Here is a 69784-nt window from a genome sequence, read left to right on the forward strand (position 1 = left end):
GCCACACGGGGTCCTTTCCGCTGGCTTATTCGGACCCAGAAGTACCCAAGGCGCTTTTGCTGGTATAATGCTATCACGTTCTCACACGGAAATGTTCGAATGACATTGAGTGGAATGGCATTCGAGAATAGGAATGACATTCGGACTCGATGGAATGCCGCGGTGCTGCACGACACTTTCGAAACGCATTCGAAAGCCTCAGCTCGTTTTCACTGTACAGCGACGACGACGACGGCGGTCACACTAGTCCGACAACGACAGTATATATCACGCTGAACAACAGCATGTAACTATAGTGAAATATCTAGTTTACTATAATATGATTCCAGAGGGACACGTTTTTCAGGCCAACGACACCGACGAATCCGGTCGGCGGACGGTCAGCCTTGTCGGCGGCTGAGCGAGAGCACGGTGATGAGGCGGCGGTGTGTGCATGCTCGCGCTTCTAAATGAGCGAAACGAACGGCTATATTTCACGTGTGCATACCTGAACACTCACCAGCGATAAGCGCTTGCCAAATCAGTTTCAATCGACGACGGCTCTGTTCCCTTCCGCGACGACTAGGCCCAGCGAGTTCGCAGGGTTGGATCTGTGATTTCGGCGGTTGTGAAGAGCGAATCACAAGCTTTAGCGAATGCAAATGGTCACCAGGTGTAGTTTTGGCAACAGGGACCTGAAATCAACTATTGCTTACATCGCAGGGCACGCGTACGATGAACGGGAATCGCCGGTGTGACCCAGACTGCCGAGCCGTGCTTTACGGCCAGCAGCAGTCGTCGCCGTCGCTAGCTTGTGGATAACAAGTTAGGCCGTTTCAGTTAAAGCGAACAGTCGCCATACATACTTCTGGATAAAGTAGTTTAAACGGAGAAAGCCGGGACAAGAAGCGAGAAGCGCCAGTCCTGCGCGATGCCAACAACCCGGCTTTCTCAGGCGTGCGATCGCATCATCGCTTCCCACACATTGTAGCACTGCGTAAACAATCACGAGTACAACCAGTAAAAAAGAAAACAGATTGTTTATTAGAACCAAAGCGCAGATTGCGTTTTATGTTATGTAAACAAGCGATGTAAACAACAGTATGAGTGCAGTCGTCCTCATCGGCGCTCTCCCGGGGAAATTTCATGCTGACGCGGTTAATATTCATTGGCGTAATATTATTTTCAAGCACACGCTTAGACAGAACACATGTAGCATCGTTAGATGACATTCGGCTGGAAGGCATTCGAAGCGCCCGTGTAGCAGGGGTATAAGTGGTGATCACCTTCCTGCTAGAAGTTACCATAAACGAAAGGATGACAAGAAAGGGAAAGTTTTCACTCTTCGCTGAAACGTCATTTCGAGCCCTAGATTGTTCCACTGTAGCTTGAAGTGTAATGCAAATATGTTTACGCGGACAACCCATTCGTTATAATTTAAATATACTTCAGACGGATTAATTGCGTATTTATGAAAGTACACTTTAAATAGATGGCCAGCACCAAAATGCGATGTCCCGAAACTCGATTTTGAGCATTAGATTGTTCAACGACAGCTTGTAGTGCGCTGCAAATATGCTAATGCGGACTGCCAATTTGCTAGAATTTCAGTGTTCTTTGGACGAATTAATTACGTATTTACGGAAGTACACTTCAAATACATTGACGACACGCAAATACCATTTCCCGAAACACGATTTCGAGCACTCGACTGTTCATGGCAGCTAGAAGTGTGCAAAGGCGTTTAAAAGGACTGCCCGTTTGTTAGGATTGAAATATATTTCGGATGAATTAATTTCATATTTACGAAAGTTCACTTTTAATACATTGACAAGATGCTAAAACTGCATACATATACGTTTACAAGGGCTGCCCGTTTTCTAGAATTGAAGTATACTTTCGATGAATTAATTTCATATTTCCGAAAATACACTTTTAATACACTGACAAGATGCTAAAACTGCATGCATATTTTTTCATGTATTTGAAAAGTGCTCGAAGTATGCTTTAAGTGAGGTATTTTTGGCACATTTTAAAAATATATTTCGAATACCAAGCATGAAATTTCAGAAACGTATTTCCTACATATTTTTAGTGCATTCATGAATACAAAATATGTTTAAAATACATTTTAAATAGACCTCCGTATATTCCAAACGTATTAGTTTTTGCTAAGGGCGGTCCTGTCTAATTGCTCCGTCCTTCGCAGCTGCGCAGTTTATGACTGAAGACGTCTGCTGAAGTGTAAAAGTTAGCGCCTTTGCGATTAGCACGTGCTGCGAAAAATGGGCGAATACGTCTCTTCTTTATTCAGCTTTTACCAAACGAGGAAAAAAAACAAGCAAGAATTTTCTCGGTTTTTTTCTTTTTGATGAAAGCTGTCAGCGATGCAGAAGTTGGTATCGAAGAGATTCTATCTTAGGTAGCTAACAGTCGAATCAGGGTCTTTCGGAGAGGGCCGTTGGACTCTACTGCAAGGCCAATAGTCTGTTTCTTTTCTTTATCTCTTCTTGAAGCTCTAACAAGCCCCAAATTGACTTGATGGGCTTTTCTCTACGTAGTTTACATCATCGAAGCTCTATGTGCATACTGGCTGTATTGTACATGTCCTGGGTAATTTTCCATTATTCCATTTTCTCTGAAATCTCTGAGCATTTAGCGTAAACCGAGTGAAGATTCCCCTTTGTTCTGTACAAAGTGAAATCTTCACCCGACTCGTGAAAATCCATTACGTCTACTAGTCAAAGTTACTTAATTTACATCTCACTCGGGCGGTTCTTTACTGTGAGCAAGGAACCCGTAGGGGCTCCTTGTTCGCATTAAAGCCAGTTAACGTTTTTAACTTTGTCAGCGACCCAAGATTGATTCTACTATGCCACTGCCTGACCAGGCGGCCTTCTGGGAAACCCTGGATTACAAAAGGAGTATTCCTGCCTTTCCTTCAACTCCCCGCCATTCTCACTCTTTCTCTATGCGGTTCCATTAGCGCTTGAATCAATGACCTTGAGACTTGACAAACGTTGTAGCCCGCACTTTGCATATTAAAGATAGGATGGAGCGGGTCATTTATTACAGAAGCGCAGCGCAACTAACGTTTTCACCTTGCTGGTTAATGGTGTTCTGCTTCTGCGGCAGTGAACTTGCTAGCATTGTTTTTTTAAGTGAGCTTGGAAGCTCTTTACTGTTGATATTTCGTGCGTTACAGAGCACCTATGCTTGGATAACCGAAAAATCATTACCACCCATCTCGAGTCACTGTATTTTGACAAAAAGCGTTCGTACTTCCCGTCAGAGTGCGACTGCAATATCTGCTCTTGTTGCTTTCCAACAGCCTTAAATTTTAATGCACTGCAAGCCGACGGTGGGATGTCATTATAGAAAGAATTCAATGCCACAGTGAAGCGTCAATATCAATACACAGATCAATATTATTCCAGGAAGTGCAAAGCTACTTGCATCACTACTGATGATGAACTATCTTGAGTTGTACTCAAATTGTGTAGTCGAAGTTATGACCCCTACAATGATGTCCTTTGATCGTCTTGGTCACTCATTAGGTAATAGAGCTTTGCTCAAACAATTCCGTACTAATTTATACGCAGTTGCTATTGAAAAAAAAAGAAAATTTAGTGCGGTTCGCAGGTCTCAGTAGCAAGAAATTCAACACGCAGGGAACGAATGCGTTGAAGAAAGATCCAAACAAGTACACCTTTTGGGCTCGTTTCCATAGCTTGTCATGCAGTTCTTGCAAAGAGCGTTGCGTTTAGAGCAATGAGCCCAAAACATGATGAACTGCCGCTCAGGAGAACATTATAATTCTGCAGAATCTAGAGTTCATTTCTTTTTTTCCCTGTCTGTTTCTCTATCGCATTAACAAATCGTAGATAAATTCAGTGAAGCCATTTAACTACAGTACTTTCTCCGGCTTCTGTCTTATTAGAGCGGAATTCAAAATCCTGGTAGGGTTTCATAGCACTAGACCATTTAGCAATGTCGAAAACGCAGCTCGTAGACGCCGACACCCTTCAACGGGCGCCACTTAATTTGGGAAAACGGGCTTTGCAGTGAGTCTAAAGGAAGCCTTCAGAGACTGTACCGCACTTCCCTCCCTCTCCAAAACACTTTACAGTCCAGACTTAGCCTCTGAAGAAAGGGCATCACGTTTAATATATACGTTGACCGGATTCACAATGGTTTTAACCAAGCCCTGTGAAGCCATGCTAACGCAGGGCACAGCTGGCTCTGGAATCGACGTCGAACGGGTATGGCGCAATCATTTGTTTTGTTCCGCAGACGATGGTATTATACGCCTCGAGGCGAATGTGGGCCCAGTAAGGTGGAAAAGACTCGAGTTTGCTGGCTGGGACTACGCTCACTGGGGTTTCAACGCTATTCGCGGAATCTCCGTCGAAGTTTTCGGTCGACGAACATACCGCTTTCCAACTTTCGCGCAGGTACTTAACTCCGCACGTTTCATAAAATTATGGGGTGTAGATCAGATCCTACACGGAAAGCTTAGCTCTGTGCTGCTCCCCGGGTTTGAATCATTACTAGGCGCAATGTCAAATAATGAAAGCAACCTCCATGGCGGAAAGACTCTCCGCTGCACTTGCGGTTTACAAGGGCGAGCACAATGCGGTATGGAATCGATGTTTCATTCAACACGGCATAGACGCAGAAAGACAGATCGATTGACAGGTAGGCTTATGTTTGAGGCATTTAAGGCTTATGTTTGAGGCACGTTAATACTATTTATCTACCTTGCCTTTCTTCTCCCTTAAAGTATGTGGAGCAAAATAAGCTGTCACTCAAAAAGCTCAAAGACATCTTCGTTTTATCAGGCTGTTATCCAGTTCCGGAGGGTTATGAGGGGCGTAACCCTCCCATAACTCCACTCGATACCTTTGTCCGGATAACGCGGCGTTCTTAGATTTCAAGAGCAATGGGATTTCGTGAAGCCTTTACTGTAGGCGTCTGAAAAAAAAAATGTTCAAATTTCAGTAGTCCAGCACAAATGTTCTTTTCGTTGCATAAAGTTATCCGTAACATTCGCCATTTTGAAAATCTTTCTGCTGTCGTCTGATTCTCGTGGTGGCAGCACGTGACCTTATGTTTTCCTCCTTGATGTACTGTTTTATGTGCCAACAAACACTGCACTGACCAAAACGCTTTCATATAGTTCATTTTAAAGTGCATTGACAGAAACAATGATTTTATTGGTCACAGACGCCCACATAATACACATCTGGGCTATGCGCATGCAGGCAATCAGTCGTCCGGTTGTTTTAAATTTTCTCTTTTAATACCTTGACGTAATAAAAGAAACCAAAAGCGTAGCCTTGCAGCCTAGTACTCTGTGTTTTTACCCCAAATGCTAAGTTGCCGAACCGTTTCCACCGTAAGACGGGTGCGTGCGTACTTCTGTTGATTTGACGCCAAATATGCGTCTATGCGAAGCGTGGTTCCACAGTTAGGTCTTCAGTAAAGTGTGGACAATAGAAAAAAAAAATCAATCAGCCGCTCCTTGAGTAGGTCCAGGAGGAAGAAGAGAAGATAGAATAGAAGGTAAGAAGCCACCTCCATTTACTGTCAGGTACACACATTGCTTGTCAAACAAAAAACGAACGACAGCTAAATCAGATATCAAGCTTAGATCCCTAAGAGAACTTCTCGCTTAATTAACCGCATGAAGCCATAGCTTAACCGCCCACTTTTTTTTTTTTTTTTTGAAGCGGCGTTTATTGCAGCAGAGAATAAAAGAGAGGCTGTTCACTGAATTTTAAAAAAATTTTGGACATCCAATAAGTCCAGAAGAGATCAATCATGCGAACCTTCCGTCCAAGCAGCTTAAGACGGAGCACAGTCTGCCGAGAGACTCGATTCTCGTGGGTTTCAACGCTGTAGAGACCCACAGAAGGATGTGGGTGTCGGGTCGGCTTCGATTTCACGGGATGGATATACATACAGACCCACTGCGGAGAAACAAGCCCCGGAAGTGAGGGCAGCTCCGAATGACTGCCGTAGTGAGGCCAAACCCGATCCGGATCTTCCGAAGCGCAGCCTCCTCTGCACAGGTAAGATCGCGTGGAAGGTATACCGCAAACCGAGCGACAGAGCACGTGGGCGGCACTAGAGGTGCTCCTCAGTGAAAAGGATGGGGTGTCAGTTCGGCAGACGCACTGAAGAAACTGCACGGCCTTTGCGACAGAGGATTCGCTAAAGTGGCCCTGCGCATCACACATCCCTCCACAGCAATCACTATTTTGTCACGTAACAGTTTAGGTTGGGAATTGAAAGCCTTGACGGCAGAGGAACGCCGACACCCAGAGGCCGGTGCGAAACTTCATAGCAGGATCAGTAACAAGACGTCTGCGCTCCGACATCTCCTAGTGGTGCTAACATATCTGAAACTAATGCCGTGCGGAAGCTTGGTACATTTGTCGTTACCGGGTCAAGTTTCCGAGGTTCACCATCTCGCATTTTTTTTCTTCCCATTTCTCATGTCGTTTTCTTATGTGTTTGTTTTGGCACCTTAGCTTTGAGGTATGTTAGAAAAGCAACACTAAGACAGGACTGGGCAATAATGTGAGATAGCAGAAGAGCTCATTAGTTGTTTCTTTTGCGCTAGGGCAAATAGGGGAAAGGTAAATTCAACAAAAAAAGTTCGCGTTTTCATTCCTTATTTCCGTGCATGAATTCTTGTCAGCATCTGTCTTACATTTTGTCCCTTACGGATAATTGTGAGCTGCCAGCCAGCAATCCTCTAGCCTCCTTTCCTTCATGCGTACCGTCTCTGTGCGGTTGACATAGCCTCGCACTAAGAATGGCACCCAGTTCTCACTGCTACCATGTACTTCCGGTAGGTATTTATTTATTACTGGTTTCATAAAATCCACCTAACGGAAAACACAGCTGCCTATTAAGGAAGGCTTCGAAACTGCTTTGCTTTGATGACGATATCATAATTGTGTTAGTAGTTCAAACATTTGCGAAGACGGTCCACCCCGTAGAAAACGAGTAAGTCCTATGCTTCAGTACTGCTCTACAAGACACTAGTTCCCGTGTTCCTCGTAAAGCTTGTTGAAACGGAGCTAGAGAGTTTTATGCTTTAATTTAGTCCACTAAACATGTACTGTGACTTTCGAGAACTTTTTTGCAGTTTGTTGCAAGATAACCAGGCCTCATTTGCGGATGCGCACACGGAAACTTAACAAAGTCACTCATCGGGTGTGCACATCACATAAAATTGCTGCACATGGACACTTCCATAGATTCATTGAAGCATCATTCGTATGTATTTCAGATAAAAATTGATTTCTGAAGGTGTGGCCAACCTCGACTTAACACAGGAACTCGCCCCTGAATATTGTCACAAAATTCGACACATAAGCTCACCAGCCTGATCAATTTCGGAGGCGTTCTGAACTGTACAACGATATCTTGAAGTGTCTGGACTCTGAGGTAAAAGTGGATATGTTCCAGCGGTGCGCCACTTAACAAATGTTTCGCAGACGCGCTGTTCAAGACAAAAGCTAAGCGAAGCGCACTCACTTGTCCAGCGTGCAGCTGCTTGAAGGGTCTCGGGCAGTGAAAGAAGAACTGCAAATTATGTAATGAAACATAGGGTATTATGCTTACGGTATTCATAAATACGCGTCCACTATGCAGTATTAGTTGGCAAGGTTTTACCATAGTCCTTCACTATGGTTTTACGTATTGTCTCTTGAAACTCAATATTTTAGAGCCAGATTGGTGCTCAAATCTGAGAATTCTGGTCAAAACAGTTAAAGAAATAGCAACTACTGAACAGCTTATGACATCTATGACACAAAAGTGCTGAATTGCACTGTTGTGCTCCAGTAAGCTGGACTGTAGGACCCGTGGCTCACCCTACTCACCCGAGAAATATGACAAAACAATGCGAAATAGCAGTCCAATGCTCAAAATCTTGCATATGTATTGTGCAAATAGTCCCCCCCCCCCCCCCCTGTCCATCGAACTACCTCCTGCAACAATCAGTCATAAATCCGCCCCTGTGCAGAACGCATTATGATCAGTCGTAAGGAGACGGCGACAGCGAAGTTGGAAATAAAACCTGGAGGGGATACTTACTCCGACTTAGGGGTATGACGCGATAGCATGATTTGTCAGTTCCCTTATATGCAGAAGGTCATTATCTACTTAACGTTCATAGCAAGACCTACTGAACTACAGACCTGCACAAATGGCCCTTCTCCAGCGCGCATGTTCTAGTTCATGCCTTTTGCCGCTAGGGTAAAAACATTACGGGCTGCGTGGCGCTAAAATATACCTGTTCAGAAAATGGCCTCCTTCATCATTTTATTTCAAAGAGGGCAGTTTTATCGTCTGTCCACGTGATCATTATCATCCATTTATCTATGCTAGGCACGGTGGTGCTGACGAAAAGAAAGCAGATAAAAAGAAAGACGTTTTTACACTCTTCCAGAGCGAAAAGAGTCGTTATTATGGATATTTTCATTGCTGATGTTAAGATAGCAGAGGAAGACAAAACAAATGTATTAAATATCTCGCACAAAATCGCAAACGATGATGATGATCATAGCAGACGAACAGGTCAACCGAGCGCCCTCAACGGCCAAAAAGCTAACGAAAGTTGGCGCACGCTACTCCATAGGACGCCGCCATATGTCCAGGTCTGTAGTTCAGTAGGTCTTGGTTCAAAGATCCTTGGGAGTCTCTATACCCGTTCTGGAGCGCTGTGGTGCAGCGGTTAAGCGGTGCGCTCCTGCCCGCGATGGCAGGTTCTTCCAGGGGTTGGCCTTGTGCGACCCAGGTTGCTCTTCCCGAGCTGCCAATCATTTTAACTGCCCCCAGCAACGGTGGAGAGTTCGCTCACTATCAGGAGGGCAGGTTGTGATGACGCCGCATTGTCGCAAGACCAATGTGGCCAACCTGCCACATTGCTCTGCAGATTGCTCTGGGGGAGCACTACAAAAGCCATGCTCGTGACTTTCGTCCCACAACGCTAACTACGCAGACATCGTATTTTCTGGTGAATGGTGCCTTTAACGCTATCGAATTTAAGATGATGATAGTGGCGTTGGCAGTATAGAGTTTATTGTATATTTAAAGATAGCAGTAAAGAAGTGTTTCACCTAAGGCTTCGATTCGAGTTTCATTCGAGCTCAGCCCAGTGCTGCTGGAGGAAGGCGATGGCTGGCCTGTAGATTTCCTCGAAATAAGGCAGCTCGGACTTGACGCGTTCGTAGTAGCTGGCCAGCTTGGCGAACTTAGCAGTGTCCACGAAAGAATTCTGGAACAGAAGAAAAAAATTACCGACGATTACGTTACTTCCTAATGCGAAATTTGAGCGCAGCAAATAAGCTGTTTCACCTTTTCGATATATTGAGGCAAAGAAATCGAGCAACACATGTATGCGCTATCACAGAATTTTTTTTTTATTTTTCACACGTATTCGCAATTTCGGCTCGGGCGGTGCACATATACAGATCCGCCGCCACCGATCTGGCTCTCTGATTGCCACCGCACAGGGGTTGCATTGGAGGAGGAGCGAAGAAAGGAATTAAGTTCGAGCCGGCGCTTTGACAACCGGAGACTCGCAGGAAGAGGGGGGAGGGGGGCGGCGTGTACACCCAGCGGCAAACGATGGGGGCAGAAGCGCGCGCAGCAAGCGGACAACACGATAAAGGGAGGAGGGAAGAGATAGCAGCGACTGACTGATGCCGCTGACGCCGATAGCGCTGGGGGGATGAAAGGGGGGCGGAGCTGGTTACGAGGCCGACGACGACGCGAAACCCAGGAACGGACGCAAAAGAGCTGCGCTCTAAAAGCGAGTCACCAAGAGTGGTTGGTGGTGGTGGTGGGAGTGTAAATGAACCCGCAAAGATGAAACGCAAGAATTGTGTCCGGAGGATGCTACTGAAGCTGCGGCATAGGATACAGACGGCATGCTCGAGATATGGCCTCCGTGACAACTAGGCGCGTGACAACTAGGGTCATGTGACGCGTGTCTTGAACAGTAGATATATCATGGTTTTTTACTTCACTATGTCTAAGTGCAAAGGAGGCTTACCTCTAAACTGATGGCAAGGCTGGAGATAAGTGACAAGTCGGCGAGGGTGAGCTTGTCACCGATGACGAACTTGCCATCACCGACAAGGTGCTCGAAGCCCTTGAGGACGTTCTGCTCGAAGTCGTTAACCTTCTCCTCAGTTGGCTTGGTGTTGCCACAGAAGAGAGGACGCTGCAAGTAGTGTGAACAAAAATAGATGAGACGAAGTGGGAAGCGAGTTAGTATAGGGCCTGTGCGAGATGCAAGAATGGAGCAGGCTTGTGTTGCAGGTGAAGGGAAGAATGCAGACGAGAAGAGAATACAGGCCGAAGGTATTTCGCTGCCGCTAGCGTTGAACGCGAACAGGTGGCCATAAATGATTCCGAAAATAAATTGAAAGCGATGGAGGTTGAAGGCGGACTAAAGAGGCGTGGGAAACGAACACAGGAAGGAGAAAGTAGGCAAATCCGCTGCGTCTGCTAATCCGGGGACGGTAATGTTGCAAGCTTTGCAGCAGCGATGCACGGTTCTGATCAGTGATAATTAACTGAACGGAGCACTGATGCGATAGATTGCAATGCAAGTGGTGAATGTGCGCATGAAAGCTGCAACCGGGCCGTGTAGCGATTGGTAGAAAGGGCGACAGGCAAGCCCGTGTAGGAGGTAGGCCACGAGGGCCATCAGACACGAAAGTGCCGGAATAAACGCCACACCAACTCACACAGAATAGCAGCTCCTGGGCCTGAATAGTGTTTGCCACAGTGGCGAGGACCTGGTCGATGCGAGCACGTACGTTCTTTGTAGCAGGACGGGTAAAGCTCGGACTCGGGGGCGTAGAAGCGCAGGAGATGGTAGGCAATGGCGTTGCTGGAGGACAACAAATAACGTAAAAATCAGCGGTGCAAGTATATAAATGGCTTGTGTGCAATATTACGCCCTGGAAAGGAGGCAAGGAATAACAAGCATTGAGGAAGAGGGGCAGGAGGACGTGTCAAACAGGGGATCCATAATGAGACAGTAGAGCTAAAATGCTGAAATGTGCACAGATTTCACAGCATGTGCGATTAGGAAAGTTCTTTGTGTAATCTGCACACCAGAGAAGACGCTAGCGGGTTTAGGAAGGACACCTGACGGAGCATAGCCTTACATTTGACACGGAGTGTAGCGAGGTTGTTTTAAACTACGGGAGTAAAAAGACGAACGTTTCTCAGAAAGCTGCAGGTCACATTGACGCAACAGCATTTCAAGGGAGCATCGAGATTGTTGAGGAGGTAGCAGAACAGGCCAGGAGTGGAGTGGCAGTCAGGGACGGAAAAGAGCGTATTATCAGCTGGCGACAAGGAACTGTTGCAGTGTTGTACCAGGAAAGACAGCGTGTGCAGACGCGTAATCAAAGTGCAGCGCCCAAATGTGACACAAAAGGGAGATACCTCTCGTAAAGTACCAGGCCGTCGTCGTCAAGCGTGGGCACCTTGTGAAATGGGTTCAACTGAAAAAGGGGTAACCAGGTTCAAGACATCAGTGAGAGGTGGGAAACAGAAAAGATAACATTGTCAAAGAACAGCCCTTCGGAGAGTACTATTGGTGTGCAGTGAACAGGAATGACGCGCGGCCATTTACAAGGGAAGAAGACAAAGGTCGTGTACAATGCTCCCACGCTGAATGCGGGAGGTAGGGATTGTTTATTTTTTTGAAGCAACATATCTTTAAACACTTTGTAATCAGGGCTTTACATGAGCACAAGTCTGAATCACAGAAAAGGCAGACGAAAGGGCGCTGTGTGTACGGGTTATAAATGGAAGCAGGCAATGGCTAGGTAGTGCGGCCTAGTGGTACACGAAGAACTACGGAAAGAAATGCACGCTGGTAGCGAAATCGAACCGAGAAAAACAGAAGGGTACGAAAAGCGGAAGATTGGGGAAAGGAATACCGAGCTTGCAGACTGTCCTCGGCGGATGGTAAAAAACAGGAAAAAAAAAATTGGCTGGGGCTCAACCTGGTTGAACCGAGTCTACAGAGTGGAAGCTCAAACCATGGTGTGATGCAGTCCGCTGTGGTTTAACGTTTCCTCGCTGGATCCTTTGATAAAACGTCTCAAGTTCCTGATTATAAGAATCATCAGGTTCAATCAGCTTCCTAAGAAATATTGCCGAAGCACTGGCTCCAGCGCCAGACAGCTACATGGCTATCTGCGAACGTCAGGCAATTTTTCGCGCTTGTTATTTTATCAGATGAACGGAAAGTCACGAGGTTCAGCACAACGAGATGAGCGTTGAATCACGTTTAAAGCAGTTGCGAAGGCGAGCGAACGCCACTGATTGCGCGCGCCGCAACTACGCCGATGTGCGGCGAGTCACAGGTATGACGTCACAGCCACACCCCTGCTCCGCCGCATTAAGGTCATTCCATGGAGGGACATCGCCTTGAGGTTTTGCATGGGAAGGGTAGAACTTCCGCTCAAAAAAAAAAAAAAAGCGGAGGAATTAGCGGGCGTACAGGTGCCCCAAAAGTAATAAGGAGCACGCGAGCGGTGGCAGAAATGGAAAAAACTGCATGCCAGCGCGCTCTATCAGGAAAGTTTTCACCGCATTTGCCAAAACGTTGCTCGAGTGCTTATACTCGTCAGCGCACAAACTCGTCGCCATGCATGTGTAGCACGAACTTCGGCTGTTCCGCAGAAAAGATAATGCAGTTCCTGACGAAGCATAAAGCTCACTGTGCCGATGGCAAACATTTCTGCACGGCCCGGACGAATAACAAACCATGAGGTATTGAAAGCGCCCCTGGCGGGCAGAGATGGTAGCAGCGCAGCATCGCTCGTTGAGGCGATAACACGAGCGTCAAGTTATCGAGATGGGTCAGCCGGATGTGCCGACGCCCCTTCGCTCCTTGCCGCGCATCTGCTGATAGAGCGCGCTGGCATGCAGTTTTTTCCGTTTCTGCCACCGCTCGCGTGCTCCGTATTACTTTTGGGGCACCTGTACTCCTAGCAGAATTGAGTTGAACGAAGGGCCGAAATGTCAAAAATATGCAGAGATTAACACTGCATTTTCGTAGCGAACCGGATACACGAACAAGATAGGACACTACAGCTACGGGAAGGAACGAGTACCACGTGCCCGAAGCAGTGAGGTACCACCATCAGCAAACTTCACATGAACGCTCGACAGCGTGGGTTGGATTGATGCCATCGCCGCAAAGAGTTGGCCGCCGGGCATATTTGCGTCGGCTGACAACAGCTGGCGCACAGTTCGATTAGACTTCTCTTTCGCGTATCTCTTATTGAGCGGGGTGTGCGTGCTACGGAAGAGCCCGTTCGCTGCGTTCTCGTTGGTGCGGTCTCAGGCACGCACAGAAACACTGCAATTTGCTTATCTGGGAAGCCCGACGTGGGATGGGAAAGCTCGTGTGAACCTTTCGCTTTGGTCCTCGAAGCTGCTTGTTAAAAGAAATAAACATTTGGAAAAGCGGACAAAACGCAGGTTCGTGACGTTTTTAAAGTTCGACAGCAAAAAAATCTTGCAGCAAGAGAAGTTGGCGTTGTTTGATTCTTCATTCTCCGACAGCGCGCATCGGAGTGTTATCGGATATTCGGCCTCTCCTGTGTCCGCTGTGATCGGGACAGCGCTCATTCTAGCGTGTGGAGGCAAAAGAGCAGCGTGTGCTTGGAACAAGAAAACCACGCACCCTCGTTTGCTCTGCATTTCCTTATCTGCACTTGTTTAAAGCGACAGCTTCGGAGCCGAACTCGAAAGGCGCTCGAGCTGTCGCATGTTACGTCACGTTGCTGACATAAGCAAAGTGCAATGTGTTTTCTGCGCGCTCGTAAGACCGCAGATATACGCGAATCGCGGCTAAACTGGCCTGCCAAGAGTGAGCACAGTCGCTAAGCCAAAAGACTGGATTTTTGGCAATTAACCTTTCGCTGAACTGCGCAGAAAAGAACACAGCGAACATCAGTCGCACACAGCCAAAAGAAAAGGGAAATCGAAAGGCTCCAGATATCCTTAGCGGCCGGAAACGCATACAGAGAGCACTGTCTTGGCTCCGGCGGCCAACGTGTCGTGAAGCTGGTGTCAGTCCAAGCCATACCTCCGAGATTTCACGTTAAGTGTGCTGACGGTGGTACATGTGGAAAATGAGAGTGGATGCAAAATTTCAACGAGCGAAGGCGAGGAAAAAGCCACGGTTAAGTTTAGAGGCGGTGGAGCGTCCTGGTCTGAAGCGCAGGAGCAGAACCTCCGAGCAATAGAACTGGAGAGGAAGTGGCGATAGAAGAGAGCTACCGGTGGGGTACCGGCTGCACGGCGACAGAGAACAGACACTACACCATCACACTAACTGACATTCCTTTAGAAAATAAACACTAAAAGTTAACTCCCCCTGGACGAAGAGGGAGTCACCGCATGTCTTGACAGGAAAATCAGGCGCTAAAAGATGCCACCATATGAGAAGACGACGGTCATTGCATCAGCTGGCCTTACAGGCGGCGGAAGAAGGGCACGATGAGCAAAATGAACATATATCAGAGAAAGGGAAAGTTGGAGCGGACGTTCGAAATCTTCTGCTTCGAACTTGCGTCCCGCACAGCACAAAACGCGGCTTTTACGATTTCAGAGAGCTGCATAGAATGCGACGTTCTTAAAGTGCAACGCCATAATCTGAGCGTGTGCTAGTGCAAGGTGAAACTATTCTGCGGAATTCTGCTGCGCACAAGGAACCGAATGCGCCCACGCTCGCTGCCGACAATGCGTACCTCGATTTTCAAATGGGTTAGTATCAGTAGTGTCAGGCTTACCACGACAGAATAAAAAAAAACATGCACAAACTAGACAGAAGACACCCACAAACCTTGAGGTAGTCATCAGCGAGGTGCTCCATCTTTGAAAAATCCACGCTCTTGAGGGCCAGCTCGACACCGAGGTGCTTGGCGAGTGAGCGCACAAAGTTGCAGGGTGGGCTACCAGACAGGCTGTACAGGGTGACAGGCATGGCGGTATTTGCTCTGGAGCAGCAGAACTTCTTCGAATGGGACCAGAGAACGAAAGAGTGCAAATAGGCAGCAGTTGATCCGGCGAGCGCAATTTTTCAGGGGCGGTCAGGACCGCGCCCTCCCCGCAGTATTGTTCCCCACGACCTCTCGCGTCCCTAGATAGTGACCGGAAACAGAAAAACGCTGCACAGCTGGCAACAATGAAGCAATGCGGAAGCGAAGGGCAAGTGGAAGATTGCCGTGCCGATCACATCGCCGCAACACACTAGCTAGATGAGTATACATTTTTTTCGCGAACCTGTAGTAGCGGCACTCCCTCTAACCTGTAATGATTTTCTACGCCACTGGGTTGCTTATTCAGCAAAGCGGAATACTGTAAACTACAATACATTACAGCGCAATACATCTTTATTTTTCAGGAAAGAACTCGGGCGCCAGTCTCGACAATTCGACATTTTGTTCAAATTGTGACGTGCGCGTGTCGTCTACATCAAGGCGGCGCCAGGTTACCTAACCGCAGAATCTGATTGCTTAATATAAGAAAAATACTGATAGTAATAAATACCGTCGTCTGCTGCTGTTGGCGCCATGTACGCAAACGATCCCCTCTCTGGGAGCTTGCGCTGAGCCTCTCCGTTGCAAGCTTCGGTGCATACGCGTCGAGAGGCAGCGTGAGGGGAAGAAATACGTTAAGGTCTCTTGCGTAATATGACATAGATGCGGTCGTACGTCCGGCAGAAGCTGTGGACAGACCGTGCGTGGTTACTCAACGCAAAAGACTCGCAAGACGGTCGTCAATGGATGCAAAGAGTTCGAAGGATCTGTTCGAGCAAAGGCGCAGCCTAGACGACTTTTTAGTCGAGGTGAGCTCATGTCTCACTTTCGAGGCGCGAGCAACGTCACACGCGTGCGTAATGTTGCGCAGAAAAATTGGAGGCAGATTGACTTACCAGCTAAAGTTGAATACTGGACCTTAGATCTGTTTAAGCCACTTTTCTTGCCGAATAACAGTCATCTCGTCCGGGACAGAACAGGAAGCAATCGACAGCTATACATTTTTGGAGTGGTGCCGCCAGCGTGCGTGCGTGCGTGCGCGCGTGTGCGTGTGTGCGTGTGCGTGTGTGTGTGTGTGTGTGTGCGCGTGCGCGTGCGCGTGTGTGCGTGCGGGCGCGCGGAATGTCCTCATGATGTGTTTCGTGCTGAAATTAAAGGTGCAGTGAAGATTCAAATTCAAATTCTTTATTTCTGCCTTGTAAAAATACAGACAGCGGAGGCGCAGAAAAAGCTGAGAAACAGCTTGAAGAGGAATCTGAACTCGTCTTTTTGCCGCAAGAACTCAATCTACACGAACCGAGCATTGTTAAAAACTTCGATTTATTGCCCTGTGTGGCCGATTTTCCGAATGAAATCGAACTAAACGTCCGGCTCCCGCCTTTCTTTTTAATTCTTCCCGTACGGTGGGCGGAGTCGACCAGCGCGTGGAGTGCCTTAGAAGCCGCAACCTAAAAATGGCAGCCTTAACGTCATGGGTGACACATCCATTCCTTCTAACGTTTCTAGACTTCTTGAGAAAAGCCCCAAGTTTGGACTAGAGCCATGTGTTTCTCCCCACGAGTTGACGGCCCTCAACAGGCTTGTGGCGAAAAAGGCCCCTCAAGAGGACCGAGACCGCTGCCTCCTGGACGGAATGGACTGTCTTGCCAAGAATGTTACACGGACGGAACAGAACTGCTCTAGAGACCCTTTGCGTGGTGTTGTCAAGTTCTTCAGGGATAATCAGCTTTGTCTCTTGCAGGCTGATAAGGTTGGTGGCTTTGTAGTTTTGCCAAAAGCCATGTACAAAGATAAGGCAGCACAGGCCATAAACAAAAACTTTGTAGCTGAAAAAAAAGGACTAACAAGGATCAAAAGTAAAGCAATAGAACTGTGTAAACGTCTGGATCTGCATAGACTTGGTAAAGATATTTCTAATAGCGGAAGGGGGCCTTAAATGTATTTTTCAGCGTTAAGACACAAGCCCGAAGCCTTTCCGTACAATTGTGAGCGAAGGTGGGACCTGGCAACATTGTGTCAGTAGGTTCCTTCAGCGAAGATTGAATGGCCTTGTCATTACTGATCCCTTCCTCACAAAAAGTTCTGGGGATGTAGCCCAGTTTTTTGAGCATAGCAATGACTTAAACTTTGCCTTCTCTGTTGATGTGGAATACTTGTTTTATTCAGTGCCGCATCCTGAACTCTTTGCTTCTGTTAAAGCATGCATTGATGAAAGCGGCGCTGTCTCTTTCCAAAATGCTGCTGGCATCACGGTAGATAATTGTTTAGCCCTTTTACAATTTTATCTTAGTAGCACTTTTATCTCTTTTGACGAGCAACCTCACTTGCAAAAGAAAGGCATCTGCATTGGCTCTTGCATAGCCCCTATACTTTGCAACATCTTTTTATCATTTATCGATCGCTCTTTACACGATCGTTTTAACCATACTAACAATGACAAGGTCCTTAAAGTGTTCCGTTATGTGGACGACTTTTTAATTGTTTTAAACAAGCAACAGACTCAGTCGACTGAGACTACGGTGAATACTATTTTAGATGATTTTAGAAAACTCGGTAAAGGGCTAACTTTTACTTTTGAACTACCTAACAATGGCATGCTTCAGTTTTTAGATTTACAGCTAAAATTTTTAGATGGACACGTTTGCTCGGCTTATTCCCCTCGTGCTCGAAAGGGTCTCTTGACTTATAATTCTGCCCACTCAAAAGTTGTGAAGAGGGGCATCGCAACCCTCTGCTTGGAGTCCTCGCTCCGGAAATCGTGCGTGCATGAGATGCAAGCTAGTTTTAATAATCAATTGGACAGGCTTGTTGAAGCCGGCTTCCCTGAACTGTCGGTCCTGCTCCCTGTGGCTGAAACGCTCCTGAAGAAGATGAAGGCTGGCGCTTGCAGAAATGAACCGGCGGGAAATGAGAGGCCTGTAGAAGTAGCTTACATCCACAAAGTCACTCACGGCCTCAAGAAAGTGACAAACCGGATTAAAGTACCGGTTGCATTCTCTGCCCCCCGCAGGCTTGCGCAGCTCAGCCGTCGCATAACTTGCGAAAGCCAAAAGATCGGCTGCCAGAAGAGGCATGACCAGCGTTTCGTGAAGTGTGCCACCAACGTGGTCTACGAAATTCCGTTATCCTGCGGAAAATCCTATATTGGACAGACGGGACGATGCGTGAATGACCGACTTAGGGAACGCAAAAGATATTGAAAACAATGAAGGCCAGCGACTTGTTGAGCACTGTAGGGCTTGCAACAACTGCAAACCACGGTTCTGCGAGGTGAGGATTTTGGGCAGAGGTTGTGGGATATACAAATATCCTTCATCGCCCCCGCGCCGCCGGTTGTGGAGAGAGGGGGCACCCGGCCATTCTCCTCACTCCTAGCTCGGACGTGACGTCACGCCTACGCTCTGGCGTCTTAGGAACGGGGTGAACGACCCCTCTTGATTGCAACCGGTCGTAGGGGTTTAAGGAGAGCTCGCGCGGGAACAAGGGGCTCTAAGCTGTCTCTCTCGCCGCGGTACTACTGCCGCTCTGCCCCGCCGACCCCGCTCTGCCCGCGCCTGCCCGGACTATCCTACGCCGGTCGACGACGACCTGGTAAGCTGCTGAACCATATATTATCGGATAGAACATTCTTCCGCAGTGTGCTTTGCCTTGCGCTAGGTAAATAAACGGTTTCCTAGCGTACTCTGTTCGTTGCCTACTTCGTCCGAACCCGCCGTGGCTGTGACTTTGCGCCACGGGTTGGGGACACGAGAACGCCCGCGCATAGCTGGCACGGAAGCTCGCCCTCCCGGCTGGCTGCACGCGAGTGACCCCCATAAGGTAAACATCAGACGGCTCATGAAATTCTGGAAGCCTTTCATATAAAAAATGCGGGTCTGAGCTGTGTTAGTGACACTTCTGTTTTTCTGTATCAAGCTGAGAAAAAAATTTTGTCGCGCCTACTGTGATAAGATTGATGCATGGTGTATCTGGGTGCCTTGTACGCGTGCGCATGCGATGGGAGGGCTATATATTTCGTATGCTGACGATTGATTAAACAGTTCGAGTAAGCGCCCGTGTTGTCGTCTTTCTTGTGTTGTGTCGTTGCGCTAAACATCCTTTATTATGCCATGACCTTGGCTTGACAGGCCACTAAAGCTTTCGCATTAAACACGTGCAAATTAGAACGAACAAGCCACGCCCACGAACCATGAGGTAGTCATCGGTGTATTGCTCCCTCTCCGCAAAGTCGATGTCCTTGAGGGTCAGCTCAACACCCAAGTGCTTTGCGAGCGAGCTCACAAATATGCAGGATGGGCTTACGGGCATGTTGTACAGGGTGACGGGCATGGTAGCGGTTGCTGTGGAGCAGCGGGGCTTCCTCGAAAAGGATCGCAAAACGGATGAGTGCGACTCAGTTCCGCCGGCGGGCATACTTTTAAATGGGAAGTCAGGAAGGAAAGGATTCCGCGCCCTCCCCGCAGTATAGTTTCCCGCGACCTCTGGCGTCCCTAGATAACGGCCTACCGCTATCATAGCGTTCCTTACTATATCTAGGGGGAAAGCTGACAACCCTAAACTTGATATCACCGGGAGGCGCAGAAATGCACCCGCGCGCGTGTCAGCGCTATGCGGTGCATCCGAACATGCGCGCACATATGTTTGTTTATGCGAGTTATAAGCACCCCCTAAAACAGAGTACTGGCCGGCGCTCACATTCCCTGTTATTTTTAAAAATTTTCTAACCTGTCTGCAATTTTCAGGTGCTGTTTAAAACTTTTCCTCTCCTAAACGAGTGCTTTCCCCTTCTAGGTAGGAGCGAGCTGGCGACGATTCGCCTCAGCAGCATAAAAGGCATTTGTATTTGGCTTCCACATATGACACGGCGCCTAAAGCACTATATGACCTTCCACACTCAGTCCTTCATTCAGATTGGACATGCACATTATAATGGTGACCCTGGCTTTCTCGGCACCACATAAGGGACTACAGCGGATCGCCCACATTGCCGCGAGTCGGACCTCCGTTGGGTGGGTTTTTACATGGGAAATAATGCTGCAGCATTTTACACTGTGACCGAAGACTGGCGCCGGGCCGAGCCAGGTGCTGTAAACACTAATTCGCGTGGCGTAATCGCGCCTTCAATGTGTTTGAGAGTCTCTTAGGACGCGTGACGAATGGTGACTGTAAGCCGCGTCGTATTTTTATTACACTCTATGCGTAATAAAACCAAATAAGAAACGTTTTTAGCATACCGGAGACGTATACTGGTAAACCGGTATACGTTTCCGCTAGTACAGTCGCGAGCAAAAAAATATTAGCACAGATCACTGGCGATCAGAATTGGGATATTTCACCACGCGGCGCTGTGGCTCGCAGACCTGCCTATCGGGCCGTTTCCATGTTTGCAGCCTAGGGGGGGACGGCAGGAAGAAAGCTTTACCAAGCGTGCACCGCCCGAGCGTCGTAGTGCCGACCCTACGTGACTGCGCATGCGGCATTTATTTTGGCTCGGTTATCAAGCAAAGATGGCTTCTTTTTATTACTGTTTTTTTTTATGTCCGCCATAGTTTGTCAAAAGGAACTCGCGGGAACAGTAGATAATAGCGCTCCTTTCAGCCAGTCATTCTGCTGGTCCGTAACAGTCCGCTGAACCCCCCTAATACTGTAGAATGGGCACGGCCCGGCACTCTCGTTATCAGCCTCTTCGTCACCCGCAGCGCCACGCGTTGTCATTCCGGCGCTCCGGTGTTCCGTCATGTGTGCTAATCTTTTTTACTCGCGACTGTACGTCTCCGCTATGCTAAAAATGTCTAATAATATACGTTTTAAGCATATCGGATACGTTCTAGCGGAGACGCATAACCGACGACTCCGGCGTGACATGGGTGGCGGGCAACCTAGGCCAGTGCGCGTGCGTGGGGGCGTCCGGTATAGGGAACCGCAGCGTCGCAGAGTGGCGCTACTGCTTTTGACAAAAGCGCCATCTCCCGACAGAAAAACAAACACTGGGGATATCCGCGTTGGCGCGCGCCCTTTCAGCCGCGCTCGCTTCCGTGCACGTGCCGAGCTCTCGCCGCGTCAGTATGTATCGTCTTAAGTGCGGCTACAAAAAGGTGGCTCAGCTTGACAGATATTTCAGAAAAGCAAACTTGAATAAAGGTGAAAAGCTAATTTCGCATGTATACTCTGTGGAGCAGAGTATTGACCACGATGAAGCCCGGCTAAGTGGGAAATGCACATCGCAAGTGAGCGACCACATCGTGTACGACGTGTACGTCGAGGTAAGTCTGTCATTTTGTTATATGCTCGAACTACCGATAAATGACTCGCAATGAATAGGGCAATGAATGGATCGATGCTTTAGTCGCATGGTTGGGAAATTCACTAACGCTTGCGAGGTTGGCTGAATTAAAGCACTGCGAAACTCGGCTTACTGCCGCTAAACCTGCGGCGTGAACGCGTAGTTAGCTGCGAGTGATACCCAGCCACGGGTGTCGTGCGCGCGACGCAAGCGCGGAAATGTACAGTGGCCTTAGTTTTATTCACGACGAAACCGTTAAGCAAAAATAAAACTCAGTCTGTGTGCGTGAGTGCGCGCGCGCCTTTGAAAACTCGGGCTCGATTCTAACGCAATGATTTTTAACGGAAAGCAATGCGTGTGATAGGACGGCTGATCAGATGGTGATAGAGAGTGATATAAGATAATGAGACAGTGCAGGCAGTAGCAGAGCATTTGCGAACAGTAATGCAACGAAACATGCATGACGAGATGGAGACGTGGCCCTAGCAAAATTGAGCAATGTTCTTGGCGCATCCAACTATAAGCCAGGTCACCCAAAATCTGACGTTGCCTTTCATATAAAATTAGTTTTATGGTCTAGCATGCCTGGCTGGTTTGAGGAATACCCAGGCAATTTATTTCTCTCATAGTTGGCGTGGTCAAGCCAGGAGAGGCGGAACCTCGTCGTTCAAGGAGGGCGATGCACATGTAAAGCTGGCATCACAGCTCATTGCAAGCATGCAGCTGCTATGTGCCTCTATGCAAACTACAATGAAGAGAAATCGTGCACCAGCCAGCCCCAGAAATGGGGAAAGCCGAGCGACAAACGAAAGAGGCGCTTAGAACAAGACGTTTCGGACCTCTTCTCCTGTGAGTAGAATCCGCTGCTTTATTATATGCTTGAACACTGCAGCCTGAAAATATGCTTTCTGGCCAATTACTTTAGCTTATCTTTTTTATTTCTGTGCATTCAACACGCCGCCCTTAATAGCTGCTGTTTGCATCTGTTGAGTATACCATTAACTTGTTTTTTTTTTTGTCCTTCATAACAGGCCAGGACACTAGCACTCAAGAAGGAAAGCCTCATGACCCAAATATTATATTTACCTATCCGGATATAGTGTGCCCACTAAAACAAATATTGGAAATAGAGAAAACAAGTGCCGAGGATATGATTTGTGAGGAAGTACTCAATGATATTGTTCAACAAGTGACGACGAAATTGGAGAAAGAAACCCTAGAGGATTTACTTCAGCCAATGAAGCACAGACCAGTGTACAGATACCTAGAGGTTCTTGAAAACGAAAGAACCCAAATGAGAAATTTTGCCAGCGAAATGGATGACAAGAGGGCTCTGATTTATGCAGAAAAAGTGGTACTTAAAGAGAACCCATGTGACCTATGCCTTCACACAATGGGCCAGGCAAACTGCTCACGGTATGTAATAAAAATTCAGCAAATGGTAGCAAGCACAACACAGAATGAATGAAATCATGTTCATAATACTTATAATTTGCAGATGGCATGAAGAGCGTCACGTCCGCATAAGCAGCACTAAAGCACATGTCATCAGGACAAAAAAGAATGATGACGGATTGCAGAAAGCAGCTGAACAATTATGCAAGAAATCATCTTACACAAGTGCTGCAATGCATTACGGTATGCTTTCCAGCAGCATATCACTTCATTTAAAAGAAAAACATGCTGTGCTTTGTCATCAAATCACATCACTGTGCTTCCTGTGCCACAGCAAGATTGAATTCTGTCCTATTTTCATAATAATGACGTCTAAGACGCAAAATTGTTTTTTCAGGTATCAAGACAGAAGCAATTGCACGAGATGAGCTCCAACAAAAACTTAGTATTTGCATTGTACAAGTAAGTTTGCTTGCTGTTTTGCCTTCCATGAGTCTCTCTTTGTACGTCAAGTCTTCTCTTCCTTGGCTCTTTCAAATAAAGCAATAATTAATCCCATTCGTTATTTTCAGACAGGACTCATCGTGCTTCCAGAGCAACCATGGCTTTGCTGCAGCCCAGACGGTATAGCCAAAATTGATGACGAAACTGTGGTCATTGAGATTAAGTGCACATATAAGTTCAGAGATGAACCTTTCATCCTGTATGAAGAAAGGCGCAGCCTACTGCCTTACTTAGTTTTCAGCGGGGATGAGATTGTATTGAAAACCACACATAGCTACTACACTCAAATCCAAGTCCAAATGTATATAATGAACCTTCACAAGGCCATTCTGTATGTTTACAGTCCTAAACACTCAGTGATAGTAAAAGTAAACCGGGATGAGGCCTTTCTGTGGAATCTGATTCCAAAGATGGAGTATTTTTATTTTAAGTTCTTAATTCAGTTGTTGTTCTAGGCCTCAATACTTTATTTCTTTAGCTGATTCAAGGCGCTTTGTTAAAGTTATTTTAGATTATATAACCACCATTTTTATCATGTACATGCCGAATTCTGTATTAATTTGAACACCTATGCATTTTTTATTCCAGGAATATCCAGTAATTAACCATATTTAAGAATTTTGTGTTCAGGAGTTATGTATTTAAAATGTGTTACATTATGTGATATTTATTGCCATGAAGCAAGTCTGGCTATAACAGGTGCCTTTTGAAAGGACGTGCCATGTTAATTTAGAACACCTGGAGATTTTAAGTGTTTGAGCATGAATTTTTGTTCTAATGGTAGCTTTTTCATTTGTTAGCCCTAGTGTCCCCTAGTCATAGCATAGAAAAATTCGCCAGATAAAGCTCTAACATAATTCATCCATAATAAAATTGCATTTCAATAAAAAAGCAGAGTAATGCATGAAATAAACTTTTAACAAAGCAATAGTGAAACTGAAAAATGTAAGTTATCAATAATATACCACTGAAAGTAGCATGCAAAGACCACATGACCAATTAGGGGAAGTGTCAAGCGTTGGTTTGCAAGAGTTTTATGTCCAAAGAACAACAGTCACAAGCGTTAACTACACTAAATTTCAGTGCATTGTTTTGCATTTTCATTGTACATCAGGCTGACAGCCCAGATGTGTCGCACTGTTCAGGCTAGCCAGATGTCTAAGTTTAAGATGTCTCATTTAAGTTTAGCCGGGTGTAGCTCATGTTCAATAAATCAGAGTTCTGTAATATGAAGTCATCATCATCATCAGCCTTACTACACCCACTGCAGGGCAAAGGCCTCTCCCATGTCTCTCCAATTAACCCTGTCCTTTGCCAGCTGCATCCACCCTTTGCTTGCAAACTTCTTAATGTCATCTAATTATCTGCCACCCCCCACTACGGTTTACTTCCCTTGGAATTCATGTTGTTACCATCAGTGACCACCGGTTACCCTTTCTTCACATTACATGTCCTGCCCATGCCTGTTCTTGATTTCAACTAGAATGTCATTAACTGAAGTTTGTCCTGTTACCCACTCTGTACGCTTCCTATCTCTTAACATTACACCTACGATGAGGTGATATGAAGCAATGTTCAATAAACCATATTTCTGTGATATCATTTCAGTGCCGTATACTGGCTTGCGTCCACTGCTTTCACTCTTTTGCTGCCATCTATGGGAGAATAAAAAGTGAAAAGCACAGATCTGCTGTGCAAAACACATGGTGACCAACACAGAACCTTTTACAACAAATGAAAGTCAAACAGAAGTCCTCAGTGCTGTGATTAGCATACCCATTTATTGGCTAGGATGCATACAATTAAAGAGTTATGAACTCATTTGAATGCTAACATGAACTGTTATGAATGTAATTCATAGAAAGTAATGTATGGACTACATCAAGCAAAGCAGGCCTACTGCTTAATTATTGGAGGTTGCAAATTTACTAGGGCAGCACACACTGAAAATACTTTCTTCATGTGTGGGATCAGGCTAAGCGGTACTCTGTTCTTTAGAACATGAAAAATTTTCAACCTTTGGATTACTCTCTCAACATGGATACGTACAGAGGCAATCTTGTAAGTCATGTCTATGTCATCATCAGACATTTGACCACCCGTTGAATTAAAAGGAGGCATAAGGAGCACCGCACCTTTCCCTTCTACCGTTGTGCGGATGCTTGGAAATCCTTTATCACTTAAAATTAAATCGCCTGGTCTAACAAGCTCCAGAAAGCCAGAGTCTTGGGTAATGAATGAGTCAGTGTGTCGCCCTCCATAAACTTTGGATACGAAGCTTATCATACCATTAGGAATTATGCCAATTAAGAATTTCAGCGTGTATCCTCCCTTATAATGTGAATACAAAATATGTTGACAGTCAGGGTTTGAGGGTGCTTCAGTGCGGATCTCGGTACAATCTATTATTAAGGTGCAGTTCGGGTAGTTTTCCTTAAATGGGGCAGGCAAAGAAAGTTTGATCGCTTTCCGGGAAGGCATGAAGACCCAATCCTTCAGAGCGATGCTTAAAATACCAAGTGTTTTCCTAAAAACAGTGGATGCTGTTGAGGGTGCAACACTGAAAATTACCCCTAGTGCATTATATGTTATCCCAAGACGTAGCTTGGCGAGAAACAAGCACAGCCTATCTTCCTTTGACATAGTATTGCGCCTGTACTTCGGAGGAGGCAGCAGGTTCAAGAGAAGGCAGAAGACTTGTAGCGTCACTCCACACAAATCTTGCAGCGCTTTTTCTTTTTGCTTTAGAGACTGAAAGCCTTGAAACCCACAGTTTTTCTTCCAGTTGCCATCCGTACTTGCAACCTTCAGCAGAATAAACAGAGAACACGGTGAAATTCACAGGCAAATATACTTTAGCAAGAGGACTAACCAATGAAAATTGGTATTTACATCTCCCTGCAACTATGCTCATCCATTCCAAAAAGAAAATAAGCACTACCACTATAAAATAAGAGAATGTTATACAGGAATAAAAATTAACAACAAATGTAATCGCACTGAATCCAGAACTCCTCTGTTAGCCCTAATAAATTGTTAGCTACAATTAAGCACAGCTGATAAGGGAAAACCGCAGCATAGTCCTACCTTGTGACTCATTTCTGCATGCACAACTTGAGTAGATGCATCAGTTCCATTTGTCGCAGAAAGAAGTATAGTAAGCTTTCCTTGAGCCACACACTCTTTGGTTTGGCATGCCTGAAAAAAAATTATGTATAAATGACTGTGTTGTATTGCACTGACATGTTTTCAGTGCTACATGTGAACAGTGTTGAAAGGGCAGTATTAATAGAAAATTAATGTTGAATTTGTGTCGTTTTTTGTATACACAGAAATATGATCCCATAATTAAAAGGTGTCCTCACAGCATCTGTCTTTGCAATGAAATGACTTTCTCCTGCGCCACACACACTCATTGAAGTATGCGAGTCACTTGTGCTGATCGTCGAAGCCGCAGCTGCGCTCATCTCCAGAGGTGCATGGCTGAGATCCATCATGTGAATGTCCTCTGTAATGGAGGTTCCTGGTTTATGCATTGTCGCTTCATCGTCTTTACTTTGTGATGGATTTTCACTTCCTGCTCCAAGCTCTCTAGATGATATTGCCTGGTTGAGACGCCTTTGCCACCTGCACTGAACCGGTAAAAGTAACATTACTACCAACCTTAAACAGGGTGCAGCCAAACTCATCGTGCAATTAATTTTTATATTTGCATCTCATTGCCATTTTGAATGCCCTCCCAGTAACAATCCACGACGGGATTGAAAGTATCAAATAAAAAAGCAGAACTTATTAAAAACACAAAGCTGCATTTTACATTGGCAGTTTCACTTTTTCGTTTCATACCTTCGCGCCCTTTCCTTGTCAGGTGCTTTTTTTCTGTAGATCGGAGGGAAAACGGTAGGGATGTAGGCTGGATGTTGGCTAATGTCACTCTTGCAGTTGCCTACAAAATGTCTGCTGCAAATTCGTGTGTGCTCCTTAGGCAACCAAACAGTTCCATCAGGACTGCATAAGAAAGAATAGTATTGTATATTAGCAATTGCCAAGACACACACAAACACACGCACAGACACAGACGAAATCGCGCAAGTTCCGAAGGTAGCAACTCAAAGAATTCACGAGCTCCTCGAGTACAGCATAATATTAAGTACGAGTGTCATTCACAGGTTAAAATAGGATATAAATTCACAACAAAACAAAGCAAGCGTGCATGTTCTATCACTACGGCGTCTATCATACTGCCTGAGCTGGTTTCGTGCGTTAGAAGTGATAAAACTGCTCTCACAGCACCTAACTGTAATCACCTAACAGCGCAATGTTTGTTAAACCACGCTAGCATATTCATGTTCGAACATGCAACAACGACGGCCACACCTAAAAAAAAAACAATACGAAAAATCAAAAGCCACTACACTTGTGCTTGCGAGAACGCAACAAGTACCCGTAATCGTTAGTGCAGTCGTCGCGTGCATGCTCAGCGTTGAGTACCGGCTTGTAACCTGAACGAACGAACACAAAATACAAACGGCCGCAGCCGAAAGCACGGCATGGCTGTAGGGACTTACCTAACCCTCCTCACTGCGTTGATCCACGCTTGACGTCTTTCTTTTTCATACCATCGCCCCGGAAATCGGTAGAGTTTTACTGGTGGATCAAGCCCCTTGGTGTTTTCAGCACTGTTGTGGCAGCCGACAACACAGCAATACTTCGGGCCCCGCTTCCGCTTAGGTAGGGCCGCTTCTGCCATTGTGCAAATTGTACAACACGCTCGCCGAACAAGAGCACAAAACTGGCGACGCCGCAGCACCCTGCTGCGCTCAGGACGCCCTCGGATCGCGTGCGCACACACTTGTCTGCCGGCGCGCAACGGCGCGCGCTGGCAGCTTCTCTCCCCAGTAGTTCACATTGTCGCCGCCAGATGGCCAGCAAACTTGAGCCGCGGAGCCCTATGCCGGTATACCTCTCCGCTAGTACGTCTCCGGTATGCTAGAAACATCTAATATCGCGAAATTCGCGAAATCCCCCGTGTCTCCCCCTAGCGCTTCTGGCAGGTATTTCTGAAGAGGTAACTTAAATTAAGTATCTGAATTGCGCATATATGAAAACACTTCCGTACATTTTGATTAGGGTCCTTGTTTTGAAAAAGAGCAGCTGTAAAGTCGAGTACTCCGCTACTGAACAAGATTGCTTTCGTGAACAGCACAGTCCGATTTGAGGTATTGTCGCAGTAAGGGCAGTAGTTTTATTTGCCACAGTTTAATGAACCAATGGTGCTGATGTGGATTATTTTTAGCCCATGATGCGTATTTGGAAGTTCACTTTGTTCCTGAACTAGTTTTACTTTCCCGCCGAAAATTTCAGCGTTTTAGGACGTGCCCTTAAACAATGGAGAGCAATTGTTACTGTAGCTAAGTGACGCATATAAAGTGTAGCGCACAGCCAAGAGACTAAGTTGGCCCGATAATGAATTTTGATATAGCAAATACCTGTGCGAAAAGAAAAATGTATTCAATCTGTGCTGCCGCTTTTGTCTGGTGTCATACTGCTTTTGGTTGCTGCGGTTGGCAGATCGTCATGTTAAATTCTTTTTCAAATATTGTTTTATAATCCAAAAGGCTGTTACAGGTTTCGAAGTTATTGCGGGAAATTTCAAATTCCGGCAATGAAAAACACATGCCCTACATGGAAATTAACAATTTGTGTCACCACCCACCATTCGCCAAGCTTATCTGTAGCATTTAACAGCAGAGACTATACAATTTTTTTTTCTGGAAAACAAACATGTATTGTTTCGCAAATGTATTGTACTGTATTGTATTGAGTTACATTTAGATGTATTGTGTTTTATTGTATTCAATATGCAAACAGGTGGCGCGGAAAATCACTGCAGACTAGAGTGAGTGCCGCTACTACGGGTTCGCGATAAAATGTATACTTGTCCCGCTAGGCTGTGTGTCACGGCGCTGTAATCGATGCGACAAACTTCATCGCAGGATAAAGACAAGCAATTTTTCCGTTTGCGCTTCGCTTCCGGTTTACTTCATTGTTGTCCGCTGTGCAGCGCTTTTCTGTTTGCGGCCGCAATCTAAGGACGCAATGGGTCGTGCGAAACGATAATGCAGGGAGGGCGCGGTGCCCTTTCCCTCCTGACTGCTCTTTAAAAACTGCGCTCGCCGGATGAACTCGTGTTCATTCGCTCTCTTGTGCAGTTTGAAGAAGCACCGCTGCTCCACAATCACCGCCGCCATGCCAGTCGCCCTCTACAACCTTGCTGGTAGCCCAGCTTGCACCTTTGTGCGTTCGCTCGCCAAGCACATCGGTGTCGAGCTGACCCTCAAGAGCTTGGATTTTTCAAAGAAGGAGCACCTCACCGATGACTACATCAAGGTTTGTGGGTGTCTTCTTTGTAGTTTGTGCGTATTTTTTTATCATTCGTGCATAGTAAGGCTGATGCTACTGATAGTAACCCAGTTGAAATTCGACGTACACATATTCGGCAGTGAGCAGGGGAGCCCTCGGTTCCTTCGGCGCGGCACAATTATGGACAGCGGAGTCGTCTTGCACTTGCACACGCTGAGGTTATCGCGTTGCACGTTAAAAACGCCCCCTTTTACACAGCTTCCTCAAATCTGCCTTCAAGCCTCGTTTTGAGGTGTGCGTGACAAAACTTCGACGCAGATTTTGCAGGTCCGTTCCAACTTTCCCTTTCTCTGATCCTGTTGATCTTCTTAATTCTGTCCTTCTACCGCCGCCTATAAGGCCGGCTGATGTAATGCATTGCAACTGGGCGTCGCCTTCAGATATGGTGGTAATACAGTTTCGAGCGCCTGACTTTCCTAGGAAGACGTGCGGTGGCTCCCTCTTTGTCCAGACGGAGTTTAATTTTAGGGGCTTTCTTCGAGCGCAATGTCACTTCTAGTGATACTGTGGTCTCAGTTCTGTATCGCGATGTAGCCGTTGCGCCACCTCTTCCTCTCGTATTGGTAGCAAGCTCTACATCTTCGCTTCATACCGACACGCTGCACTGCCTCTTTATCTTTCACTGCACCCTTTCCCTTTTCCTCGCTCGCAGCAGTTTCGCACCCACGTTTACCTTCCGCCGTACGCGTGGATTGGCATTACCTTAGCGTCAAGTTGTCCGCTGGAGCCCAGACAATGCTCTCTGCATACTTTTCCGGGGGCTGAAGATGTCTGGAGTGCATTCAGATTTCACTTTCTCTCGGCTATGTCTGACGTATGGGGATAGTGCCGTCGTGTTTCTGCGCTGTTCCGTTAAAGGTGGATTACCAACAAGCCCAGTCTTCAGTCTCGGCGTAGGTGTTCGCTCTTGACGGGCCTCGTGTCCTTCATATCTGCGGTATCATGAGCGCTCAGAAAACGTTGCACTTTATCTCGGCAACCGGACATAACGTGCGGCAGTTCGCGCGCCTTTAGAGTTGATCAGAATATGCAAAAGCACGTTTTTCAAGCGGGAAGCACACGCTGTTGTTTTGTGTACACTCACTAGAATGCGTTGTTAAGAGTGGACAACGTGGTCCTGAGAGCCGGGTGTGTCTCATCGCAAAGCAAGGGATATGACGAGGCCTGGCGCCGGCGGCAGAAGCATTGACGACGACGGACGGGGTTGTTGCACTCCAAATCACCGAACCTCCGAACCGATCGAAGGGCGCTGTGTCCCACGGACCTGGGAGAAATTACTGTCAGACGAGTGTCGTCGTTAGGCGAAGATGCGGCGACAGCTTGCGACAGCAGCGCCAACGGTGAAAGCAGAGATGCACAGCAGCACGGCGGAAGCAGCGGTATACGTTGGCCGAGTCGGCCTTCGGGTCACCGGACTGGATGATGCTACGCAAGGTCACGCTGAGCGAGGCTGCTAATTGAAAGACGCTGTGTCGAAGGAGTCTCGTGCTTCGGCCATCCGGCGGGGGAGTTCGAGAAGGTTCAACCACCTGCGAGGAGACTGCGGGATTCTGCTTTCCCACGGAGGCAACGCACAGAACACTTGCGGCAGTGGTCAAGGTGACGCATCTGTGTTTGATGACTGTCTTCCCCTTCTCATCCCCCGAGCTGTGAGAGAGCGAGAGGGCATCAGCACCGCCCTGCCGTGGGTGGTACCGCCAGCGTCATCAATGGCCCATCCGATTGGACAACGTTATTCGAACCAAGTTCCCCAGTCAGGGATCTGGGGAACGCGAACCGTATTTAACGGGATGTTGTTGTGTGATCGGAGCATTTGCATTCGCATTCGATTCGATTCTCATGTGTAAATATGTAGAATAAACCCTTTTGTACAGTTTCCTCGATAACGCACTCCGACATCGTCATTCGGAGCCGGTACCTGCGAGGCTAAACGAGTTATTCATCTCCAGGACCCCTCCGTCTTCAACTCTGGTTCCAGCGGTGGGCTTGTGGCCCACTTCTAACAGCGTGCTATTCCGATGAGTGGACAATTGAGATGCCGAACAGCCGATAACTCTCCGATGCAAGCTGTCGAAAGATGAAGAATCGAGCAACGCCAACAGCCGACCCTATAGCAGGCATTTCTTTGCTACCCAACCATTTTGCAACGCCACGTACTCGCGTTTCATCCGCCTTTCCAAATGTTTCTTATGGTGTCTTCGACTGGTCGCTCCCACGATCCGGTTCGGATTTGGCACAGTGAGAGCCGCTCTAGCTCCGAGCGCATAGCGAGACCGGTGAAGCCCAATGGGCAGCAAGTTTTCAGAGCGAAAGCGCAGGAAGCACAAAAATTACCGACGATTACGTTACTTCCTAATGCGAAATTTGAGCGCAGCAAGTAAGCTGTTGCACCTTTTCGATAGATTGAGGCAAAGAAATCGAGCAACACATGTATGCGCTATCACAGAATTTTTTTTTAGCAGCCGGAGGACTTCCATCGGTCGTCTCGCTCATGGCTCAGAAAGAACTGACAGATAATTTCGCAGTGGCGAACGGCAGCGGCAATTTCGGCTCGGGCGGTGCACATATACAGATCCGCCGCCACCGATCTGGCTCTCTGATTGCCACCGCACAGGGGTTGCATTGGAGGAGGAGCGAAGAAAGGAATTAAGTTCGAGCCGGCGCTTTGACAACCGGAGACTCGCAGGAAGAGGGGGGAGGGGGGCGGCGTGTACACCCAGCGGCAAACGATGGGGGCAGAAGCGCGCGCAGCAAGCGGACAACACGATAAAGGGAGGAGGGAAGAGATAGCAGCGACTGACTGATGCCGCTGACGCCGATAGCGCTGGGGGGATGAAAGGGGGGCGGAGCCGGTTACGAGGCCGCCGACGACGACGCCGACGACGACGCGAAACCCAGGAACGGACGCCAAAGAGCTGCGCTCTAAAATGCCGTAACTTCCGGAACCGCCACACCGCAGTGGCGCCGCCGCTGCCGCTGGTGTCAACGACAGCAATCGGTCTGCACCGCCTACGTCGCCTCTGAACCTGTATCGCTGCCCGGCGGAAGTGGCTCTGTCACGTGACCACATCTCGGGGCCGCTCCGACTTTTTTCTCGGAGCGCCTCAGAGCGCTCTGAGCTGGCGGCGGGCGCTCTGAAAGAACCAGCCGAATGTAGTCAGAGCGCTTGATTTCGACCAGCCGAACGTGTGGCTGCATCTCAGAGCGCTTTGGAGCGATCTGAAACAACCAGTCGAAGATACCATTACTTTCAACCACCAGCTTCAAGGACAAGATCGAAAGGCGCACGACCTCTCGCTCGAAACGTCGGACTTCCCAAACAAGAAAAATGCAACGTTTTTCTCTGCATGCGTATGAGCGCACCCGCGAGCGAACTCGGTGTAACGGGGTGCGTCACAACCATGCACACCCCGCTCGTTAAGAGATTCGGAAAAGATAAGCTATCGCCAGCCCACGCATTGTCCCTGCTCCGGAGGCCACCGCTTCTCGGCGCTGGTATCCGTTCAAGCCACGCACTTCAACGTTCATGTCAAGCGTGATGACGGCGGCACCTCACAGCTTCATGCACGGGGTTCTCGTTCCTTCCCCTAGCTACTGCTGTAGTAGCGTGTCTTGATGGTGTATCCTGTGCACTGTTTCACTACAGCGTCATTTCGGCTCGTTTTTCACGGCATTTCGGCCCAATCGTTCACTCCGATCCTGCTACGCCCACCAATTCCGCCACTCCTTTTTTTTTTTCCTGTTTCTCATCGAGCGCCACGGGCAGTCCACCAGCTCGAGATTCCTTTCCATATCTCCGGTTACTCGGATCCTTCTATTTTCTCGGTTCAGTTTCTCCACTTGCGTGTATTTCTTTCCATACTTTCGTGCACCACTGGTTCAGACCACCTGGCCATTGCCTGCTAATATTTCTAGCCCCTTAACAGTCTTTTTGTCTGCCTTTTCTGTGCACCAGCCATGCGTTCATGTAACTCCTCGATTGCAAAGTCTTTAGAACTATTGCTTCACAGCAAGGAAACCACGCCCTGCCTTTCGCAATCGGCGCGAGAACGCTTTGTACTACCTTAATCTTTCCCTTGAAATTGGCCGCACGTCAATCCCATTCACTGCGCACACATAGTACTTTCGCTAAGGGCTGTTCGTCTAGGATACCATTTTTTGTTTCCCACCCCTCACTCATGCCTTCGATCTGGTTACCCTTTTTCAGATGAACCCATTTTACAAGGTGCCCACCCTTGACGAAGACGGCTTCGTGATTTACGAGAGGTATGTCTACCTTTTGTATCACATCTAGGCACTGCACTTAACTCGAACATGCTGCGTATGCTACCTTTCCTGGTGTGGCACTGCAACGGTTGCTTGCTGATAACCTAATCATCTCTACCCTTGACTGCTATTCCTCGACCTCAAGCTTCTCGACTATCTCGGTGCTCCCTTGAGATGCGTTGCATCACCCTAACCAGTCCCTTTTCGACGTACTCGCCGTCCAAAGTAAATGGAAGGCGACCTTGCCAGACCAATTTAATTTCTTGACATCTAAAGCATACTGGTCCATGCTTGTTGGTCCAGTGCACTTCGCGATATCACCATTAGGCAGCACATATGTCATCAAAAATACATGAATTGAGGGGCCAATGATTAAATTTTTTCCTGGCTTTTGCCTTCCATTTACTTTTCACGGCACATGTACGTTTGTCTTCGTCTGAAACAGCTTCGCTACATTTGGTGCCGTACGTGCCCCTATGAGCCGTCTGGTCCTCTTCCACCTATCTGCGTCCACTTTGGAAAGCAGATTGTCCAACGGACTTTCCTAATCGCACATGCAGCGAAATATGTGCACATTTCAGCATTCCACCTCTACTGTGCACTTATGCCTCCCCTGTTTGACGTACACCCTCATGTACCTCTCCAACATCGCTCGTTCTTTCTCTTCTCTCCAGCGCGTGCGATCTTGCACGCAAGCCATTTCAAGATGTGCATCTATGATCTTTCAATACATTATTTCTTGTCCTACAGCAACGCTATCGCCTACTACCTGCTGCGCACCCACGCCCCGCAGTCTGAGCTTTACCCAGACTGCTACAAGGAACGTGCTCGCATTGACCAGGTTTTGGCCACTGTGGCAAACACGATCCAGCCCCAGCAGATCGTCTTCTATGTGAGTTGTCGTGTTTGTTCCGGCTCTTTCATGTTCATACCGGCTTACACGGCCTGAGTCCTATACTGGATTACCTTGCTCCCTTTCTACCAATCCCTATTCGTACTGGTAGCGCCTTCCTTGCTCAATTTCACCGCTTCCTTTGCAATGTTTCGCATCACAGCTCCGCTTAGTTCGTCGTCGCCGATAAGCGACGGACCCGCCTAATCTCGCCTTTCCGTCATCTCTGCCCTTATCTTCATGTGTCCTGGCCATAGATATTCACGCCTTCACCCATTTGCGCTTCACGTACCCTTTCTAATTGCCCGAATTATTGCTGACCGTCTGCACTCGCCATTGATTGCGGCACCGGAATCTCTTCGCCCTGTGTTCTCTTTTGGTCTGAATTCATCCATCCACTTGTGACACATGCCCGCTCCCTCATTGGTTCACGCACTGCCTTTAGTATCTCGCTTCCCCTTTCGTCTCATGTTTCTCTCGTTCACTCCTTGCAGCATCCTATCTTCTGTCGCAGCACCAAGCCAACTGAGGAGGCAGTTAGTGCCTTTGAGGAGAACGTCCTCAAGGGCTTCGACCACCTCGTCGGGGATGGCAAGTTCGCCACCGGTGACAAGCTCACCCTCGCTGACCTGTGCCTCATCTCTAACCTTGCCATCACTTTAGAGGTGAGCTTCCTTCACACTTATACATAATTAGACAGTTATTCAGACACACGACCAACTGTTTGCCGTAACTGCCTAGCGGTGTCCCTAGTTCCGGGGCCAGCACAACTCCATCACCGCTCCAGCAACCCTCCCCTCACGGAATTCACAATCCCCCTTTAATTCCTGCAACTATCCTCCCCAGGGACTTCTGTATCGCAGTTTGTTCAGGCGCCTACTTGTTGTGGAAGCCATATCGCGAACATGTCGTCGCTATCCTATGCCGCAGCTTCCGTGCTACCACCATTTTTGGTACCCCGCTGTTCCTTCTCTTCCAGAACTCCTTCGTGGACACGACAAAGTTCCCCAACCTGTCCAGCTACTACGAGCGCGTCAAGTCCGAGCTGCCTTATTTCGAGGAAATCTACAGGCCAGCCATTACCCTCCTCCAGCAGCACTGGGCTGAGCTCAAATGAAGCCCGAAGTGAAAAGCCTTAGCTGAACCAATTCATTAGTGCTAACCTAATTTATACAATAAACTTTTTACTTCCAAAGCCACTGTCCTCGTTTTTCATATCGAACTTGGCTAACGCAGATTCCTTGAGACTGATCTTAACACGTGCTGCACAAAGGCGGATTTATGAGTGATCGTTGGAGAGGATAGTTTAGAGGACGCGGCGGGTAGTCTATTTCCCACGCACTCTTCTGGTACTTTTTCCGACAAAGAAATTAGAGTTCTCATGATTTTCCCCACCCTACTTCTCGCTTGGGTGGCGAGAAGTGCCTATTGTGGCACGACAGTTCACTTCTCTCACAGGAACAACAAGCATGTAATGAACTGCTAAGAAGTCGTTTAAAGTATTCCGGTCAGAACAGCCAGTCTGTCTCGGCGAATATTCAAGCGCCAAGAGTGAATGCGTAAAACGTCCTGAACCGGTGCAGCATCGTGTACATTTGTTGCTAAATACCACAGATAACATTGTATGCTTACTCCATATTTCGCAGTCTTTTAGACAGTGCGAGTTTTCAAACGGCCGTCCGCTACACTGATGAGTGTGCCGCATTCAGCTGCAGTTTTCAACAGCGCAGCGCATATGGGAAGTACAAATATTGCCGCATGCTAGTGAGTGAGATAGGACAACGGCAAAGTGAGCCTGTGGGTGAGTCGGCCATCTTATGGAGTCTTCTCTGCTGTGCCAGTGCACCTCTGGCAAGTCTTCGTTACACTTTCTGGTAGATGTAAAAAATAAATCAGGTAAGTTGGTTTTTGCGGGAAGGAAACGGCGGAGTAAATGCCTCTCGAATCTCGGTGAGCACCTGAACAGCGCCGTAAGAGAAGGAAGAAAGGTGAGAGTGAAAGAACAGGTGCCGTAGTTAGTGGAGGTCTCCGGCATAATTTCGACCACCTGAGGATCTGTAAAGTGCACTGACATCGCACAGCACCCGGGCGCCTTTACCTTTCACCTCCATCGAATCGCGGCCGCTGCGGTCGGGTTCGAACCCGGTACTCCTCCTTGGTAGACGAGCGCCTAACGGTTGCTGAGCGACCACGGTGGGTTGGTGGAGGATAAATTCAGATTCCTACGCCCCCCCCCCCCCCCCCCCCCCCACCGAAGGCTGTCTATGAACGCGGATTTGATTCCGGTTCACCGCCGACTCAAAGCTCAAGCAAGTTCGGGCCCATGTCACCTACGACCACAGTTCCATCCGGCATGCCCAGGGTGGACGAGGCTATTGCACCTAGCAACGGAGGCTCGCCGGCTCAGTTCCTGGCCCTCCAGCCGCGAACGCCCCCGACTTTCCAAGACGAGGTGTTCGAGGACGCGCAAGACTGGCTCGACCAATTTGAACGCGTCGCCAGGTACAACGGCTGGGATTCGGAGCGGAAGTTTATTTCGCTCTCGACGACTCGGCGTGGACGTGGTATAAGAACCACCAGGCAACCCTACCTTCTTGGAGCCGGTTCCGTAGCCAGCTGTTGGCGACCTACGCCAACAATGCGTCTTCGTTCAATGCGTCTTCGTACGCCTTCGTTACAATATTTAGCTGCGCATCGCTGAAACATGTCCATTTGTACCTGACAGCGTCCAGTCGCTTATAAATGTCGCAGGACATTTCAGAACGCCGCCGAAAGGGATCGCGTGATTTGTTGCACTAATGAGGTGAATTTTCTTACAATGCTGAGGGGAGAGTTTCTGCGTGAGACCGGGGTTGACGATAACGTTAGAAATAGAATTTTATCTGATATACATGCGAATTTCGCTGCCGTGAATCGATGGTGGTGTCCGTGTGGAGCAGTTTTATGCGCACACCAGATAAGTGACTGTGTCCAATTCTCTCATGCGCACGCGCGATTCAGGCCTGGTTATCTTTCAACAAACTGCAACAAAGTTCGCGTAAATCACGGTACAGGTTTTCTGGACGAAATTTAAGTATGCTACTCCTTTAGCTAAGTTTCAACGCGGTTTGCGAGAGACGAGTGAACTGATGTTTCTTATACAGCTGGAACGAACCATTGGCGTCGTTTTCTACACGGCTAACCGTCTTCGGGGATGTTTATCCTGCTCGCAAAATTCTGATATGGTCATCAAAGCAAAGCAGTTTCGAAGGCTTCCCTAAGAGTTAGCTATGTTTCCTAATGGAAGCCAATGGCAATAGCCAGAGATGGGCGTCCTATTTGACGATAGCTTGAATGCAGTTGCGTTCTTAGGTGCAAGACTATACGTTAACTGCACAGAGGTGGCACGTAGGAATGAAAGGAGGCTACATGATTATTGGCTGACCGCTTACGGTTAATCTTAAAGAAAATTGTGATAAAGATGAAGTGTGGCAGGTGCGCTGCACGCACTCGCGCGCACGGGAGTGGAGAAGACGACGAAGTAGGAGAATACAGATGGCAGCAAAGTGTGCCCTTGATGGTCCTATTGTCCCTTTCGTCCCAAATACTATTTTCTTGACTCTAGCACGCTTTCAGCGATTCCAGCGTTTCCACACCTTGCGCCATGAGCCTCTCCTCGCTGCAGCGGATTTTCAACACCTGGCATTTCCTTGGAGTGTGCGGATGTGCAGTTCGAGGCAATGTGAGGTGTCCATGACCCTTTTGCGCTGCAGGATACCGCGGCTAAATCTTTATTTATGCCGATCGGGGCTTTCGATATCCAACCTTTGTGAGTCTTGTGGCGAAATTGAGTTTATAGAACATTTTTTCCTCTCCTGCCGGCGGCTCGCTGCTCTCCGTAGAATTTGCTTGGAGATCCCCCTCGCTCGGCTTGGGCTTCCTCTATCTATTCCGATTCTCTTATCCTTCGGGGCAAGCGCCAAGGGATATGCCCTGAAACCAGTGTTCGATTCTATTCACAATTACATAATTTCATCTGGTAGATTCCTCTGCTAGAATGTGAATTCACAACTTTTCTTTCTCAGTATTTTTTGTATTGTACTAATTCTAGCTCTGTGTCCCAAATTTTAGATTTAATTATACTCCATTCCCTGTACATGAGTGCGTTTGTATCCGCTATGCACCCTGGCCAATCCCCCGCCGTGGGTATGTGCCATTCAGCCCGAGGACATCATCATCATCACCGTATGCTACGTGTACTGTTTCATTCTAATTATCATTACTTACGATATAACATATTTTGGCGACGAGGATGCTGTTTTGATTCGGGACCTTCACGTGGCCTGCTCACCTTCCGTCATGAGCTTTTCTGGGCTTCAGCCACCACCGCCTTTCCTGCCGACTCCTGGTCGTCCTGCCCTTCCATGGGAGCAATGGGAGCTGGCGTTCCGGAATTATATGCTGGCCTCTGGTGCCTCTACTCTGGGCGCGGACAGGCGGAAGGCCATCCTGCTGAATTGCATCGGACTGGAAGGTCAGCGCATTTTTTATACCTTGGCGCCGCCGTCGTCCACTCCAGCGCCTACAGCAGCTGCACCGCACTCCGGTGACGAGGCACCGCACCTTGACGAATTTGATGCGGCGATATCCATCCTGGCGGAGCATTACAAATCGTCCGTGAATGTAATCGCCGCACGTCATCGCTTTCGCCGTCGAGTTCAGGCTCCAGGAGAGACAACCGATGAGTACGTCGCTGTCCTTCGCAGCCTTGTCGGCGACTGTGGCTTTGGGACCATGGCGGACGATATGATCAGGGACCAGCTGGTGGAGAAGACCTCGAGTTGCCATCTGCGTGAGCGCCTACTCATGGAAGGCTCCTCCTTGACTCTGTCGCGCGCCGTGCTCCTTGCTCGACAGTGCGAGCAAGCTTCCCGTGAAGCCAGGGAAGCTTGCTCTGAGCTGAAGCTTGAAGCTGAGGAGGTCGCTCCAGTACAGCGTGTGGGATGCGAGCGCGGATCGAGACAAACACCACCTCAGGCCCATTGCTACAAGTGCCAAAGTCAATCATCACAACCTGCTGCTGCAATAACAGAGCGGATGTGCTACCGTTGCGGTTCTACAGCTCACCTGGCTAACAACCCTGCATGCCGAGCCCGCAACCGCAAGTGTCGTCGGTGCGGCAAGATGGGCCACTTAGACTCTCTTTGCAAGTCGTCCGACCGTCCTGTTCAAGTTCAGCAAGTTGCAGATACTGCTGACACATCGTCGATGCCGGATGGCTCCAGCAGTGCGTCTATTCTCAATGTTGAAAGTAAAAAAAAATGGAATTTTTGCCTCGGTCCTGATTGAAGGCAAGTCCATCCGCTTCCTGATTGACAACGGCTCATCTGTGTCAATTATTTCTGAAGATCTATACCACCGATTCTTCGCTGAAAGTTTCCCGCTTAAACCAACTGCAGTTCAACTATTGGACTATTCTAAGTCTCGGATTATAGTCCAAGGCTGTTTTGTTGCCACAGCCAAGTTTCACGACCATACCGCCTGCATCCTGTTGTACGTTGTCTCGGGAGGCACAACGCTGCTGGGTCTGGATTCCATTGCAGCCCTACAAATGAAGATCAAAGGTGCATCGTTGGAATGTCTTTCCATGACACCTGATACGCCTCTGTTACCTCCTGAGCTACGTCCACACTCCGAACATCTCTTCTCCAAGGAACTCGGAGTTGCTCGTGGCTACGTGCACAAAGTCAGAGTGCAGGATTCCGTTTCTCCTGTTTCTTGCAAGCTCCGACGGCTGCCGTTTGCCATTCGACAGCAAGTGTCCGAGGAACTCCAGAAGCTTGAAGCTCAAGACATCATTGAACGGGTCGACGCTTCGAAGTGGATTTCACCGATAGTCGTTGCTCGGAAAAAGGATGGCTCCATCCGAATGTGCGTCGATTTGCGTGAGCCGAACAAGGCTATTGTGGTCGACAGTTTTCCTTTGCCTCAAACGGAAGAACTTATTTTTATTTTATTTATTAGTACCTCAAAGGCCCACTAGGGGCATTACATGAGGGGTGGGCATACATATCATTGAAGAAAAAAATCAGTGATGAATGATTTGAAGTATTCCAGGCCAGGATGGATGAAAGCTTCAGCGGGGAGGTCGTTCCAGTCTCTTGCGGTCTGGGCGAAGAATGATTTTAGGTGCGCAGTAGAAGATGCTCGAGGTGTATGAACAGCTTTCGGATGACTGATGCGAAGTGAAAGGCGGTATGCAGGGGTGATAACAGATTGGCTGAAATGCGAATGATAAAACTTGTGGAAAAGGCAAAGTCTGGCTATTTTTCGACGGGATTCAAGGCTGGGGAGGTTAGCTTTTGTTTTCAATGCTGTTACGCTCGTATGATATGAGTAATCAGAATATACGAATCTTATCGCGCGGCTCTGGACGCACTCAAGGGTTTTGGCTAGGTTAATTTGTTGGGGGTCCCAGATTGAGCATGAATATTCAAGTTTAGGACGGACAAGAGTTAAATAGGCGGACAGTTTTACGGAAGCAGGTGCCAAACGCAAGTTACGCTTTAGATAACCAAGAACACGGTTAGCTTCGTTGGTTATGTTCATTATGTGGGTGGTCCAAGAGAAATCCTGTGTAAAGCTAATATCTAAATATTTATATGAAGATGCGTGTGTTATCATGGAACCGCGAAGGGTGTAATTGGGAGTAGGATACGATTGACGACGATGAAATGATACTAGCGTTGTTTTATTAACGTTTAAAGACATCAGCCAGTTTGCGCACCACTCTTCCACAAGTCCTATGTCGCACTGCAGATGGTAAGTGTCTCTGTTACAAGTGATGCTCCGGTAGATGACGCAGTCGTCGGCGAACAAACGAACGGTGGAAGATAGGTTACTTGGGAGGTCGTTGATGTAAATTAAAAATAGTAGAGGTCCTAAAACCGTGCCTTGAGGTACGCCGGAGGTAACAGGGGAGATGGAAGATGCATGATTGTTAGCCCATACAAACTGCTGACGGTTAGTCAAAAAATTCCGGAGCCAATCGTATACTAGTGGGTGGAGGTTTAGGCGCGAAAGTTTAAATAAGAGGCGTTGATGGGAGACTTTGTCGAAAGCTTTTTCAAAGTCTAAGAAAAGAGCGTCGACGGGTGTGTTCGTGTCCATACTAGAACTGATGTCATGAGTAAAGAGGGCCAGTTGGGTAGAGCAGGAGAGGTTTTTCAGGAATCCGTGTTGAGAAGGGTCAAAAAAGCTGACAGACTGCAAGAAGGTCATGATGTGTGAGTAAATTACGTGCTCCATTAATTTAGAGGGAACGCTAGTGAGGGAGATGGGACGGTAGTTCTTACTAGACGATGGGGGGCCTTTTTTGTGCACTGGGATGATTTTCCCCACTTTCCAGTCGTGGGGTACAATACCGTACTCGAGTGATTGCTGGAAGATACGACAAAGAAGAACAGCTACAACGTTTTTAGTATTCTTGAGAACTTTTGTGTTAATTTCATCTATACCAGCAGATGAGGTTAGTTTCATGGAATCAATCAACGCGATTATTCCGTTAGGGTCGAAACGTATGTCAGGCATAGGGGGGTAATCAAAATAAGGATAGTCAGGCATGTCGCCTACAGGATCGTGGGCAAAATTGGATGAAAAGGTATAATTTAATGCTTCAGCCGTGTCAGTATGAGGAATTGGTGAACCGTGTTCGTCGCAAAGCGATATTGGCGGGGTTGCTTTTGGGTTTATAGCTTTCCAAAATTGCCTGGGGTTGTTGTGAAGCATATCAGGTAATGTGGATGAGAAGAAGTTTTTTTTGGCTTGTGCTGCGTGAGAAAGAAAGTTCTTTTCGGCAGTATGATACCTTTCCCATGCGCGGGCGTCATTGGAATGATTTGCAGAACTTCTACATAGCTTGGCCGGGTCACAGCGTTTTTCGAAGTTTGACCTCGCCTCGGCTTACCATCAAGTACCACTTAGCCCTGAGAGTCGGGAATTGACCACATTCATTACCCATGATGGTCTCTTCCGCTTCAAACGAGTGTGTTTCGGCCTTGCTTCGGCGCCTTCGGCTTTTCAGAAGATGATGCACTTAATTTTCGATACCGCAGTCGGGGCCTAGTGGTCTGGGCGTCCGCTTCGGCTGCGGGAGGTGGTTGGTTCGAAACCCACCGCCGGACACCCACCGGTAAAAATGGGTACAAGCCACCCCCGGCCCGGCGCCCGGCTTCTTCAGGGGTGTGCGCTTGGAGGAAGCTCCGTAAACCCCGCTGCGCCCCTTCGGGGGCAACCTAGTTTCGAGCACTCAGCCTGCAAAGGTGGTTCGTGTTTCACTGCAAAGTGAGGAGTTCCGACTCAAAACTCGTACGCTCTAACCAGCGTGTCTCAAGACAAACACTGTAAGCGATCCTTCGTTTCGAAGAGAAAACTTCAGAGTATCACAGCTGACCAGACATGCCGGTTTTTCCGGCTGTCTGACTTGCGAGAAAAAACTGCACGGCCAACAATTCTCCCAGTGACGGGATTTGAAGGCGCAGGCTCCTTTCCCAAGCAAAGCAGCCCTAGTAAGCCGAGCACCAGGCCGGGCCATAGCTTGTACCCATTTTGAGAAAACCGGTGGGTACCCGGCCGGCGGCGGGAGTCGAACCCACCACCTCCCGAAGCCGAGGCGGGCGCTCTGCCACGAAGCCACGACTGCGAAAATTTAGCGTTTCCCAAACCTGCTTGGCCTCTTTGCTCGTGAGGGTTACCCTCAAGAGATTTTCTCTGACCACGGCCCTCAATTCTCATCGATGGCCATGCAAACTTTCCTCCGCGAACGGGGACTACGCCATTGCTACTCTTCAGTGTACCATCCCCAAGCTAATGGACTCGTGGAACGATTCAATCGAGTGCTTAAGTCTTATATTCAGCTGGCTCTGTGCGAGCGACGCGACCTACGTACAGCGATTGTGGACTACCTCGGTGTCTACCGCTGTACGCCCCATGCCACGACAGGAATTGCACCAGCTGTCCTACTTCATGGCCGGTTGCCCCGCACAAGGCTCAACGTCATAGGACTGCCGGATCAGTGCTTCTCAATGGATCCGACAAAAGCGCTTAAGCTTTTGCGGCAGAGGCTTGAGGAGAAGCAAGCGCAGTACAAGCTTTATGCGGACCAGCGGAGTGGCGCCAAGCGTCGTGACTTTCAGATTGGCCAGTACGTGCGTGTTCGCAAACCAACTGTGCGAGGCAAACAGTCAGCTCGGTTTTCGGAGCCTCGGAAGGTTGTGGAGCAGCGTGGACCTGCATCTTATCTGCTGGATGATTGGCGAGTGTGGCACTCGTCCAAGTTTTCTGCGGTTCGCCCAGAAGTAGTTCAGCAGCAACTGTCCTCCCCAGCTCCAGCGGCCCTTTTCGCTGATATTTCGCCGCCTATCGACGGCAACAGAATGCCGCCGTCCAGTCCACAGTCCGGAACCGTGGTCCAGGGTTCATCTTCGGACGCGCCTTCAATTCATCTGTTGCCAGTCGGTCAAGTTAGCTGCCCGGGGCCTTCATAGCACCTGGTTTCGCCCGCTCCGGAATCGGCAGCCGCTCCTCAACCCTCGTGTAGTACATCCACAGCGGCAACTGCGGCTTCACTTCCTGCGCCGCCTCGCCGAAGTACTCGCAAAAAGAAGCGGCCCGCATGGTTCAAAGACTATGACATCCCCTAGACATTTTTTTTTTAAGTGCGGCGGAAATGTGATAAAGATGAAGTGTGGCAGGTGCGCTGCACGCACTCGCGCGCACGGGAGTGGAGAAGACGACGAAGTAGGAGAATACAGATCGGCTCACCGTATGCTACGTGTACTGTTTCATTCTAATTATCATTACTTACGATATAACAAAAATGTAAGAAAGGATGCATGGAAGAAAGGAACGAAAACGCGCATTCTTTTTTCCGTAGCTTTTACCGTAGTCTTAGCGCAAAAGAAACTTCTAATAGGAAGTGAGCGCTGCTGTTATCTCACACTCTGGCCATGTGCGGCCATTCTGCCGCATTCTTAACATGGCTCAGAGATTACGAGCAAATATACAGTGAGAAAAGAGCATAAATTCAAGCTGGCTACGTACCATAAGCGTACGCATGACTACGTGCGTTAAACGCAGGCGCATTCTCACTTTTAGTTCAGCATATGCTAGCACAGACACAAAAATAAACTCAGCCTATAGTGGCGCCATCCGGCTGTCAGAACGGGAATCATTACTGTTAACAAACCGACTCTGCTGTTAAGCCTAGAAGCGGCAGAATCGTCACTCTGAATAAAAGAAAAAAACAAATTTATCACTTATACGTTTTCTTAGAGGCGAGGTGAGACGAAGCGAGAGACCTGTGCCGAATTTCTGGCCTTTTAACGCACTGAAAAAGGTAACAACAACGGGAATTCAATCCGAAGCGACGGGTGCGGCTTCGAAGGGCGCCGCCATGTTTGTCGCCGCGCGGCGGAAATCGGTCCAGCACGACCGCCCTCGCCGCTTTCCGCGGCGTCAAAAGCGGCCGATTCCGCTTCGCTCGGCGGATTTTCGGGCGAGTGTGAACGGGCCTTAACTCAGCTAAGCGTGGTTTAGCGAAATCGTCCCGACGGCGTAGGCTTCTCCGGCCACTCGCTCCGTCCTTAGCGAGAACTGCAATGCGAATGCTGCGACTGCGGCGCCAGCCCCTTTTTTCAGCAAACGGCGAGTCACGTGGTTATTCACTTGGCCACAACTGCCAATGCGGTGGTCGGCGCGGCGGCGCGCGGTAGCAGCTGCAGCCAGTCACGTGGTATGTCACGTGGCTGCCACACCTCCACCGCTTCTGCACTTGAAGTATACTTGAAGGCCATATTGCGGTGCCCATGAGCTTAGCTTGACAGGCCACTAAAGCTTTCGCATTAAAAACGTGCAAATTAGAACGAACAAGCCACGCCCACGAACCATGAGGTAGTCATCGGTGTATTCCTCCCTCTTCGCAAAGCTGATGTCCCTGAGGGTCAGCTCAACACCCAAGTGCTTGGCGAGCGAGCGCACAAATACGCAGGATGGGCTTACGGGCATGTTGTACAGGGTGGCGGGCATGGCAGCGGTTGTTGTGGAGCAGCGGTTGTTGTGGAGCAGCGGTGCTTCCTCGAAAAGGATCGCAAAACGGATGAGTGCGACTGGGCAGCAGTTCCGTCAGCGGGCGCACTTTTAAATGGGAAGTCAGGAAGGAAAGGATTCCGCGCCCTCCCCGCAGTATAGTTTCCCGCGACCTCTGGCGTCCCTAGATAACGGCCCGCCGCTTGCATAGCGCTCCTTAATATATCTAATGGGGAAACCTGGCAACCCTAAACTTGATATCACCGGGAGGCGCAGGAATGCGCCCGCGCGCGTGTCAGCGCTCGCCGGTGTATGTGCCCGTGCGCGCACGTGTGTGTGTTTATAAAAGCTATGAGCACCCCCTTGAAACAGGGTGGTGGCCAACGCTCTCATTCCCTGTTATTTTCTAAATTTTTCTATCCAGTCCGCAATTTTCAGGTATTGTCTAAAACTTTCCCTCTCCTAAACGAGCGCTTTCCCCTTCTAGACAGGAGCGAGCTGGCGATGATTTGCCTCAGCAGCATGAAATGCTGCTTCCACATATCACATGGCACCTAAAAGCACTATTTGATCTTTCACACTTAGCTGCCGTTCATTCAAGTCTGAACGTGCACATTGTAATGATGGCCCTGGCTTTCTCGGCACCACGTATAGGGGACTAAAGCGGAGCGCCCACATTGTCGCGCGTAGGACCTCCGTTGGGTGGGTTTTTACATGGGAAATAATGCTGCAGCATTTTACACTGTGACCGAAAACTCTGGCGCCGTGCCGAGCCAGGTGCTGTAAACACTAATACGCGTGGCGTAATCGCGCCTTCAAAGTGTTTGAGAGTCTCTTGGGACGTGTCACGAATTGTGGCTGTAAGCCGTGTAGTATTTTGATTACAATCTATGCGTAATAAAATCAAGTAATAGACGTTTTTATCATACCGGAGGCGCACAAGCGGAGACGTATACCGATTTGCCGGACCCCTACTGCGCACGCGCAGTGGCTGCCCCTGACCCAAACAATGGCACTGCGCATGCGCAGGAGGCTTCCGTTATACCGGTATACGTCTCCGCTAGTGCGTCTCTGGTATGCTAAAAACGTCTAATAATATACGTTTTAAGCATATAAGAGACGTTCTAGCGGAGGCGTATAACGGATCACTCCTGCGCACGAGCAGTGACATGGGTGGCGGCCAGCCGAGCCCTGTGGACGTGCGTGGGAGGCGTCCCGTATGCCGGTATACGTCTCCGCTAGTACGTCTCCGGTATGCTAAAAAACGTCTAATAATATACGTTTTAAGCATATCGGAGACGTTCTAGCGGAGGCGTATAACGGATCACTCCTGCGCACGAGTAGTGACATGGGTGGCGGCCAGCCGAGCCCTGTGGACGTGCGTGGGAGGCGTCCCGTATGCCGGTATACGTCTCCGCTAGTACGTCTCCGGTATGCTAAAAAACGTCTAATAATATACGTTTTAAGCATATCGGAGACGTTCTAGCGGGGGCGTATAACGGATCACTCCTGCGCACGAGCAGTGACATTTGTGGCGGCCAGCCGTGCCCTGTGGACGTGCTTGGGAGGCGTCCCGTATGCCGGTATACGTCTCCGCTAGTACGTCTCCGGTGTGCTAAAAAACGTCTAATAATATACGTTTTAAGCATATCAGAGACGTTCTAGCGGGGGCGTATAACGGATCACTCCTGCGCACGAGCAGTGACATGGGTGGCGGCCAGCCGAGCCCTGTGGACGTGTGTGGGAGGCGTCCCGTATGCCGGTATTCGTCTCCACTAGTAGGTCTCCGGTATGCTAAAAACGTCTAATAATATACGTTTTAAGCATATCGGAGACGTTCTAGTGGAGGCGTATAACGGATCACACCTGCGCACGAGCAGTGACATGGGTGGCGGCCAGCCGAGCCCTGTGGACGTGCGTGGGAGGCGTCCCGTATGCCGGTATACGTCTCCACTAGTAGGTCTCCGGTATGCTAAAAACAACTAATAACGCGAAATTCGCGAAATCCCCCGTCTCTCCATCTAGCGCTTCTGGCAAGTATTTCTTAAGAGGTTAATTTAAATTGAGTATCTGAATTGCGAATATATCGATACTTTCATACCTTTTGATTAGGCTCCTTGTTTTGCCAGAAGAGAAGCTGTAAAGTTGAGTGCGCCAGTACTGAACCCGACTGGTTTCGTGAACAGCACAGTCCGATTTGAGTTATTGTTGCATTAAGGGCAGCAGTTTCATTTGCCAGAGTTTAATGGACCAGTGGTGCTGATGTGCGTTATTTATAGCACATGATGCGTATTTTTACGTTCACTTTGTTGCTTCTAACCTGGATCCCTGAAGTAATTTTCATTTTCCCCCGAAAACTTCAGCGTTTTAGGACGTCCCCTTAAACAAACGAGAGCAATCGTCCTGTGATTAAGTGACCCTTATAAAGTGCAGCGCACAGCCAAGAGACTAAGTTGGCCCGATAACGAATTTTGATATAGCAAATACATGTACGAAAATAAAAATGTATCCAATCTGTGGTGCCGTTTTTGTCTGGTGTCAAACTGTTTTTGGTTGCTACGGTTGGCAGGTCGTCATGTTAATTTTTTTTAATACTGTTTTATAATCCAAAAGGCTGTCACAGGTTTCGAAGTTATTGCGGAAGTTTTCATATTCCGGCAATGAAAAACACGTGCCGTACATGGATATTAACAATGTGGCACCACCCACCATTCGTCAAGCTTATCTGTAGAATTTAACAGAAGAGACTATCAAGTTTTTTTTTTCTGGAAAACAAACATGTATTGCGTCACTAATGTATTGTACTGTATGGTATTGTGTTAACGTTAGATGTTTTGTGTTTTATTTTATTCAAAATGCAATCAGGTGGCCCTGAAAATCACGACAGATTAGAGTTAGTGCCGCTACTACGGGTGCGCGAAAAAATGCTTACTTCTCCCGCTAGGCTGTATGTTACGGCGCTGTAATCGACGCGACACACTTCATCACACGATATAGGCAAGCAGTTTTTCCGTTTTCCTTTCGCTTCCGCTTTCCTTCACTGTTGTCCGCTGTGCAGCGCTTTTCTGTTGCTGCCCGCAATCTAGGGACGCAAGGGGTCGTGCGAAACGATACTGCGGGGAGGGCGCGGTGCCCTTTCCCTCCTGACTGCTCTTTAAAAACTGCGCTCGCCGGATGAACTCGTGGTTATTCGCACTCTTCCGCTCCCTTGTGCAGTTCGAAGAAGCACCGCTGCTCCACGACCACCACCGCCATGCCAGTCACCCTCTACAACCTTGCTGGTAGCCCATCTTGCACCTTTGTGCGTTCGCTCGCCAAGCACATCGGTGTCGAGCTGACCCTCAAGAGCGTGGATTTTTCCAAGGAGGAGCACCTCACCGATGATTACATCAAGGTTTGTGGGTGTCTTCTCTGTAGTTTGTGCATATTTTTTTTACTGTATTTAGTTTGTGCATATTTTTTTTATTCGTTTATAGTAAGCCTGACGCTACTGATACTAACCCAGATGAAAATCGAGGTACGCATTGTCAGCAGTGAGCGGGGGAGCACTCGGTTCCTTCTGCGCGGCACAACTCCGGACAGCGGTGTCATTTTGCACTTGCACACGCTGAGGTTATCGCGTTGGAAGTTAAAAACGCCCCCTTCTATGCAGCTCTCTCAAATCTGCCTTCAAGCCTCGTTTCAAGGTGTGTGTGGCGAAGCTTCGAAGCAAATTCTGCGCGTACGCTCCAACTTTCCCTTTCTCTGTTCCTATTCATTTTTCTAATCCTGTCCTTCTTCCACCACCTATAAGGCCGGCTGATGCGATGCATTACAACTGCGCGTTGCCTTCTGATATGGTGGTAATACTGTTTCAAGCGCCTGACTTTCCTAGGAAGGCGTGCGGTGACTTCCTCTTTGTCCAGACGGAGTTTGATTTTAGTGCTTATTTACGAAAGCAATGTCCCTTCTATTCATGCTGTGGTGTCCGTTCTGTGTTTCGATGTAGCCCATGCGCCACCGGAAGCTCTGTTATATCTCCTCTTCATCTCGTATTGTTGGCAAGCTCCGCTCCTTTGCTTCCTACCGCCGACACTTTTCTTTATCCTTTACTGCAGCCTTTTCCTCGCTCGCACCCACTATCACCTTGCGCCGTTGGCGTGGCTTGGCGTTACCCCAGCGTCAAGTTGGCCGCTGGAGCCCAGACGATGCTCAATGCACACGTTTCCGGTGGCTGAAGATGTCTGGAGCGCATTTAGATTTCACTCTCTTCGCTATATCTGACGTATGGGGATAGTTCCGTCGTGTTCCTGCGCTGTTACGTTAAAGGTGGATTACCAACAAGCCCAGTCCTCGGTCTCGGCGATAGTGTTCCCTCCTGACGGGCCAATTTCGCCGCGTGTCCTTCGTATCTGCGGTATCATGAGTGCTCAGGAAACATTGCACTTTATCTCGGCAACCCGACGTAACGTGCGGCAGTTCGCGCGCTTTTGGAGTTGATCAGGAAATGCAGAAGCAAACGCGGGTGCGTGTTTTTCTGGCTGAAAGCACACGCTGCTGTTCTGCGTCCACAGGCTAGAATGTGTGCACTCCCGATCAGAGTGGACAAATGAGTTGCCGAACACCAGATAACATTCCGATGCGCGCTGTCGAAAGGTGAAGAATCGCGCAACGCTAACAACGAACCCTATAACAGGCATTTCTTTGCTCTCAGCCTTGGCAACGCCACGTACCCGCGTTTTATCCGCCTTTCCACATATTTCACTTTGAATCAGTAGCTTGGAGGACAAAATTGAAAGGCGCACGAGCTGTCGATCGGAACGTCGGGCTTCCCAAAAAAGCAAATTGCAACGTTTTTCTCTGCTTGTGTGAGCGCACCCGCGAGCCAAAACGGGGTGCGTCAGAAGAGATTCGCGTAAGTCAGACCGAACTGTGCCCCAGCTATCGCCAGCCCTCGCATTGTCTTTGCTCCGGAGGCCACCGCTTCGCGGCGCTGGTATCTTTTCAAGCCACGCACTTCAGCGTTCATGTTAAGCGTGATGACGGCGGCACCTCACAGCTTTAGGCACGAGGTTCTCGTTCGTTCCCGTAGCTACTCCTGTAGCAGCGTGTCTTGCTGGTGTATCCTGTGCGCTATCTAACTACAGCGTCATTTCGGCACGTCTTTCACGGCATTTCGGCCCCATCGTTCACTCCAATCCTGCTACGCCCACCAATTCCGCCACTGGTTCTTTTCTTTTTTTTTTCCTGTTTCTTATCGAGCGCCGCGGCCAGTCGACCAGCTCGAGATTCATTTCCATATCTCCCGCTACTCGGATCCTTCTATTTTCTCGGTTCACTTTCTCCACTTGCGTGTCTTTCTTTCCGTGCTTTCGTGCACCACCGGTTCAGACCACCTGGCCATTGCCTGCTAATATTTCTAGCCTTCTGTCTACCTTTTCTGTGCACCAGCTATGCGTTCATGTAGCGTCTTGATTGCACAGTCTTTAGAGCGGTTGCTTCACAGCAAGGAAACCACGCCCTGCCTTTCGCAATCGGCGCGAGAACGCTTTGTACTGCCTTAATCTTTCCCTTGAAATTGGCCGCACGTCAATCCCATTCACTGTGCACACATAGTACTCTCGCTAAGTGCTGTTCGTCTGGGATACCATTTTTTGTTTCCCACCCCTCACTCATGCCTTCGATCTGGCTACCCTTTTTCAGCTGAACCCATTTCACAAGGTGCCCACCCTTGACGAAGATGGCTTCGTGCTTTACGAGAGGTATGTCTACCTTGTGTCCCATCTAGGCACTGCACTTGGCTCGAACTAGACTGCACATGCTACCATTCCTGGTGCGGCACTGCAACGGTTCTTTGTTGCTTGCTGATGACCTAATCATTTCTATCACTGACTGCTATTCCTGCACCTCACGCTTCTCGACGACCTCGGTGCTCCCTTGAGACGCTGTTACACCACCCTAACCAGTACCTTTCTGATGTACGTTTGTCTTCGTCTAAAACAGCTTCGCTACATTTGGTGCCTTATGTGCCCCTATGAGCCGTCTAGTCCTATTCTACCCACTTGCGTCCACTTTGGCGAGCAGATTGCACAACGGACTTTACCCATTTCAGCATTCCAGCTCTCTGCATTTATGCATCCCCTGTTTGACGAACGCCCTCATGCCCCTCTCCCACGTTGCTCGTTCTTTCTCTCCTCTCCAGCGCGCGCGATCTTGCACGTAAGCCATTTCGAAAGCTGCACCTCTCATGTTTAACCACGCTGTTTCTTCTCCTCCAGCAACGCCATCGCCTACTACCTGCTGCGCAACTACGCCCCCGAGTCTGAGCTTTACCCGGAATGCTACAAGGAACGCGCTCGAATCGACCAAGTCCTCGCCACTGTGGCAAACACGATCCAGCCACAGCAGCTGGTCTTCTATGTGAGTTGCCGTGTTTCTTCTGGCTTTCATGTTCATGACGGCTTACGCGGCCTGCGTCCTACACAGGATTACCTTGCTCCCTTTCTACCAATCGCTATTCGTACTGGTAGCGCCTTCCTTGCTCCCTTTCACCGCTTCCTTTGAAATGTTTCACATCACAGCTCCGCTTCATCTGTAGTCACCGATACGACACTGACCCGCCTGTTCTCGCCTTCCAGTCTTCGTTTCTCACGCCAGTCATCTCTGCCCTTATCTACGTGTCACCCAGCAATAGGTATTCACGCGTTCTTCACCCATTCTGCGTTTCACGTACCCTTTCTAATTCCCCGATTCATTGCTGACCGTCTGCACTCGCCATTGCTTCCGGCACAGGAATCTCTTCGCCCTGTGCTCTCTTTTGGTCTGAATTCATCCCTCCACCTGCGACACATGCTCGTTCCCTCACTGGTTCACGCACTGGCTTTACTGTCTCGCTTCCCCTTTCGTCTCATCTGTTTCTTTTGTTCACTCTTTGCAGCGTCCTCTCTTCTGTGGCAGCACCAAGCCAACTGAAGAGGAAGTTAGTGCCTTTGAGGAGAACGTCCTCAAGGGCTTCGACCACCTCGTCGGGGATGGAAAATTCGCCACCGGTGACCAGCTCACCCTCGCTGACCTGTGCCTCATCTCTAACCTTGCCATCGCTTTAGAGGTGAGCTTCCTTCACACTTAGACATAGACAGTTATTTAGACAAACGACCAACTGTTAGCCGTAACTACCTATAGCGGTGTCCCTAGTTCCGGGGCCAGCACAACTCCATCGCCGCTCCAGCAACCCTCCCCTCACGCAATTCACAATCTCCCTTGAATTCCTGCAACTAGCTTCCCCAGGGACTTCTGTATCGCAGAGTTTGTTCAGGCGCCTACTTGTTGTGGAAGCCGTATCGTGAACATGTCGTCGCTATCCTATGCCGCAGCTTCCGTGCTACCACCGCTATTGGTACCCCGCTGTTCCATTTCTTCCAGAACTCCTTCGTGGACACTACAAAGTTCCCCAAGCTGTCCAGCTACTACGAGCGCGTCAAGCCCGAGCTGCCCTATTTCGAAGAGATCTACAGGCCAGCCATTGCCTTCCTCCAGCAGCACTGGGCTGAGCTCAAATGAAGCCCGAAGAGAAAAGCCTTAGCTGAACCAATTCATTAGTGCTAACCTAATTTATACAATAAACAGTTTACTTCCAAAGCCACTGTCCTCGTCTTTCAAATCGAACTTGGCTAACACAGATTCCGTGAGACTGATCTGAACACGTGCCGCACAAAAGCGGATTCTGAGTGATTGCTGGAGAGGGTAGTTTAGAGGACGGGGCGGGTAGTCTATTTACCACATACTCTTCTGGCACTTTCTCCGACAAAGAAAAAGTGCGATTCCTCGTGGTTTTCCCACCCTATTTCTCGCTTGGGTGGTGAGAAGTGCGGGTGCCGCTGGATCGGCACCCTTAGCTTACTGTGGCATGACAGTTCACTGCTGTCACAGGGACCGCGTCAAGTTTCTGCGCATCACCCTCTCGAATTTTTTACTTTTCTTTTGTCGCATTCTTATCCCGTTAGATTTACTCGTAATCTCTGAGCCATGTTAAGAATGCAGCAGAATAGCTGCCCATAGCCAGAGTGCCATAGCAGCAGCGCTACCCTCCTATTAGAAATTTCTTTTGCGCTAGGACTATACGATAAAAGTTACGCAAAAAGAATGCGCGTTTTCGTTCTTTTCTTCCATGCATCCTTTCTTACATTTCCTTTTTGATCAACCGTAAGCTGTCAGCCAATAATCATGTAGCCTCCTTTTATTCCTACGTGCCGCCTCTCTGCAGTTACCATTTAGTCTTACACCTAAGAACGCAAGTGCATTCAAGCTATCGTCAAATAGGGCGCCCAGTTCTGGCTATTGCCTTTGGCTTCCATTAGGAAACATAGCTACCTCTTAGGGAAGCCTTCGAAACTGCTTTGCTTTGATAGCCATAACAGAATTTTGAGAGCAGGATACACATTAAAGGAGTCGTTCAACGTATTCCGGTCCGAACAGCCAATCTGTCTTGGCGAATATTCAAGCGCAAAGAGTGAATGCGTAAAACGGTCTGCATCGGTGCAGCATCGTGTAAATTTGTAAATACCACAGAGATAACATCGCATGCTTACTGCATATTTCTCAGTCTTTTAGACACTGCGAGTTCTTTAAACACTCGCAGCCGCTACACTGATGAGTGTGCCGCGTTCAGCTGTAGGTTTCGACAGAGCAGCGCATATGCGAAGTATAAATATATTGCCGCACGCTCATGAGTTAGATAGGAAGACAAGGACAAAGTGAGCCTCTGGGCGAGTCGGCCATCTGATGGAGTCTTCTCTGCTCTGCCAGTGCGCCTCTGGCAAGTCTTCGTTACACTTTCTGGTGGAGGTAAAAAAAAATTACCGACGATTACGTTACTTCCTAATGCGAAATTTGAGCGCAGCAAATAAGCTGTTTCACCTTTTCGATAGTGAGTCAACCCCCGCTGCGGAGTTGGTTTCAGGGACAACGCCGCCGATGCCGACACAAACAATATGATACCCTCGCTTCCGCAGCGCTAAGAACCAGGTCTAGCCGTGGGAAGGTGGTCACGTATTCGTCGACGTGCCGGGGCCTACGTGAAATAACCGGCGCGTCGGCAACTGAAGAGCACCCTATCCGCCACACAAGAACAAACAGGGGGGGGGGGGGGACCCTTTCCTCCTCTTTCTGCATGGCGGCGACGGTATTCTATGCAGTCACGTTATCTTGACTCTCTAGCGGCGTCAGCGGCATCCAGCGGTATCAGTCGGTCGCTGCTAGCGCTGGGGGGATCCTTTCCTCCTCTTTCTGCATGGTGGCGACGGTGTTCTATGCAGTCACGTTATCTTGACTCTCTAGCGGCGTCAGCGGCATCCAGCGGTATCAGTCGGTCGCTGCTAGCGCTGGGGGGATGAAAGGGGGGCGGAGCTGGTTACGAGGCCGACGACAACGCCGACGACGACGCGAAACCCAGGAACGGACGCCAAAGAGCTGCGCTCTAAAATAAATCGGGTAAGTTGGTTCTAGAGGGAAGGAAATGGCGGAGTATCTGCGTCTCTCATCTCGCTTAGCACCCAAATCACGCCGTAACGGAAGGGAGAAAGGTGAGAGTGAGAGGTGCCGTAGTTAGTGGAGGTTTCCGGCATAATTTCTACTACCTGAGGATCTGTAAAGTGCACTGACATCGCACAGCAACCGGGCGCCTTTGCGTTTCGCCTTCATCGAAACGCGGCCGCCGCGGTCGAGTTCGAACCCGGGTACTCCTGCTCGGTAGACGAGCGCCTTAACCGCTGAGCGACCACGGCGGGGTGGTGGAGGATAACTTCAGTGTCCTACGCCCCGCCATTGCCCCGCCCATCCGGCATATCCCACCACATTCGTCATCCTTGCCAAGTGTTTCGCCCACGTGCCCATACTGTTACCTGCGGTCGGTCGGTCGGTCGCGACTGATAGAAGAATGAAAAGGAAAGTGCACAGGCCTGCCAACTGGCTCAAGCCGAGCCACCACCGCTGCCACGTGCAGATATGCTTCGCACTAATCCTAACAAGTTTTGGAAATCCATTAATCCTTCACGCCACACACCTATTACTTTACATGATGAGGACCATAATCTCATTCTCGAACATGATGTCTGTCGCGTTCTAAATTCTTTTTTCTGTTCAGTTTTTACTAACGAACCGGACGGCGAATTACCGCACTTCCCTGTCTTCGATCATCCAGCTATGCCAGAAATTTTGTTCGACAGCAATGGTATTAGGAAACTAATTGAATCATTGAAAGTGTCATCGTCATCTGGCATTGATGGCTTGAACTCTAAAGTGCTAAAAAATACTAAAAACGTGGTTAGTGTGTTAGTGTCATTTTTTGCCATCTTTTTCAACAGTCATTATCATCAGACGTGCTTCCGCAAGACTGGAAAATCGGTAAGATCGTTCCAGTCCCCAAGAAAGGTTCATCGTTTTCATGTAGAAACTACCACCTATTTCTTTTACGAGCATCTGTTCAAAACTAATGGAGCATGTTATTTATTCTCACATCGTTAAATTTTTAGTTTCGGTCAAGTTTTTTTCATCCTAACCAACAGGGCTTCCTAAAAGGACTTTCCTGTGACACCCAACTAGCCCTTTTTATTAATGATCTTAGCTCTCATCTTGACTTAAACATTCCCGTTGACACGCTCTTCCTTGACTTTGAAAAAACTTTTGATAAGGTACCCCACAAAAGATTACTACTAAAACTTTCACGTCTTAACCTTAGCCAATTGGTGTTAAAATGGCTACAGCCGCCGCGGTGGCTAAGCGGTTATGGTGCTCGGCTGCTGACCCAAAAGAAGCGGGTTCGATCCCGACCGCGGCGGCTAGAATTTCTTTGGAGGAGAAATTCTAGGGGCCCGTGTACTGTGCGATGTCAGTGCACGTTAAAGAACCCCAGGTGATCGAAATTTCCGGAGCCCTCCACTACGGCGTCTCCCATAGCCTTAGTCGCTTTGGGACGTTAAACCCCAGAAACCAAACCAAAATGGCTACAAAATTTTTTGACCAACAGAGAGCAATTTGTCTATGCTAACAAATCATCGTCACCTCTTTCCCCCGTTACTTCAGGTGTACCACAAGGCGCAGTGCTTGGACCCTTGCTTTTTCTAATCTACATTAACGATCTTCCCTCTAACATCAACTCGAACATCCGATTATTTGCCGACGATTGTGTCATCTACCGCCCTATCACCAGCAGAACTGACTCTGACACCCTCCAAACTGATCTAACCCAAATCGAAACTTGGTGCAAGCATTGGCTAATGTCCCTTAATATTACTAAAACATGCATGATTTCTTTTCATCGCAGGCAATCCCATATTCCCTCAAAATATGTTCTTTTCGGTTCTGAAGTATCATCTGTTCTTTCCTGTAAGTATCTTGGCATCACCTTAACTCATACCCTAACATGGTCTTCGCATATCACGAACATCGCTAACGACGCTAACCGCACCCTTGGCTTCCTACGTCGAAATCTTCGTTTTACTACCCCTTCTATCAAATTATTAGCTTATAAAACATTCGTCCGACCTAAACTAGAATTCGCATCAGCAGTATGGGATCCTCATCAATCTAACCTTTCTATAATCCTTGAAAAAGTTCAAAACCGCGCTATCCGTTTTATTTATTGTGACTACTCTTACTATACTAGCGTGTCCTCTTTAAAATCCAGAGCATCCTTGCCTAACCTTGAAACTAGAAGAAAAATATCTCGACTATGCCTATTCCACAAGTTCTATCATTCACCTTTAGGATCATCTATCATATCAACAGCTCATCGTCCTTCTAGCCGCAACAACCACATCAAGACCGTATACCCACCCGCTGCAAGAACTACATCTCATTTCCGTTCTTTTTTTGTCATATCATCTCGGGACTGGAACGATCTGCCGCCGGAAGCCGTACTCATCGTCAACTTCATCGACTTCAAGAAAAAGATTGAGGCCATCTTTATGTAATCAGTCATCATTATGTATCCTGTAATCTTTATGTATCCTGATATTTATGTACTCTGTAATCTTTATATAATCTGCAAGTAATCCGCCCATCCCTCATGTAATGCCCCACAACCGGGGCCTTTGAGGTAATAAATAAATAAATAAATAAATAAATAAATAAATAAATAATAGATGTTGCGACGCGCGCCTTTACTCACTCTTTTTCTCTTTCCTCTGATCTTTCAGATCTCTGTTACTTGTGCCGCTTCTTTTTTTCACCGTGTTTCTGTAGACTGGAACGACCTCTCCAATGACATCGCTGCCATCTCATGCCCATCCACATTCGCCGAAGCTGTTACCAACCATTTTTCAACATAACACTTGTTCAATTGACTGTTTGTCCACACCCCTTATGTAATACCCCCAGTGGGTCTTTAAGGTATTAAAATGAAATGAATTGCGCTGCAGTGAATCGGTGGTGGCGTCCATGTGGACCAGGTTTATACGCACACCAGATAAATGACTGTGTCCAATGCCCTCATGCGCACGCGCGATTCAGGCCTGGTTATCTTTCAACAAACTGCAGCAAAGTTAGCTTAAATCACGGTACATGTTTTCTGGACGAAGTTTAAGTATGCCACTCCTCTAGCTCAGTTTCAACGCGGTTTGCTAGAGACGAGTGAACTGATGTTTCTTATACAGCTGGAACGAACCATTGGCGTCGTTTTCTACACGGCTAAACGTCTTCGGGGATGTTTATCCTGTTCGAAAAATTCTGATATGGCCATCAAAGCAAAGCAGTTTCGAAGGCTTCCCTAAGAGGCAGCTATGTTTCCTAATGGGAGCCAATGGCAATAGCCAGAACTGGGCGCCCTATTTGACGATAGCTTGAATGCAGTTGCGTTCTTAGGTGCGAGACTATGTGTTAACTGCAGAGAGGCGGCACGTAGGAATAAAATGAGGCTACATGATTATTGGCTGATGGCTTACGGTTAATCATAAAGAAAATGTAAGAATGCATGCATGAAAGAAAAGAAGAAAACGTGCACATTTTTTTTTCTCCGCTTTTCCTTTCCTAACGCAAAAGAAACTTCTAATCGGAAGTTAGCGCTACTGCTATCTCACACTCTGGCCATGTGCAGCCAATGTGCTGCATTTTTAACATGGCTCAGAGATTAGGAGCAAATATAGCTAGATAAGAAAACGACAAAAGAAACGTAAAAAAAAAGAGGGGGTGATGCGCAGAAACTTGGACTGCTATGAATAAATGTGCCATGCTTCCGCACGCATTAGTTTCAGCATAGCTTCTGTTAAGCGCCACTACGAAATGTTGCAGCGTAGTTGTCGGCTTGTCGGTGCTTTTTAGGCGTGCACTGAGCTTTCAGGAGACAGTTAGCTGATTGTCGGAGGCAACCTTTATCAAAATCTACCACGGGTCCTTGAGTTGCTCCTTAGCAGCAGTTCCGAAGATAACTCAGTCTCTGTGATATCGACGTTGGCAAATATTTTTCATGTGTTAGCGTTAGAAGGGTCACTGCAAGCAGAAATGACGAGTGCTTTCTGTCAGTAACCTGCAGAAGGATGCCCACCATGCTATCTATGGTGGGCAGGTCACTGGGCTACGAACAACCGATACTAACTTAGTTATAACGAACCTTGGATGTAACGAACTTTAGTACGCTACTTCGGGTACAACGACCCTTCTTATTTTAACGCTGGTCATAACTACTGTTCGTTACGTCGGTTACAGGTGAAAGGTAGTTGACCGACCGACCGTAAGCATTGTCAGGCTGGCGATCAATGGCATGAAATAGGGAAACCAAAGGGCCGCGTTCGTGCTCGTTTCCGTGCCCAAATCAAGGCCAAACTTTTTACCATTCATAGGAGGAGTACACGGGAGCTTTTTCGATTGCTGGGGTTGGAGTTGCAATCTAATTATGCATAATTACTTTTGCGACTCAAAACATACAGTCTCTGGCATACGACGCCGTCCGTCATCTTAACGCAATAGCGCTATGGAGGTCGCGTCGCAGAATATCCAGCGTCGGCGTCATTGACCGCGAGTGAGCAATCGGGCAACCCAAGGCAGCAGTAATCTTGTAGCTAAGAAACCATATTTTTAAAAACTGCTGAACATGTAAGGTTCAAAATCAGGGCCGACTTGCACGAAACAAATAAGACCGGCTTATTTCCAGTCTAATCTTATTCGCGGTCTAAAAGCTCTCTCGGTTTTGAAGGAAGGAAAGGCGCATAGCTGGTTCATTTTGTCAGTGGACACCTCAAATGCACCACGAACTCCGACTGAAAGTTCGGTAACTCAATGTTTTAGTCTGCGTCGTGCGCACTTGAGGCACTCACCGACAAAGTGAACCATCAATGCGCATTTTCTTTTCTCAAAATCGAGAGAGCTTTTAGACCGCGAATAAGATTAGACTGAAAATAAGCCGGTCTTATTTGTTTCGTGCAAGCCGGCCCAGGTGTACGCCCGGGAATATATTTTTGATCATTGGAAAAAGTTAGGAATTTTCTTTACCTGTATTTGATCAAAGTTTCTGAAGTCATGTCAGCCGTTCTGGAACCTGAAATTTTCGTATCAGTAATGGCGTGTTTTTGAAACTTACCGCCACCAAAATGCCTTCTGCCAAAGCCAGGGTTTTATCCCCTGAACTTATGCTGAGAAGCTTGACGCAATAGCCGCTACTTCACAGCGGCGGGTCGTGCCTCAGGCGTCGCACACTCATTGTTCTAGTCCATTATCAAAAACGGAAACTCAGCGGTAAGCAGGGCATGCTGGTGTAGACGACCTCACAAGAAGGTCATTGGCATTCGTCCTCAGATGCGTCTAGAAAGGCCCCCTGAGTCGCTCAGAACCCCCAACCTAAGGCCAATTTACAAGCAAGGGCGGCTTATTACAGACACTTTCGGCGTCGTAAGTGCTCAGTGAGCTAAAGGTGCTCACTGCTACAGTTTGGAACCATTCATATCTGAAACAGCCGAGCGTGAAAGGTGGCCGCTTTTCCCAAGGATATGTTGGAGAGCCGCCAAGATATAAACTACAGAGGCGCTCAGCATTGCGCTTGCATTGTGGTCCTATAAAAAGTGCATCTTTTGTCTGAACCCTCTTTCCGGTTCGTGGAATAAAGAGGCTGAAATGAACCATGTTCGAAGCACCACAGAACTGTTCAACGGTTCACAGGCTCCACGCATTCGCGCCGTCAAATTGATGACTTTCGTTGCCTCTCCTTTGTGGAAAGAGGCTTGGCTCATTAAGTATATACAATGTTTGTGGTTCATTCGTGCGAGCCAATGCACCAGCATTGGAGAGGCTCAGAAGACTGCGCAACTGTGCCGAGGCAGGAGCGGTAAGGATTGATGTCGTTGACCGGGAGGCCCAAACAAGGGAGCGTACGAGGGGGTACCCAAAAGAAACCGGACTAAATTTTTTGGTCGGCAAAGCTTCTATGGTACCGCGTTTTGCCACTAGGGGCGCATAGAACGAACATTCCAGAGTCAGTAAGCCGAGTGCCGTCGTTGAAGGAGGTCAGACTAGTTTATGCAGAGTTTTAGAGTGACGACTGTTTTGTGTGAATGTCGTTTTTGCAATGGCTGATTTTCGTGAACAGCGCGCGCCGGTGAAATTCTGATTTTTGCTCGGAAAAAAGTTCAATGGAAACTCTTGAAATATTAAGAAAGACGTACAAGGACGATGCTATGGGGACAACTGAAGTGTTCCTGAATCGAATCCTGAATCAAAGCAACAATCATGCCAATGGAAAACTTAAAATTCACCTCGCCTCAAGAAAGCTCGTCAGGTGAAACCAAACCTCAAAACAATGCTGATTTGTTTTTTCGACGTGAGAGGAGTCGTCCATTGAGAATTTGTTCCGCAGGGTCAGACAGTTAGCCAGGCTTTCTACTTGGATGTTTTGAAAAGATTGGGCAAGAGTGTGCGGTGGAAGCGGCCAGATTTGTGTCGGTCGGGTGACTGGTTTTTCCATCATGGCAATGCCCCTGCTCACACAGCCCTGTCTCTACGACAATTTTGGACCAAAAATGCATGACCCCTATTCCTCAACCCTCATACTCTCTTGACCTTGCCCCGTGCTACTTTCTTTGTTTCCTAGAATGAAAATATAGGTGAATGGAAAGCGTTTCGCTGATGTTGCTGAGGTGAAGAAAAAAACGACGGAGGCACTGTCAAGCATCACAAAAGATGAATTTAAACAATGTTTTGAAAAATGGAATGAAAGATTCGACAAGCATATCATTGCAAGTGGGGAATACTTTGAAGGAGACTGAAGGTGTATGCTTAAAATGTGAACAAATAAGTTCAAACAAAAATAAGTCCGGTTTCTTTTGGGTACCCCCTCGTATGTACGTGAAAAACAAGAGCTCCGAGGAGGTAATTATTTCAACAGCCTAGACGCTCAGGACTCACGGGAAAAGAAAGGGGCTACGACCGAGCTCCCGCGGTAGTGTGTGAAAAGAGGAAAAACACATATTTCAAACGTTGGGTCGCTGGGAGCTTTCGCTTTTTCTTTTTCATGTGAACATGAACGACTAGGCAACACGATATACAGTATAGATAGTAAATAATCATAAAACGAAAACATACTAGGAGAGAGAAGTTAAAACGACTGGAAAACAAATGCCTAAGAGCATTTCTTGCTGGACTAGTTGGTTTTGGTTCATAATTGAATAGTTTCTAGGCGCAAAAAACAGACAAGACACATAGGTAGGTGACAGGACGAAGCGCCATAAGGCGCTTCGTCCTGTCACCTACCTATGTGTCTTCTCTGTTTTTTGCGCCTAGAAACTATTTAGTTATAAAAGCTGATGCTCTTCGTAAGGAAAAATAGTCTACTGTTGAGTTAATTCGTAATGTGAGCTGTTGCTTTCGGGATATAAAGAATTCTAAAGCGAGGAAAGCCGCTGGCATGCGCTACAGGAAGTACCTCGTCGTAGGCATGTCGCCCAATACGTTGACACAGAGGCTAGGCTGTTTAAATGGGAAACGAATGGAAATAACGAGGTCGAAATTGAATGCCGCTCCGATGTGTGCCGAAAATTTTCCGCGCGCAGCGTGGCGCTATGGTTGCGCCCTTTATTTGAAATATAAAGCTGACCAAGAGCTCTCTACATACTGAAAGAGAACCGGAGGAAGTAGACTAAAGAAGTTTATAGCAGCGTGTCTGGTGAAGTTCATAACCAAATCAGAGTTGTTTCCTCTTAACTCAGATGGAGTATGGGTATAACCTTATCTCCGCTTGGGCGGTGGTTGCATTATGTTCCGCGTCATTCGTCTCGCATATCATTATCTTCCGCAGCGTGTTGCAAAAATTCATGGCCGTACGTAGCACCTTTATTAACTGAGGCTGCCTCAAGCTGCCTCGCCGAAGTGTATATAGTCTTACGTAACAACTTATTCAGCACGGTTTCACGGAGCCCAAGTACTGGTTTGAGCGAGGCGATAAAACCACAACCAGAATACTTGATTAACCGCCGGTGAGCCTTCGGTTCGATGGGATATTAAATCGGGTACGCGCGGGCGTAATTGGACATCAACTGTAACATTACGCCTGTACCGCAGCAGAAAGAATGCTGGCATAAATCTGCATAGTGTGCGGCATACGATAAACCTACACAGTCATTAATAAATACTGGGCATGTTGCATTAACTTGCTGCACGGAGCTTGATAAATGTTATTTTCATAAGAGATGTCAGCGTCTAATCTATAAACCACTTTTTTGGCCGCTGTTCTTTAATGATGAAAGTGCTTGGCTACTTCATGAAGAACGTGGCACTAGAGCTGTGAACGGACGTCCAAGTCTTGAGCTAGCCAACGTGGCTTTCGACAGTGCACAGATTTGTGAGGGTGCTAAGCAATACCCCTTGCAAAACAGCCCTAAGGCTCCTACGCCTCACCTTGTGCGGAAGAACTTAAAGAGGGTTCCCTTTTAAGCCCAAAGCCACTCCATAGCGTCTTCCCATCATTTCTCATGAATTTCTTCCAATTGCTGTCTCCTAAAATTTCTTTTATCAAGTGGATCTAACGAGCGCCTTAAGGGCGAGCTGCATGAGCTAGTTCTTTGGTTAAGAAAAACGCATTACTTTTATATTTCTTCTTTTCGGCCTGAGGTTAGCGCCGCAAAATTATGGCACGAGCAAAGAAGTTTGAATATCCGAGTGGCTGCTTGCTTTTTATTTCTGCCATCGTTTTGCGGCGACTTTCTCAACATTATTCTCGGCACGCACTACTTTCAGAAGTGCCCAGCATCACAGTTAAGTTAATGATGCTTCGCAGCATCAAGCTTGCCAGGATAAAAGCAGAAATATATGCTAACCTCTCATGCACGAAAACCCGCTAAGCAGGTTCTGCTGACTTAAGGCTGATGTTTGCATAATCCGATTTCAGGCACGCTATAGACGTGTCCGCATATGGAGGACCCTTTATGCATAATGATTGCATCCACTACGCCCAGTATTCTGGAAGCGCCATTGGAGCACCAATACGTATTTAAAAGTCTGCGCTAATGAGAAACGTGACACCAGAGGGCAAGTTAAGTCCTATAATCTGCTCATCGGTTGCGTCGGTTGTAGGCAGCCTCCATTTTCTTACAATCGCGACGCAAAAGTACATTGAAAGAAATGTAGAGCGAACTTCTCTCAGAAGTCATGGTGACAGTCGGCCATCTTTGAACTCAGCGCCGGAGACATCGCTGCATATTACTTCGCGATTGTAAAACAAAAAAAAATGTGATCCTCATAAGAGAATACGAAAATCTGGCGGCTACAGGTGACAATCTTCTAGCATGCAGTTAAGTACATGACAATCTTTTTGATAAAGCACTGACAAACAATTTACTTCACTACTTAGGCGTCTCTCATAGCCTCAGTCGCTTTGGGACGTTAAATCCCATAAACCAAACCAACCAAACTTCACTACTTAAGCATCTGCTGTGCGAGATCACAGTTTCAGCACAGTGTGAAAAATACTTTCAAAAACAGATCTTGCAGAATGAGGTCAGAAAATATGCGAAAATTTGCGTCTTGAGGGCTCGTCACAAGCAACGAAGGCTTTTTGAAGGATATCCCGCAAGGACAGACCTCGCGCCTAAACTCCTTTCTCTGTTTTATTCATACATGATTTTTCTGAGTCGCCGAAGTTACAAACTTCACTTGAAGGAATGATTGCAAAATCCAGCGAATAAGCGTTACATTAGCGCAGATATGAGGCAATTTCAGAATAATGAGACTGTAAAGCTCAGCTTTGTCGTCCAATTTTAATGACTGTGGTCCGTCGACGTTAGAGAAAAATCTAGGGCATGACCAAATTCGACATAAACTTCGTCTTGCAAGTGCCGTCTAAAGATACATGTATAAATGCGAGGAACTCAGTGAGGCGATATTCGTGAGGCTTCAAGTCCTTTCAGGGTCACTTTAGTTGTAAATTAACATGCAAAAATGAGCGGACGATCAGTATACAATCTTATCTGACGTTCCTACGCAAACAACGCTGATTTTGCTTTTATGCTTTTATAATTAAAACTTTAAAATATTATGCTTTACTTGCTCCTCTAGTTTTGCCATATCCAAGTGCCTCAACATGTGTAAGTTAATTTCGTATCTCATTTTCTCGGCTTGCCGAACTTGCAGTATTTTCAGCCCATTATTGGCTGGCTCACCTGGGCTTGCCACAAGGTTGTTTGCGATGAATGACTGACTGTTGTGCTTTCCGCTATAGTTTCCGCACGATCATGATGATGGCCCCTCTCCTCGGTAAGCTGATGTAATTGCTTGCAACCATCAATCACTGAATGGATCTTTATTAAATCTTCCGGACGCTTTGCTTTAAGCGTATCCGGCAATTGGTCTTTCAGGTGGAGGCTCCGGGTGAAGAGGTAGCGATTAGGTGGTGCTTATGGAGGTGGCTCAAAAGTAGCGGGGGGGGGGGGGGGGGAGGCATTGGTGAGGTGGCTCGTAGATAATGCTTCTGAAAGATGGAGTCTCTGGTGTCAGTAGGATCCAGTACCGACTGGCGGAAGATTCTTGAGGGAGGGGAGTTGATTAGAACTCTTTACGCAGTAAAACGCACAATAAGATACAGACGTGGTCACGTTACGTACGACTGTCTTGATGAAGTTTCGCCATCCAGTTCAACGTCCCAGATGTATGGCGCAGCCATGACTAGTGGCACTAGGAAAAATAAGGTCGCAGCGCGCAATGCGTTGAAGGTTCCTGCCCTTAAGAGTGACGAACAGTGGTGAACATCGAGACAAGCACAAATAAATAAATAACATGGGCCTACTGTAGGCCTGCAGTATGTTCTAAATAAATAAATAAATAAATAAAACGGTATATTTATCGAGACAACTCGTAATCATATTTACCGCGTGGTACGCAATCACGTCACTTTTCTTTCCCGAATGACTGGACAGCAGTGTTGCGAAGCAGGCGGTTAGGTCAACGTGCTCCTTTGCAATAGAAGCTTCCCCCGGCTGCCAATAAGAGCGCTCCGCACGACTGAGCTGAACGCACGCTCTAACCGAACCTGATAGAGGAGATGCCAGCAGACGCAAGCACGGACTAGTGACTGAGATGAAGAAAGCCCGACGCTGACAACACAATTTCTTCCCCTTTCGAGGTAATGGGAAAGTGGCACTGGTATGTGTTCTGCAGGAACCACTATTGCAAAGCTCCCCTTAGTAAGGCTTCAACTGCGGAGCACAGTAGTACTTCTTCGATACGCGTGCGTGGCTCGCCCTGTGTTGTTACTTTGTTCTGCAACTGTGAATAACAGTTTCTCGTCCCTGTATTGATCTGACAAAGGGTGGTTTACATCCTTAGGGCAGGAAAGGATTTCGAATAGCTTGCTCCTTCAATCCTTCTATGCAGCTGTATTTCCCACAGCCAAAGCCTACTCTAAAAAGAAGTTATGTCAACTGTCTGGCGTACCTAGTTTATATCAGACCGTAGTTATCGGCCTTAATGGAATAGACACTAGAATATGCTTGATCAATTCTTATAGCAAAAGCGCCAAAAAGGAAGGGCCCAAGTAAAGTTACAAACGGGACATGCTGAGCTTGTTGGTCAAGGGATTCCGAAAATGCGTAGTTGCGCGCTATTGAGCACGCACGCGGAGATCGAAAATTCGGTTAGGAGTAGTGAAATGAGCCGCGGCGCTATTTCAACCTCGTTTTTACGATTGGAAATACCAGCGCCAGTAATTTGCGCACAACAAATCGCACTGCACTGTCCATTGGTATCTAGTGTGTTGACTGATATCACAGCAATCTGCAATGCCTGTGTTAGCAGGAAGTGGCCGGATTTTTCTCGAATAAAGCAAACTAGTTTATTTAAGTATACAAGAATACAAGACGTTATGGATACTACAGTAAGATAACGGCCGTTGATACGTAGGAGGTTCGGCGGATCTGCAGAGTTGGGAGGGCTTTGCCGTCGCGTCTCGTTTCGTCGGCGTCTCTCGGTCCTCTCCCCTGGGCCTCGCTCGAAGCATTCGTCCATTCGTGCTGTTGCGTTCTGGGCCAGCCGAGTGGGACGTGTGGCGGCGTTCTGGGCAGAGCGCTAACACGGCCCTTCCAAAAACACGGCCCTCCAATTGTGGATACTAATTCCTCGGTGTTCAAGGCGCGTTCCTTGTACCTTCTCAGCTCGGCCGCGGCGGTTGAATTTCTTTGGAGGAGAAATTCGAGGCCCGTGTACTGTGCGATGTCAGTGCACGTTAAAGAACCCCAGGTGGTCGAAATTTCCGGAGCCCTCCACTACGGCGTCTCTCATAGCCTTAGTCGCTTTGGGACGTTAAACCCCATAAACCAAACCAAACCAAACCTTCTCAGCTGTTCTCAGCTGATTAGAGTGAGTGCCGCTACTACGGGTGCGCGAAAAAATGCATTTTCCTCCCGCTAGGCTGTGTTGCGGCGCTGGGATCAGTCGTCGTCGTCGGGTCTCCACAAATATATTCGGCTGGACGCGCTCAGCCACGCTGGAACGGAACAGCGCTCCGCCGGCCTTGCAGTTAAATTGTCACGAAATCCAGTCTGCGCGTGCTTGGCAGGCGTACTGGGACAGTCGTCGTCTTCTGCTGCCGGACCACGATGGCACGCTACATAGGCAAGCAGTTTTTCCGTTTGCCTCTTCGCTTGCGCTTTCCTTCATCGTTGTCCGCTGTGCAGCGCTTTTCTGTTTCCGGCCGCAATCTAAGGACGCAAGAGGTCGTGGGAAACGATACTGCGGGGAGGGATCGGTGCCCTTTCCCTCCTGACTGCTCTTTAAAAACTGCGCTCGCCGGATGAACTCGTGTTCATTCGCTCTCTTGTGCAGTTCGAAGAAGCAGCGCTGCCCCACAACCACCACCGCCATGCCAGTCACCCTCTACAACCATACTGGTAGCCCACCTTGCAGCTTTGTGCGCTCACTCGCCAAGCACATCGGTGTCGAGCTGACCCTCAAGAGCGTGGATTTTTCCAAGAGGGAGCACCTCACCGATGACTACATCAAGGTTTGTGTGTGTGTTCTCTGTAGTTTGTGCATATTTCTTTTTATTCTTAAGTGGTAAGCCTGACGCTACTGATAGTAACCCAGTTGAAAATTGAGGTATACGCATTATCGGCAGTGAACGGGGGAGCACTCGGTTCCTTCTGCGCGCCACAATTCCGGACAGCGGTGTCATCTTGCACTTGCACACGCTGAGGTTATCGCGTTGCACGTTAAAAACGCCCCCTTCTATGCAGCTCCCTCAAATCTGCCTTCAAGCCTCGTTTTGAGCTGTGCGTGACAAAACTTCAACGTAGATTTTGCAGGTCCGTTCCAACTTTCCCTTTCTCTGATCCTGTTCTTTTTCTTAGTTCTGTCCTTCTACCGCCGCCTATAAGGCCAGCTGATGCACTGCATTACAACTGCGCGTCGCCTTCAGGTTTGGTGGTAATACTGTTTCAAGCGCCTGACTTTCCTAAAAAGACGTGCGGTGACACCCTCTTTATCCACACGGACTTTGATTTTAGTGCTTGATTTCGAAAGCACTGTTAATACTAGTGATACTGTGGTGTCCGTGCTGTGTCGCGATGCAGCCGATGCACCACCGGCAGCTCTTGTTTCACCTCGTCCTCTCGTATTGTTAGCAAGCTGTACACCTTCGCTTCATACCCACACGTTGCCCTGCCTCTTTATCCTTCACTGCGGCCTTCCGCTTTTCCTCACTCGTCGTAATGTCGCACCCACTTTTACCTTCCGCCGAAGGCGTGGCTTGGCATGACCCCAGAGGACAACCTGACGCTGGGGTCATGCCTAGATTTCACTTTCTTTTCGCTGCGTCTGACTGATGGGGAAAGTGCTGTCGTGTTTATGCGCTGTTCCGTTAAAGGTGAATTACCAACACGCCCGCCCAGTCTTCCATCTCAGCGAAAGTGCTCGCTCTTGGCGGGCCTATTCTGCCTCATGTCCTTCATATCTACCGCATCATGAGCGCTCAGAAAAAGTTTCACTTCGCTTATCTCGGCAACTTGCTGTAACGTACGGCAGCTCGCGCGGCTTTGGAGTTGATCATAAAATGCGGAGCAAACGCGGGTGCGTGTCTTTCTCGCTCAAAGCACACGCTGCTTTTTTTGCGCCGCCACGCTAGAATGTGTGCCCTCCCGATCAGAAGGGATGAATGCGACGCCGAACAGCCGATAACATTCCGATGCGCGCTGTGAAAGGATCACGAATCGCGCAACGCGAACAGCCAACCATGTGACAGGTGTTTATTTGCTATTTAGCTTTGGAATCGCCACGTACCCGTGTTTTATTCGCCTTTCCAAATATTTCTTACTTTCAGCCACAGCTTCGAGAACAAAATCGAACGGCGCACGCCCTGTGGCTCAAATCGTCGGACTTCCCAAATAAGCACATTGCAAGGTTTTTCTACATATGCATAAGAGCGCACCCGCGAGC

The 69784-nt window shown here is 48.1% G+C and overlaps 5 protein-coding genes and 1 pseudogene across 5 annotated transcripts in view; 4 read left to right on the forward strand and 2 right to left on the reverse strand.

Moving 5' to 3' along the window:
• Positions 1–9136: 9136 nt before the first annotated feature.
• Positions 9137–15025, reverse strand: LOC149363532 (glutathione S-transferase 1-like; annotated as a pseudogene).
• A 1526-nt stretch (positions 15026–16551) lies between these two features.
• LOC149363533 (uncharacterized) lies at positions 16552–23769 on the forward strand. The gene is made up of 7 exons (XM_089568566.1): positions 16552–16830; positions 21260–21343; positions 21993–22212; positions 22395–22779; positions 22862–23001; positions 23156–23220; positions 23331–23769. Exons 1-7 carry the CDS (start codon positions 16552–16554, stop codon positions 23715–23717), a joined length of 1560 nt encoding a protein of 519 aa, XP_089424692.1. The 3' UTR covers positions 23718–23769.
• LOC149363534 (glutathione S-transferase 1-1-like) lies at positions 18557–36038 on the forward strand. The gene is made up of 6 exons (XM_089569942.1): positions 18557–18671; positions 29475–29652; positions 33893–33951; positions 34702–34843; positions 35338–35508; positions 35823–36038. The coding sequence occupies exons 2-6, from the start codon at positions 29512–29514 to the stop codon at positions 35958–35960; spliced, it is 651 nt and encodes a 216-aa protein (XP_089426068.1). The 5' UTR covers positions 18557–18671; positions 29475–29511; the 3' UTR covers positions 35961–36038.
• On the reverse strand, positions 24552–28215 carry LOC149363535 (uncharacterized). The gene is made up of 5 exons (XM_089573528.1): positions 27831–28215; positions 27109–27270; positions 26628–26889; positions 26350–26460; positions 24552–26067 (listed from the first exon to the last, which is right to left on the reverse strand). The coding sequence occupies exons 1-5, from the start codon at positions 28010–28012 to the stop codon at positions 25159–25161; spliced, it is 1626 nt and encodes a 541-aa protein (XP_089429654.1). The 5' UTR covers positions 28013–28215; the 3' UTR covers positions 24552–25158.
• A 13067-nt stretch (positions 36039–49105) lies between the features above and the next one.
• LOC149363536 (glutathione S-transferase 1-1-like) lies at positions 49106–53472 on the forward strand. The gene is made up of 5 exons (XM_089569941.1): positions 49106–49301; positions 51590–51648; positions 52165–52306; positions 52824–52994; positions 53309–53472. The coding sequence occupies exons 1-5, from the start codon at positions 49161–49163 to the stop codon at positions 53444–53446; spliced, it is 651 nt and encodes a 216-aa protein (XP_089426067.1). The 5' UTR covers positions 49106–49160; the 3' UTR covers positions 53447–53472.
• Positions 53473–68201: 14729 nt separating this feature from the next.
• Positions 68202–69784, forward strand: part of LOC149363537 (glutathione S-transferase 1-1-like) — a 4770-nt gene continuing 3187 nt past the window's right edge. Inside the window, exon 1 of the mRNA XM_089569945.1 lies at positions 68202–68354. Coding sequence (XP_089426071.1) covers positions 68214–68354 — 141 coding nt within the window. The 5' untranslated portion in view covers positions 68202–68213. The remainder of the gene's footprint in view (positions 68355–69784) is intronic.

Source organism: Amblyomma mixtum, chromosome 2, assembly GCF_055824585.1.
Source record: "Amblyomma mixtum isolate Tamu chromosome 2, ASM5582458v1, whole genome shotgun sequence".
NCBI classification, from domain to species: domain Eukaryota; kingdom Metazoa; phylum Arthropoda; class Arachnida; order Ixodida; family Ixodidae; genus Amblyomma; species Amblyomma mixtum.

Bases quoted from the DNA above. Each gene is read 5' to 3' on its own strand.
- LOC149363536 (XM_089569941.1), top strand. From the start codon at position 49,161: ATGCCAGTCACCCTCTACAACCTTGCTGGTAGCCCATCTTGCACCTTT. The intron at 49,302-51,589 runs GTTTGTGGGTGT...ACCCTTTTTCAG, and splicing joins TCACCGATGATTACATCAAG to CTGAACCCATTTCACAAGGT. The intron at 52,995-53,308 runs GTGAGCTTCCTT...CATTTCTTCCAG, and splicing joins ACCTTGCCATCGCTTTAGAG to AACTCCTTCGTGGACACTAC.
- LOC149363535 (XM_089573528.1), bottom strand. From the start codon at position 28,012: ATGGCAGAAGCGGCCCTACCTAAGCGGAAGCGGGGCCCGAAGTATTGC. The intron at 27,271-27,830 runs GTAAGTCCCTAC...TTTCTTATGCAG, and splicing joins AACGCAGTGAGGAGGGTTAG to TCCTGATGGAACTGTTTGGT. The intron at 26,890-27,108 runs GTATGAAACGAA...GGTTCAGTGCAG, and splicing joins GACAAGGAAAGGGCGCGAAG to GTGGCAAAGGCGTCTCAACC.
- LOC149363534 (XM_089569942.1), top strand. From the start codon at position 29,512: ATGCCAGTCGCCCTCTACAACCTTGCTGGTAGCCCAGCTTGCACCTTT. The intron at 33,952-34,701 runs GTATGTCTACCT...CTTGTCCTACAG, and splicing joins GGCTTCGTGATTTACGAGAG to CAACGCTATCGCCTACTACC. The intron at 34,844-35,337 runs GTGAGTTGTCGT...CACTCCTTGCAG, and splicing joins CCCAGCAGATCGTCTTCTAT to CATCCTATCTTCTGTCGCAG.
- LOC149363533 (XM_089568566.1), top strand. From the start codon at position 16,552: ATGGGTGACACATCCATTCCTTCTAACGTTTCTAGACTTCTTGAGAAA. The intron at 21,344-21,992 runs GTAAGTCTGTCA...TTTCTCTCATAG, and splicing joins TGTACGACGTGTACGTCGAG to TTGGCGTGGTCAAGCCAGGA. The intron at 22,780-22,861 runs GTATGTAATAAA...TATAATTTGCAG, and splicing joins GGCCAGGCAAACTGCTCACG to ATGGCATGAAGAGCGTCACG.